Source organism: Cupressus sempervirens, chromosome 4 (assembly GCF_028749045.1).
Source record: "Cupressus sempervirens isolate cs-2001-9-10 chromosome 4, ASM2874904v1, whole genome shotgun sequence".
NCBI lineage: Eukaryota > Viridiplantae > Streptophyta > Pinopsida > Cupressales > Cupressaceae > Cupressus > Cupressus sempervirens.
In genome coordinates this window covers 508,357,690-508,429,778 of record NC_143121.1, presented here as the reverse complement: position 1 = coordinate 508,429,778, position 72,089 = coordinate 508,357,690, and the positions used below count along the sequence as shown (strand labels likewise).

The window sequence follows — 72,089 nt, the reverse complement described above, 5'->3', positions numbered from 1 at the left end:
TTGTTAGGCAATGTTTGAATCTCCAATATGATCCATATTGTTTCAATGACTTCAATCATTCTTTAAAAGATATTAAAATGTTGATTCAAGGCCTGTCCTCTAGCCCATGAGTCAGAATGAGATTTAGGGTGTGTATGGATGCCTAGGCCTCTAGAGTTCTCTATCATGGCAAGAACTAACAATAGAATATCAAAACTACCAATTTTCTTTTGATAATGTAGTGAGTCATCACAATTGCAACACCTTGCCCTACAAGAAGCCATCACTCTCATAACATTTTTGTCACACACCATCGCACCTGCGATAGTAACATTTTTCGAATGTCCATTGCTCAAACAACATTATCATAGCATGTCATCACCCTTGCAACATCCAATCCGATGAATGTCTATTGAGCCTACAAAAACTCCATTGCAAGTGTGAAAATAGACTGAAAATGTCGATCATTGTGCAATAGTTGGTCGTCAAAATTATGATGGCATGAAGAGGTACTTTTTGCCTTTCTTTTTCCCAAATTGTGATGGTTTTAGGCATCCCAATTGTGACAGACTAGCTTGTCATCACAACTTGTGAAAGCAAAAGTCTAACACTCATCTGACAAGGGCCAATTCATGCTAGTGTCGCTCGGGCAATGGGTGTCCATCATAATTTAAGCCCAAACATAGTAGTGGACAAGGGAAAGATTTGACCACTAACTATCTACTTGTCAAATCCTGACTTATGAATATTAACAACAAACAAAATTGTGACCTGCCACTAATTAGTAAAGACTAACAACTCAAATATTTCATAGCTAAAAAGACAAAAAAAATCCAAAACCAACAACCACATGAATTAACACATTAAAAGCACTCACGAGATCACTAGACAAATGACTCAAAAAAATTTAAACCTACAATCTTGTGTCTAAACATAAAATGATGCTCGCTAACTTGAAAGCTTGAGAAATAAACATTAAATATACACCATGGATTTAATTAGGCATTACTTTTGACATCATTTCAAAAATGGAAAATAATTAAAATCATTTGTAATCTATCATCGACAATTAGTGTTACTTATTATAAAGTTTTCAAAGTGACATGGTTTGTCAACAACTCAACATCTAAAGAAACCCTCATCAACTTTTGCCCAGATCCTCTGAAAATAGACCGAACATAAACTAGACTATAAAATCTCTAACAAATAAAATTGGTAAAAAAATAGCTATATACATATATCCTTTGTCACTTACCATTAGGTTTCCACAATGACAGATCTGTCAACCAGGATGCTATCTTAACAACTTAACAAATTTGTGTTTGTAGTCTTTGTAAGAAAAATGAAACACTATAAAATATCAAAAAAAAAAAATTTAAAAACACTAACAACAAACTTATATAATTTGTCATTTACTTTTAAGTTTTCATAGCAATAGCATCCCTTGACAGATTTGAACAAGTTGTAACTGCAAAATTGGTGAACTGTGGTACCTCACCTTTTCATCTATTTATAATATCAAACAAAATTTAGAAAATTGTGCACAATTCCACAATTGGGTGATTAAAATTTGCTAAATAGGAAAAGACTAGGGTGGTGGTGTTTATATTTTGATGGTGATTTTGAAATAGTAATAACATTCTATAGTAGTAGAGAGGTGTTTTAAGGCTTGGACATGACCTAAAAAATAAAGAAATTTAATGTTCTTAGCAAATGTGTCAATATTGGCAAACACAATTCATGTCAGATGGTAATTTCTTACATTCATCCAAAAAATATGGGTGAAATTACTCCTTATAGTAATAGAAATTGCTACTGAATTGGCGGAGAAGAATGTAAGGTGAGTTGACCATTTTAATTAATAAGGTGGTGAATAGTTGAGGAAAGACATCAAAATTTTGAATTCACAGGGTGAACCAACAACACCGCTTGATATAAATATTCACCAATTTATTGATGCGACTAACATTCGTGATTCATGAATTAGTAAAATTTTGTCACTAAAAATATTGTTGGATTTCAATGAGGAGTTGTACATGATGCATCTTGAAGGGTTTGTCCAAATGGAAAAGCAGAATATCTGTGTAGGTTGAAGTAGAGTTTGTATGGGCTTAAGCAAGCCCCAAGACAGTGGTATCTAAAATTTGATTGGTTTATAATTGAATGCAAGTTTGTACGCTCTAAAGTCAATCCATGTGTCTATTATAAACAATTACCTATTGGTGAATTTATCATACTTTTGTTTTATATATTAGATGATATGTTAGCGACTGGCACTAGCATATGGATTGTTTGTGAGCTAAAGAACTATTAGAAAATAGATTTTCCATGAAGGATTCAGGGTGACCATTTTATGAGGTCGACACAAGAATAAAATCTGGTTATCTCAAAAGAAATATATTGACAGGGTAGTGGACATATTTGGTATTTTAGAAGCTAGGTTAGTTTTTATTTGTCTAGCTTCTCATTTATATTTGTGTTCTTATTTGTGTCTTAAAACACAAGAGGAGCAAGGCTTCATGAAAGACATTAATTATAAATCTACAATTGGGAGTATCATGTATGCTATAATTTCTACTCGGTTAGATATTGCTTATGCAATGGGAGTAGTAAGTTGATTTGTAAACTATAATTTACAAGTTTTATAGCTTAATCCAAATTATAGATTTAATTCCCCAATTCAGGCAGTAAGTATGTGGCTATGTATTTTTAAACTTTTGAAATTATAAGGGTTATGGTTTAAACACTTAATTTAACTATGTTTTTAATTACATAAAAGAAAGAACAAATAAAGTGAAACAAATAAGAGAAGAGATTAAAAAGAGACACAAACACTTCAACAATGGAGTTCACCCTATCATAACTACGTCTCCTTATCTGCTTCTCAATTCAGGGACCAATTTATTAATGTTGCCAAGCAAAATTGCCTTAAATTATAACATCTAAGCTTCAAAGCCTCCTTCATAGTCCATCCCTCTTTTACAATTCTTGGTGTAGAAAACATCTTGTAATCTCTCACAAGTTTCCCTCCCAAATTTAAACAATTCCTTCACCAAGAATTCTCCAAGGACTAGTTCCTCTAGAGTTTAATTGCCTCTACAAAGGAGAATAACCCCTTTTATACAAAAATATTTGCCTATTATAGTTACAACCATAATATTTTACAAATATTCTAAATCTCCCTTACATAGTGAAAATTTATATTTTATTACCTTGGCATAATAAAATAGTTAAATTCCTTATGAAAAGGAGTTTGGCCTAGAAAAAAGAATAAACAAGGTTAACCTCCGCGCATCATATCTGGAAGTTTCATTCCTGTCGCCACTATTAGTGGGTTTTGGTTTAAAGGAGAAATAAACATATTTAGATTAAGGTTGAGGTCCCATGGGCACCCACTTGCTTAAAAATAGAGCGGGTGCTACAGGAACATTTAAAGGGGAGTGGTCCCATGAATTTTAGATATAAATATGCTTTAAAAAATTAGCTCCTAAATTCAAGGAAGCAGGTGGTCCCATGAATTTGAAAATGAAATCAGCTTAAACTTTTAAATTTATGATAATTATGTTTTATAATAATCATAATTAATTTTTTAATTTTATCAATAGTGTACTTTGCATATATATGAACTTTTTAGAATTGTGATATATATAAAAAAATCTTACAATGTCTATTGTAATTTATTTAAATATAATAAAACTGAAAAAAAATTAAAAAATGAAAAAATAATAATAATAATAAAATAAAAAAATTGTTTTTAGTGTTTGAAAATTATATGATATTTCACATTTATTAATTTTTGTGTATTTATCTTCATACATTTTTACTATATTAATAACATGAAAAAATAATATTGTTGCACATTCAACTAGTTTTGTTGATTTGTGGGTGGGAAGGTCATTAACACGTTATCATAAACCTACAATAATAGGTGCTCGTGAAAGGTATATGTAAATAAATTTGAATTGTACATACATGAAAGTTCTAGTATTCATATAATAACCAAACTTAAACAAAAAAATAGAGTCAAATTTTCATTAACCTTTGATTTCTTAACAGCTCTACATGCTTAAATTATTCATATCACCATTTACAAAAGCCATTAATGCTTCTCAAGAAATTGTTGCACTCGGATCCACCGACTCATTAGTTGGCATATTTGTTCCACTTTCATCAAAAACATCATCACATGTATAATCTTCACTTCCACATTTAATTCATGTTATGCAATATACAGTAACAAAATATAGTTTTTGGAAGTACTTCCAAATTTGGATGCCACATTTTTTATTCCAAAATCTGCCACATTTTTTTTATCCTCCCAAATGCACATTCTAACACAATATGTGTTGATGACAACTTAAAATTGTATTCTCTTTGACTAGTTGTTAGACCTCCAATGAAAGGTTTAATTAACCATGGCAACAATGGATATCCTCCATCACCAATAATGTACTCCCTTGTATTCAATGATCCAATTAATACTAAATGCCCATTTTGTCTCTCCCCACCTTCACACATTCTATAGAAACTTGAGTTTCATAAAAGTCTAGAATCATTTACAGAGCCAGGCCATCTATAACAATATCCATGAAATACATATTGCTGTCAGCGATTGCTTGTAATGACATGTTATAATTATGGTCCAATCAAACCAATTAGAAGAGCACTGATTAGGTGGAAGATGAAATTGAATATGAGTTACATCTATTGCTCCACAACAATTTGGAAATCCTCATTTCTGATGCAACCCTTCTTTCACATGCTCAAGTGACATATGGTCACTAGGCCATTAGATATGATTTTGATATCAAGAATAAAACACATTAATGAACTTATTTACAACTCTTACTACAATGGACTTACCATAGCCAAATAGTTCACTAATGTTAAGCATTGTCATTCTGGATGACAATTGTAAAAATGTAACAACAACATGTTTCTCGACTGATAGTACCCTACTTTTTATGCTAGTAGCAAATGAATATGGTATTACACCTTGCTTCAAGTCATCGTTCAAATTTTCACAAAGATTTTTAAATAATGCATAAGGCAACCTAAAAATGTTGCAAAAACATTCATCATCACATCTAACTTGGAAAATTTTGTGGCTCCACCAATGCAAAGAGCACGGCTTGACATATCACTCGCCTTGAATTCTTCTTTCCCATTGAGAAATAGATAAATCATTTCCAATAATCTCATGTTCTAACTCAAAAGGATTACATGAAGGACTATTTCCATGTCATCTAAGTCTATTTTTGTCAATTGTATCATGTTATAGAAATTTTCTCTATGATTCGTACAATTGTTCTATATAATTTTTGAGCTCTGAGTTTCATTCTAATTTTGTAATGCCAACTAGATAACATTTGATGCAACAACAAGAAGAAGTTTCAATTTTTAGGTTGAATTGGAATTCATTATGCAGTAATTAAGTCCACCTTGCCAAAAAAAAAATACAAAAAAATATTAGCACTTCAAAAATTACATTAAAATGGTAAGAAATACAATTTTAATATGAACACATAAAAGAGAAAATAGATTAGAAATAATAGCTCCAAATACTATATATCAGTTCATGTAATCATAATTTGTAATTAACCAAAAACATAGCCAAAACAAAAGCAAGTATTTTCACTTTCCATGCCATTTAAGGTTATGACTTCTTGTCCGATTTTCCATGCTACTAATACTTTATGAAATATATATGTCTGAAAAAGTTTGATCTAAGTCTGATAACCACTATAGACAACTACATAAATAACACATCTAACTCTACTTCCTAAGATGCTTGATAAAAATGCACATGGCGGTTGGCTCCAAAATAATAATAAGTAATTGGACTCTATGTACCTAGGAAGAAACTTATGATTTATCACTGTAGTTCATATTTACAAAATCAAATTTAATGTTTTTAGACCTATGACTGTACAAGTTTTAGATTTTATCCTTTTAGAGCTATGGTTGTACTAGTTTCAAATTTAATGCTTTTAGAGTTATGATTGTATTGGTTTTAGATTTAAATCTTTTAGAGCTATGACGGTGTTGGTTTCAGATTTAATGTTTTTAGAGATATGATTATTTTACAACTCTCGCAATTCCCAACTCTATTTAATAAAGAATTTAACTAACAATAAAACTCTTTGATTTGACTTCAGTGGATCAAAGCAAATACCTTTGTAATTAAAAAGAAAACTACTTTATTTTCTCAGCATTAAACTTCTCCCCATATGAAAACTCCTAGAATTTCATCCACAAATCAAACTTCTCCCCATATATGAACCATCCCAAAATTTCATTTACAGGTATAAAAACAATATAAGAACATCACTCAATAGAGAAGCTTTCAAAAAGATGACAACAAAGATCCCAATGTAGAAGATCTGCCAACAAATTGCATTCCACACAAGAACCATGTAATAGAATATAAAATTTTGAACTTTATATTTAAATGAAAATCAAGCACAACAGTTCCATGAAAGCAGTGCACAAGACAACCAAGTGCAATGATTTCAAATGTCAAACAAAATATTATTTGAATGTCATACAAAACCATAATCTATATATATAAGTACTAAAATTAAGTTGAATCATTTTTCATTTGAAAATGATTAAGACATCTTAACCATTGCTTGGCCTATAGAACTAAGAGCAACAACTAGACTCATCTACACATTGAGTTTTTGTTCTTCCAATTTGATCAAATTTTCATCATTTTTTTCTTCCTTACTCAACTACCTTTCCATCAGACCATGGTCTTTTTCATGACACCTCTTCATCACAGCATAGTCTTTGTCATGATGTTTCATGCGGCCATCTTAAGCAAGTTGTAATGTAGAAACAACTAGTTTATTGTTTTCAAGAATTGTATCTTTCATGCCAATTGTTTTTAGAGCTTCCTTTCACTTTTCCCCGTGTATCCATTTTCACTTTCATTTTCAGTATGTATTAAACCTTGACATGCTCCATTCATTGTATAAAATTCATCTATTGGAGAATTTTCATTTAGAATAGTGTTTTTGTCACTAGATGTATTAGTGTAGTAAGAAGTAATATTTCCAGGATCAATAACTCTATCAGTCCCAAAATTTGTCTCCATTGCATCCATAAGCTCCTTTAGGAAGTTTGATGGAAGTCTTTTTTCTGCTCTTTCTTTGGTTTTCATAGTCCAATAACTATCATGGCCAAAGGGAATAAGCAACTCATAATCTCTTACTCTCTTGTAGTCTAGTAAAACATGCTCCCAGTGGTCTTGACATTGATTTATTGTCCGAAAGATTTCATGATGAGAACAATACTCCTCCACAATTTTCTACTTTTTAGTAGATGTTGTAGCCTTCTTCATTGGCCCACCATTTGAAAGCATGTCTTTCTCACTACACTTTGCTTCTATGAGGACTATGGTATCCGAAATTGTCCATCGTATCCTTCCTTTCTGTGCAGAAGAAGCCATAGATGTTTTTTCTTAAACTTTTGACTGTTGTTCAAAGGAGTACATGGTATTGTTTCCTCATTTTCCCTCTCTATATTTTGAGAAATATCAGAGATGAATCTTCCATTCATTAATTGAGAACTTAGGACAAAACCAATGAACTCTTCATTAATAGAATATATATCATCATTTTCTATGTCATTTTGGGATAACATTGTTGTAAACCTCCTAAAACCACTCTTTGTTGGTATTAGACGATGTATATTTTTGTCCATTTCCAAAAAAATATCTTGCTCCACACTACAAATAAATTATGAAAATTCATAATTTTTTAGAAAGAAGATTGGAGTGACAAACATAAGTTACATAAGGAAAAACTAGTACCATTAAAAACTTTGAGCTGTGTATAACTGACAAGGTTGTCATCAGAATTTATATACAAAATAAAAGAGCTAAAAGTGAAACTTTCATTTAATATCCTAGTAGGTTTAAATGTTTAAAAAATTCTAAAGATAAAGAGGACAAAAATAAAAATGCATAAAAGATGCTACAACTACAAGAAGACAAAGGGCCTTTTGACTCTACTCCAACTCTGATCCCCACTTCATATTAACTTCAAGTTAAAAGTAGTCTTCTAGCTCAGGTAGTGGATAGTCACGATGAACTCCAAGTAATATAACTATAGAAAGAAGTTCCCAGTACCTTAGGTTCATAACAACACTCAAGCACTTCTATCAACATCAAAAATTATGTTTTAAACTTGGTCACTCCAACCAGTACTTCTACTGATCATTATTTAGTCAATTTACTATTATGTTGGTCAATTTTCAGCCAATTTGAAAAATCCATGTTGCAAACACAAAAAGAAATCCCTTTGATTTTGGCAAAAGTAGTTATTAAAATGGTGTTCCTAGTCATCTTTATTTAGGCTCCATTTCTTGGAAACTACTTGAACTTGGAAGAATAAGTTAAGATCCCATATGTTTCAAGAACTTGTAAGGACCATACAACATTAGTTTTCAGTTATGTAAATAGTGAGGTCAATATCAAGTGTTGTCAACTGCATGGATGATCATATGCTAAGTCATTTCTAGTCAAATGAAAGCAACAAAGAATATATACACAGTTTCTAAAGGACCAACAATATAGTAAACATGAATGAAAGATTTGTCTTCACATGATATGAAGTATATGGTAGAAAGATGGATGTAATTTGGAGGACTATTCAAGATGCGATCAACTTAATATTATGGACTAGCAGAAGAAATCATGACAGGAGTCTGATCAACACTTAAAAGTGATTCTAAGGGTAGATGATAGGAGGAAGATGACAAAGACACTGTAATATCATTAAGGCAAGGATACTTGAATGAAAATTTTGTACACAATCATAGTACACTGTAGAATGGAGGAGTACCAACGATAATGAATAAAATCATGGGTACATAAATCGATGTTCATACCAGGAAGAGAAACCATAAAGATGATCATATTGAAATAAGACTACACCAATGCAATGCAGACAATGTTAAGGATTAGTTCTTCACATGATGTAAGAGGAGTCAATGATTCAAGCATAGAGTATGCTAGAGGGATATGTGTCCAAATAAGAGAGTAGGGAGTATATTAAAATCATTGTCAACAACCACTATGTGGGAGATTCCTCGCCCAAGTATCCAATCAACAAGAAGTCACATTTAATTAGATCATATTACATCCAACTAGCAGTCCACGGGAATATGAGGAGAGAAAATTAATAAGGAATCTTTGAACAATAGAGATAAGTGCGATAAATCAAAGTGAATATTACAATTAAGTAGTGGAAAGGAATGATAATTCACAAGAAATAGAGCAGTGACTATACATTTTATAAAAGGATTAATATGTTCAGGAAAATATATGCAAATTGTTTTAGATTACGGTAAAAGCAGGTTTTGAAGGGACCCTGAAACCCTTTAACAAAAAGCAGAAAGATAAAGCATATGCAAATTGTTATAATAATACAAGGCTATCAATTATACCCAAGAGACACAAATATAAAGCAATGAGTTTGTCTTTAAGAAAACTCACAACACTCTATTAATGATTGAAATATTAGAGCTCTCAACATAGGGCATATGTAAATTATACAAGAAATGAATGCATATATCAAAAGAGAGAAATTAGAGATAGTACCATTTTACGAGTTCAGAAAGACAAGTTGAATAACACCATTAATTTATACCATCAAAAAATAAGGGACACTAGAAGATCGAAGATTATAAATATACTTAAATATTGATAAAATAATAAATTTCATTGTTTACTTTAGATCCAATATTTGGGTTCATATAGACAATTCTTTTGAATTCAAGAAACTAGTCCTAACTATCTAAAGATCGGATAGGGGACAGTACATGATAAGATAAGCTATACATCTAGAACTTTTGAAGATAAAATGAGACAAATAAGATCAAACATAAAAAGTGACCATTTTTTGTTTGTGCTCCTAAACCAGGATCCTTGGTGCCATAACATGGTTGGAAATTGGAATGCTGAAATTACCATAGCACTTTTTAAGCTTTTACAAACTTGCTCTACCTAGAAATTCATCACCATTCAGTCAAACATGATATTAGTAAAAGTATTGTTCAATGGAAGAGGATATTGAAAAACAAAGCACTTCCTTAACTTTGTCACTTTTGATTCTCAAGTCAAGAAATTCAAATACAATAGTGCAGCACAAGGATATCCTGCCTTATTCCAATCAAAAAGTGTATGACCATAGCATACGTTCACAAAAATGTTTGAGCCTTTATGCCTTTGTGTTAGGTGGTAAATAAAAAGACTGCAGTCACACTTGGACAAAGATGAGACTCCAATTTTTCTTTATTACAGGTTTTCTATCTTTTTTCAATTGATGTTATCTCTGTGTTGTAATGCTTCATTTGCATCTTTTCTCAACCTATTTTTAGATGTCTTGAACTTTCTATCATTGGCACATATGGCTTAGCTATCTTTTGATTTGTTGTTCTTCAAAGAAGCATCTTGAGTCCAGACATCTATAGTTTGAACCATCCAAGCTGAAAAGTAGTATGTGGTCTTTTGCTAAAAAGAAGACTATGGAGCAGACCCAAATTGGGTTTATTAAAGCTTTTTGTATTTTTTGAATCAAAAAAATAATATCTATTGTATTTATGATTAATCTGAATTGGGATATGATTGGTATCAATTATATACCATAAATGAAGGTAATATAGTTAGTTCTTCAAAATTGATTTATTGTCTTTGATTTTGTACACTAGCAATTAAATATTTTTAATAGGAAATGCATCTATTTAAGATCCCATTAACTATGATATATATGGTGAAATCAATTGTGACACACACCAAATGTATCAAGGAAAGATTAAAAGATAGGTTGAAACATGTAGTCTAAAGTAGAATGAGAGAAAACTAAGCAGATTGTATAAGAAAAATTAGACTATGGTAGATTCTGTTTCCAGAACATTTAATCATAAAACTAAGCAGTTTGAAACATGAGTAAATAGGGATGCAAAATAATGCATGGTTTAATGATAAAACTAGGCAATTTGAAACTAAAATGGAGCATTATTTTGGATCTTTAATAATATATTTAAAAATTCTTGCATCTGAGACATAGAAAAAAAAAAGGTAAAGAGAAGCTCCAGCATTGTCTTGGAGAGAAGAAAAAAATTGTTTGAATATTAGATCATTATATTGAATCATTGATCACATAAACAAAACCATTACTCCACAACAATATATTATGAAGCATGCCCAGTTCAAAATTGTGTTACACACGTCTATACATGTACAAAAAATGTTTCTGAGAAGTGAAAACCCAAGCAATCAATAGATGTGAAAACTAGAGAAATTATGATGTTCTTAAAATATTGGGTAGTGGCGTCCATTGCAAAGGGATGCAGAGAACAAGTGAAACTTATGAGAGTGAAGAGAATAGGCATATTGTGTTGGAAATATAAGATAGACTAATTTATTGAGAGGGGAGGAGTGAATCAACAACCAATAAAATTTAATCTTAATTCACCAATTAATTCTTCATATGTATTCTGATCTAATTGCATGCATGAAAAAATGACAGCATTAAAACATTCATAACACTTTGACACACAATATGGTGACCCAAAAACCTTCCAAATAGAAAGTAAAACTAGGGTGGGGATGATACCCACAAGCTTTAGTAATGTATTATGAGTAAAAGCACAAACCTGTGTCACCTTTTATAAAGAAATGTGATATCAGAATGTGACAGTTCAACATTAGTGACAAAAAAAATGTTATTTGCGTTTAAAATATGAAGATGATGTAAACTGATGAAATGTGTAGAATTGGATGAACTTTATGCCTATAATTTTTATAATTTTTTTTAGTACGAATTTATTCATTTTATTTTATTTTGAAGTCCCTTTTTTAACTATAAAAAATATAGGGTGTAGTTCCTGTCAAACAAGTATATGCAAATCATCTTTTTTTGTTCTGATTTCAAAATATCTTATAGATGGCATGTATAGCTAGTGCACAAAAAAAGAAAATTTTATTTTTGATGTATATTTTCTTTGCTATAAGTACTCAAGTTCGACCTTATCAGAATCCAACACCGTCAAAACTTTCCTATCAAATCTATACCTTCTTGAAAAAAAATTACATATTCATGAAGAGGATTCTCTCCTCTAGAGATAAATATAATTTTTAATTTTTTTTGATATGATTTACTATTTTTTTTCCTTTTTTGAGTGAGCATCTTTTGAAATGTTGAAATATCAACTTATAATACTTTGAGATTATAACATATTATAACTAATCAAAACACTCAAAAAATTATATAATAATGATATTGAATCTGAGATCTATAAAAGGGTATTTTTAGTTTTTGAAAAAAATTGAGTTTTGATAGAGAAATGAAATTTGACTAGAACAGGTTTTGGTATCACAAACGGTGACACAGATCTGTGCTTTTACCCTTATAAAGTTAGCCTGTTAAGGCTTACAGTGATCACTTCTGATTATCTACCCTATTAGGAGCAATAAAGACTGCTAGGTCCACCTTGCAAAAGGATTTACAAACATTCAATGAAGTATGCACTCGGTAAATGGATTTACAAAAGACTATTAAGTCTACCTTGTGAAAGGATTTAACTGTTCCACCTATTAGGATGAACTAGTGGTTGATCTCTGATCTGCAACTTGATTTGCTAAATGAGATTTTTTTGAGTGTAATGATCACCTTGTTGTGATAGATAAATCTTTACTGCTTCTTATGTTGTTGTAGCCTTTTACTTCACACTTCTTCTCTTATACATCTTCTTCATATTCCATATGCATATTTGGATGTGATACAATACATTACATATATACCAATCCAATTTACAATTCAACAAAGTCGGCTACAATACAAATTTCACCACAATACACAAAGTTCGCCCAACTGAAAGTACTCGAGTTCTGAAGACAAGCTCAATGAAGTTCTGACACTTGGCAACCATTGTCAATTCTCAACATCGTCATGCACTTGGTAGTTGTAGAAGCTTGGTCCATACTAATCACTTCCAAGTAGTTTGAACTTAGTCTGCACTAGCGACTCAGTGAACACTATGAAACTCAACATATAAGCTAAATCACTTGGTTCACAATACATAGCTCGGTCAACACTATCACTATGAGCTCGGTCAACACTAGATTCATAGTGTTGAAGCTACGAAATCGGTAAGCACAAGAGAACTCGGTTTGCACTGAGAAACTCGGTAAACACTGTGAAGCTTGATTTACATTGATAATCACCAACTTGGTAGATACTGCTCAGTACAAATTGAATATTATTCCTTGAACTTGGTAGCAATTGTAGAACTCGGTAGAACCTAAATTACTTAGTTAACATTGTTAACTATACAATAAGCTTGGTAGATACTAACTATCTGAATAAGTGTATGTGTCACTAATAAACAAACTTGATTGTACAATCCACAATCTCCCCCTTTGACATTAGAGACAAAAACACTTATCAATCAAAATTAAATTCTCAAAAAGTTCAAAACAATTTGTATTCTCCATTCTATGTACATGTATATTTGAATATTTGTACATGTATATGTATAATATTATGATGCTCCCCCATACATATATATTCAATATACTTGACATGATATATATATCTTCTCATTTTCTCCCCTTTGTTGCACCTTTTCATGTTCTCCCTTTGTATATCACATCTTCTCCCCTTTACAATATACTTTTCATGTTATATACATATTCTCCCCCTTTTTGACATAAATGCCAAAGGTGTATTTTACATGGCAATACCAAAATGTGACAAGAAATTAAAATGTACCTTTAAAATTAGTGACATTGTCTTGTCCCAATTTTCTTGCAACACATTGCTTGTATGTAATGCAACCTGCACTTCTGTTGATAACTCCATCATGTGATCAGCAATAGAGAAGTTGTTGTCATGGATGAGAGTTTTAGCATGTGCAATATGTTTCTGCAATGCATCCATGTTAGGAAGAATCATGCCTTTTATATTCACAAGTGTAGCCCTTATCCTGGCTTCTTCCCTTAGCAATTATGCTTGCATATCAATTAGAAATCTGATCTTTGTGTAATAAGTAGAACTATAGCTCGGGTCAAGTGACAACTGTTGTGCACTTGCCTTAAGATCTTCATTTATTTTGGAGAGTTTATCTTTGATTTCTTGTGTAAATAGATGTATCATAGAGTTTACCGAATAGAGAAGTGACATTGTTGGCAGAGGTTTCCAATGAGCCTAGAATAGCAGACAAGTCTACTTGATATATTGCAATCTTTTGTGCTACTAGCTCCAAAATTTTATTTTCAAATTTCTTCTTTACTCTTTGCAACAATTTCTCTTGTCCATTCAAATCTTCATTGAATTTTTGGACCACTTCTGCTAATTGAGTCAAAATAGGTTGAGAAGTATCAGCCTTAGTGCTAAGTGCATTTGCAAGAATGTTCTTTGCATCTTCAAGCACTTGAAATTCTTTGTTCCTTTCCTCTCTAAGCTTCTATTGCTTAGCTTTACTCTGTAGTAGCTCACCTACTGTATGCATTTGATCAGGATTTAGCGTAGATACATCCCAATTTGGAATAACTATTTCCATATCAAGATCAATGTCTTCTTCCTTATCTTTGTCTTTGCTAGACACTTTTGTACTCGGTTGAGTCTTGCTCTCAACTGTCTTTGTACTTATTATTTGCATGCTTAGAATAGTAATAATAGTGGAAATGGAAGGACTAGCAACAAAAGTAAATATAGCACTAATTGAAGGAATACCTTGTTGCTGAGTAACCACAACTAATGAAGGAGGAAACACTGACTGCTTGGTAGATGAAGTGTTGGTCACTTCAGTTAATAAAGTATTGAGCTGAACAGGTGCAAAGATTGGTTGAGTGCTTGGATTTGCAATGTTTGACACAACGAACTCGGCAGTAGCTTTCTCTGAGCTAGATGGCTTTGAAGCTTTTCTTAGAGAGTGAGGAAGTGAGGGTATAATTGTTGTTGTAGTCTTTTCAAGGCCGGTCTTCTCAATTTTCTAAATCTCAAGGAGATTCTCCTTAGTGGCTTCCTATTCTTGTTCCTCATCATCTATATTATCATAATTTGTTACTTATTCATCATCATTTTTCCTCTTCCTTTTCATTTTCACCATCATCATCCTTATCATTGACATTAACAATAAAATCACTCTGCTTGTGAAGATTATAGATATTTTTCCATGTATTGGTTGCATTCCTCACCACATGGTCAATGTCATTGATCAGTATCAAGCAAGTGTTAAATTTCAAAGTAATTTTTACTTCATTATGCTTGATAGACTCTTTCACCTCTTTGTCATTTAGACTTGGCATGAGTTGCCTCAGAGTCTGCTCATATATGTATTTTTTAGTTTGCTTGGCATGTTCCCATCTTGGCTTGATTTTCTCCATTTGTTTATTGGGAATCTGTTGTGCAAGTTGGTCTGCTGAATACTTCCATTTACCTAGCTTGGACATAACCATGTCTTCAACTTGCTATCATTCCTCTGCATTTCTAATTTAATACTTCAACGATCTAAAAATTGCTATGCCGACTCTAGAATCAATTTCTTCAATCTTTATTTGAAAGGTGGGTGGAGGTGTTTTGAAAATCACATCATCTGCTTCTTCACCCAACTTTAGTTTCTTTCTGGATGTTCTTCTTATAAACACTATAGTAGATGGCTTAGTAGGTTTGGTTATAATAACCTTACCTTTCTTCTTGACTGGCTCTTCTTCTTTTGATTTAGCCTCATCTTCTTCTTTTATATCATCTCCTTTACCTTCTGTCAATAGGAGAGTAGAACTAGTTTGTTTCAATTTTTCTATTATTTTCTTCCCTTTCCTAATCACCTGGGGGAGTTTTATCTCTAGTTCTATTTTGTCCTTAGCTTCATCATATGTTCCAAAATATGTGGCCTTTGGATCAATAGGTTCATTTAACAATGCTTCAATAATATCCCTGGTGTCATCAATATTGACCTCATAACCTAGAGGCTTGACCCATACAATTCTTGGTCTAACTGCTTATATATACAATTTATCACAATCAACCATAAAACAAATATCATCTTTGTAGTCTTTTACAAGTTTCCTTGAAATTTTGAATCTATTGTTCATCTTATCCTTGAATGCATCAAAATAGTTATCCATTATACTGACATAATTTTCTCCCATTTTTGTTATGTACTCATTGATTTGATAAATAATAGATACGGCTTTTCTCCATACAATTGTATCTTTTGAAGGGAAAAACTTTTGCACAAAGAAAAATAAATAGGTTAAAAGTGATTCAAACTTATGAGGGTTATTCTTTGATGTCCTAATGCTTTCCATATTTTTGTTGAATTGGTTCAACAACAACTTGGCAAGGTCAAAGGACATATTGTTCTTGACCACTTTGAAAGCAAGATCCACAACTTCACATGATATACTATTGAGTCAAGTAGAGATATATGTCTTGTGTGCAATTACATGAATTCCAAACTTCAGCTCCATATCATTAACACAACTGATCTTCATACCCCTTCCATCCCATTCGAAAAGGGTTTTCTTCTCCAATCATACCCAACTTAGGGTTTTGGTGGTTTTTTCCTTGGCCAGCATTGGAAACCCTATGATCTAATGAATCATTTTCTTTGTTATGGGAATAGGTTGCTCTAACCATAACTGCCCATTATGTACATGGATAAGGATAAAACTTATCCATTTTATTTGAAAATCTCAGGGCATGTGAGGAATGTGTGTTAAACCCTTTGCTTCTAAGTGTTGATGCTTTGGTTTTAAAACACCATTCACACACAATTTCTCCAAAGTTTCATCCATTTCTAGGGTTCCTATATCTTGAATTGTATAACAAAGATGTGAGCGGATATCATTTACCAAAAGTACTTAGATGGAATTTGAGATTGAGCTCCAATTTGATCAAGAGTTTCTGCAATAGCCATACTTAATTTGAAATCTAGTGTTTTCCATTCTACTCCACGAACTTACATCTCAGACCCTTTCTTTGTCTTGCTGCTGGAGGATGCCATCGCTCAATAGGGTTTCTAAAAACATAGAAAAATTCAACAATAATTCACATAGATCGCTCAGATGCATTGAAATCACTCTTTGCAAAAGCTCTTAATAATTCACGGTGACAAATGAATTTGATTTCTCCCTTTTTATCAAATTCCACTTTCCAATTGCCATAAATGCTTGGTACGTTTGCTTGGTTGATGATGAAGAAACGACTTGAATTAAATGCTCGGTAGGAACATTCATGACTTGATGTTCACATAAAACTTAATTACTCTCGACCTTGCTCAACAAGGTCTTGTAACCCGACCTTGCTCGGTAGTGTCTAGAATTTTTTTAAATATTCGATGATCCCTTTGCATCTTGAATGCTAATATGGATCTTTCTTTTCTGCTGACTGGAACTGGTGTAGGATGTCTGCTTCATAATCTTAGTTCCAATTATCCTTGTGGTAGATCAAGTTGAAAAGCTTGAGTCACCCAATTCTTGAGTGACATGTGCTTCATGGCTCGGACTTGCATTTTTAGAAGATTTTGGAATCCACTATTGTCTCATTTGCTTTCTAATGTTGTTAGCCTTGGCCTTCTTTTCATCTTCAATTCTTCCAGTAGTCATATAGTTCTTGGCAAGATGACCAAGTTCTATACAAATGAAACATCTTTTGGTGGTGTCTGTTGTCCTCATGTGATGTTTTACACAATTTATTCCAATGTGTCCAAATTCTCCACAGTAATGACATGTGCACCATGTGTTGTAGTCCCAACCAAATATAGCTTTTACAATTTGTTCTGCTAGATTCAATATCTTAGTTTTGCATTCAGAAGATTTGTGCCCATGCTTCTTGCATTTGTGACATTTGCCTTCAAATTTAGGTTTCTCTTTGCATTCATTAGCTCTATGACCATGCTGATTGTAGAATTTTCCATTTAATTTAGCTTTGTCATTACTCCAACATTTATTTGATATATGACCTATCTTACCATAGTGATTGCAAGTAGGCCTTTAATTCTTTTGATCTCTTTGCTTGGATGATTCACCTTCTTCTATGTATCCAATTCCTACTTTTCCATTTTGTCTATATTGGCTTTACTCATTCAATTGATCCATGTCTACTTTAGATTTCATCATCCCCTCATTGGTTTTCTTTTTAGTGTTTGGATCATTCTACAATCTTTCATTCTCTGATCTTAGATTCATGATTTCTTCATTTGCATTGGTAAGTTAATCAATTAAGTCTATCTATTGAAGGGATAGATGTTGAATTTCATTACTTGTTTCTTCTAACTCTTCTTTTATCTTGTTTTTCTCTTCCACGACTTCACACAATCTTACTGACCAAATTTCTTGCTCTCTTTTCAGCTTTCTTACTTCTTCTTGAAGGTTACCATTCTTTTTCTAATATTCTTTGATTGCTTCATTGGCTTCATCTGAAATACTTCCTAAATGGATATCTTCAATTCTTTCTTCAATGTAGAGCTTGTCATTCATCTATACTGTGTGATCTTTTCTTCTTTCCAAGGATTGAGAGAGTTCCTCCTTTGCTTTCTTAAGTTGCCCAATAGCCAATTCCAAATCTAGCTTTTCATTGTCAATAGCCTTGTCAAGTCTCAATACCTCCATTGCCTCTGATCTTTGCTCAAGTTGTTAAACTTATTCTCTGAGAACCACAAAGCTCTAATACCAATTGTTGGAAATATAAGATAGGCTAAGTTATTGAGAGGGGAGGGGTGAATTAGTAACCAATAAAACTTAATCTTAATTCACCAATTAATCCTTCATATATATTCTGATCTAATTGGATGCATGAAAAAATGAAAGCATTAGAACATTCATAACACTTTGACACACAATATGGTGACCTAGAAACCTTCCAAATAGAAAGTAAAACTAGGGTGGGGATAATACCCACAAGCTTTAGTACTGCAGTATAAAGTTGGCCTGTTAAGGCTTACAATGATAACTTCTAATGATCTACCCTATTAGGAGCAATAAAGACTAGTAGGTCCACCTTGCAAAAAGATTTACAAACATACAGTGAAGTATGCACTTGGTAAAGAGATTTACAAAAGACTATTAAGTCTACCTTGTGAAAGGATTTAACTATTCCACCTGTTAGGATGAACTAGTGGTTGATCTCTAATTTGCAACTTGATTTTCTGAATGAGATTTCTATGAGTGTAATGATCACCTTGTTGTGATAGATAAATATTTGATAAGTAGGAGATAATTTCCATAGTAAGTCAAATTGTGATATTGCTATTAGGATTTAACTGTGTGATTTTGAGTCAAACACATTGACCCATATATTTGCTACTCCTTATATTGTTATAACCTTTTGCTTTGCACTTTTTCTCTTATACATCTTCTTCATATTCCATATTCATATTTGGATGCAATACAATATATTACATATATACCAATCCAATTTACAATTCAACAAAGTCGGCTACAATACAAGTTTCACCACAATACACAAAGTCAGCCCAACTACAATTACTTGGGTTCTAAAGACAAGCTCGGTGAAGTTCTAACACTCGACAACCATTATTAATGCTCGACATCATCATGCACTCAGTAAATTTAGAAGCTTGATCCATACTAATCACTTCCAAGTAATTTGAACTTAGTCTACATTGGTGACTCGGTGAACACTACGAAACTCGACATATAAACTGAATCACTTAGTTCACACTGCAAAGCTTGGTCAACACTATCATTGCAAGCTCAATCAACACTAGATTCACATTTTTGAAGCTATGAACTTAGTAAGCACTAGAGAACTTAGTTTGCATTGAGAAAATTGGTAAACGCTATGAAGCTCGATTTACACTGATAATCATTAACTTGGTAGATACTACTTGGTATGAACTAAATACTGTTCCTTGAACTCAGTAGCAACTGTAGAACTTGGTACAACCTAAATTACTTGGTTAACACTGTTAACTGTACAATAATCTCGGTAGATACTAACAATCTGAATAAGTGTGTGTGTCACTAATAAACAAACTTGACTATACTGTCGACATATTGGTATATGCTAGGGCATTGAAAAATCTTTTTTATGGCGTGTGGCACAACGTAGAGGATATACTAACGGAATAAACGAGTGAACTCAAACAAATATGAATTGGGCATTGGCATCGGGAGTTTAGTCGTAGGTTTCATGATCTATGGTGGGAAACTCTTGCTAAAAAAAGACCCACATAAAAAACCCACACCTGATACATTCTCCCCCGAAAAAAAAATTTAAAATGCGCATGCAGAAGTATAAAAAACTAAAATATTTATACAGATGACACTAAAAGGAGAAAGTAGAAATAATTTACATTCTCTTGTACTAGCAATAAATCAATGAAGACAAATAAAAAAAATTAACAGGAAACAATGGTACCTTTCTTCTCCTTCCTGTGTCATTTTACTCTCTGTAGTGTACAATCATGGTCACACATAGGCAACAAATGAAATATTAAAAATATAAATTGTTCTTTTGAGGTTTTTGGCAAGATGAATTCACTTTGGAGAGAAAATGAAGGGTAGGTTCTTGCCAAGTGACAAAATTCTTCCCTGAGCTGGTGGGGCTATTTCCAACCACACCCGATTTTCACCCACTCAACTAAAAAGTTGGGACTCCTAGTTAATAGGAAAAGATTCTAAATTAAGCTTTAGTGCCCCCACCCCCAAAAAAAAATAATGGGACCTCCAACTCCTTAAATATAGAGCCCAAGCCCTCACATGGGATCCTTGCCTAATTGTCGCTCACAGTGTAATTCAAATTATACACTTGGTCATGGGACCCTATGTTGGAGGTCATGGGTTCAAACTCTGACATGAACTACTTTTGTCTTTTATGTATTTTGTCTTAACTACCACTAAAAGATGAACAAATAAAACTTGCCACTAAATAATTTAACAAATACATGGATGGTGTAATGGTAGAGGGTGGAAAGGAGTAAATGAAGGGTTCTGTGTTTGAACCTCTCAAATTGATTTTTGTTGAAATGCTAAAAGAAACAAATTCACCCAAATAAGCTTGCCACCTAGGTGTCATGTGACACCAAATTATTGGATAATGGAAGGACATGTGTCATTATGTGATTGGATCCATGACATCATACTGCATGTGCCACCATTTCATCTTCCAAGTATCACCACTTGATTGGTTGTGCTAACTATTTGTTGATGTTATCAAGTAAACCCTTTTCCTAGGTAACTTTGGCTGACCATACCTTTTTTATATAGACTCCATTTTCTAAACTGAAAATAGTTCTAGAATCAATGTGACAAGTACTACAACTTGGTGTCTTTTTTTCTTGGATTTGGACCAATTCATTTATCACATTTTTTCCTAGTCAATCTCTAGTTTGCCAGTTTGACAAGACCTTTGAGTGAGCATAACTTCTGCATACAAGCTCCTTTTTCACTTGTTTAGGTTGCATCAAATTCAATTTTTTGAGCTCTTTGCAATGATGCTAAATTTGAGAGATACCGGGCTACATTTGTCTTGCTTTCTAGATCCACCTGGATCATTCCTCCCCATTTAGAATCTTTTGGACCTCCAAAAATATGTTTTACATACAACTAAAGTAAGGGTATTTTCCCCTCACTTGTCTACTATCATCTATACAACCTGCTATAATTATAAATATATAACTCATCACAAACATCATGAGAAATGAAATAGCACTTCTAACACAATTAATCATATATCCACCAATATTCATTATCATGTCCATCATCCACATAGTACCGACTAGTAGAAAAAGAAGCATCAATACTGAACAAACTAATGAAATAGAAAATGTGTCAGCATGTTGGACCTGTTGAAAAAGAACATCATTAGAAAATGAATCATTCAAACCCTATGTTACCATTACTGGTTCAAGACTTCAATTTTCTTGCACCTAATTTTCACTACCTACTGCGAACATGAGAGTCAATTTATTGTTGTATTTACAATCCTTTTCAAATTCTCTATATTTGCAATTGATCCATCATTCTTCATGTGTGAGATTTAACAATGTCTCTATTCCATCCTTAAACAAATGATACCTATCATGCTCCCTATAGAAGATAGTTTTTTTTTATCATATAAGTATGGGCTACCCAACATAATCTCACACATGTCCAGTGGTACCACATCAAAATCAACACTTTTTGTGTACTTAGATGTTATTGCAAATTTTAACTTACATTTCTTTGTTACTCGCACTCTGTTATCATTGCACACCCAACCTAAAGGATAAGGTCTCTTATGTGGCTTAGTTTCCAATCTCAATTGTTTAATAATTTCCTTTAAAATCAAATTAACTTGGGAACTACTATCTCTTAATGTGTTGATTTTAGTATTCTTTGAAATCACCCTTAGATGAAAAAGTTCACATCTTTTACTATCTTTAGAAATATTATGACTTTTTAAAGTATAAGCATATTAAATAGTAGGGGTAGAATTAGTACCAATGAAACCTTTACCTTTTAGACCCACAACTAATATCATTGTTTCATCCTCAAAATTAGATCTAAGATCTTGAACAATAGTTGTAGCCTTAAACCACTTTGCTTTCAATTCTGGATGCAGCTCCCAACACTTTACATCCTAATGCCATTTATTTTTACAATGTGAAATTGTAAAATTTTCAACTTCCTCTTTCTCATTGTGGCTACTTTTCTACCCTTCTTGTTGCCTCCAGGAGGAACAAATTCCCTCTTTGAACTAAAACTTATGTTTTCTCCACCTACTTCAATATGGGTTGCTTGAACACATAATTCATCAAAGTTAGAGGGACTAAACATCAATATTGTACATTTCAAATATGGATTCATTCCACCAATATGCTTTGATAAAGTATCTTGTGTGTAAAGAGGAATTCCACGAGTCAATACTTTCATTCTAAACACTTGTGTGTACTCTTACATAGGTTGTCCTTTACCTTGCTTGAGATTTTTCGAATCCATAATGGCTTGTTGCATATATCCCATAGGATAAAATTGTTTCTTTAAAGCATAAGTAAACTCATACCAAGAGGAAATAATTTTACCATGTGTAGCAAGCATCTTGCTTCTTACCCTCCCACCAGACCAATGCAATACTTCCCATTCTAAGAGTAGCTAGTTGAATTTTGGAAGAATCATCCACAATATTTTGAACCTTGCAATATACTTCAAACTACATAGGCCAATTATCTAGTTTTTCAACATCTAATTCACCAGTATACATAGGAAAATAAAACTTTACATCAAGTTTTAACAAAGGTGCATTAGATTGCATAGATTGTATCTTGAAAGAATAATTAGACAAAGAAGATGAAGACGTTGAAGAATATGGGAATGGAGGTTAAGGAGGGTTACTACCACCTCCTACTCCTTTAGCTTTGTCATGTTTTGACAAGGATTTAGCTTCCTCCTTCATCCTATCCTTGTCCTCCTTTCTCTTATGTTGCTCATGTTTCTCTTTGAGAAGATTGTCCACCAATGCCTTTGTTTCCGTAAAATCTCTTTGGAAGGCTTCCATATCAAACTTGAGATGCCTTTATTTAGATGTCATTACTCGAGAAAAAATTCTTCATTTTCCACTCTTTGAATTGGACTCTTTAAGAGAACCTTCTCCTTGTTTTAATGATCTCAATCTAGCTAACATTCACCACCTACAGTTTCCTGCAAAATGAGTTATGATACCATACTTGATCTGTTAACTAGGATTTACAAGTTTTATAACTTAATCCAAATTACAGATTTAATTCCTTGATCTAGGTAGTAATTGTGTGGCTATGCATTTTTAAACTGTATAAATTACAAGGGTTATGTTTTAAACACTTAATTTAACTATGTGTTTAATTACATAAAAGAAAGAACAAATAAAGTGAAAAAAATGAGAGAACAAGAAAGAGATAGAAAAGAGATGCAACCACTTTGATAATGGAGTTCACCCTATCAAGACTATCTTTGGGCCCGTTTCTCATTTCAAGGACCACTTTTATAATGTTGCCAAGCAAAATTACCTTATTACAACATCCAAGCTCCCCCTTCACAATCTCTCTCTCTTTTACAAGTCTTGGTATAGAAAACGCCTTGAATCTCTCACATGTTTTCTCTCCCAAATTTCAACAATTCTTCCACAAGAATTCCTTCACCAAAAAATTTCCAAGGGCTAATCCCTCCAGATTTAATTGCCTTTACAAAGGAGGATAATCCCCTTTTATACAAAAATATTTTCCTATTAGAATTAAAACCATAATATTTTACAAATATTCTAAATCTCTCTTATATGGTAACAATATTCTACACATCTTCTCTTGTAGACTCAAATTTCTATTTTATTACCTTAGCATAATAAAATAGTTTAAAATCAAATTGAAAAGGAGCTTGCCCAAAAAAAAGAATGAACAAGCTTAACCTCTATAATCACCCAAAAATGATCACCTAGACTATTAGCCCCCTTCTCAGCATTTTTGCTAAATTATTAAATTATTTACCTAGATCAAATCTCTAAAAAATCAAATTTATTTGATTTTATCTTATTGTTTGACCACTATATCTGAAGCTCATATTTAATTACAAAGAACATGTCCCCTTTTAATTAAATAAAAGATACATTTCATCTCTTATCCTAAGTTGCACACATAACTCATTTTCCCATTTTAAAAAATAAAATAAAAGAGATTTTGTCTCACATGGAGATACAAAAGTCAACTCCCCACCCTTGATTAGATCTTCTTATACCATGATCTCTATCGTTTGTACTTCTTTAAAATGGAGAGCTCTCTCCTCATCTAAGGATCAATCTTTTTTGCATTAGTTTTATGCTACAAGCTTTTCTATAGGTACTCTTGGAGCTTGTGGAGGATCTTGTGGCTTCATCTTCATACTTGCATTGTAATATAGTTTAGTATCATATGGCATTAGCATAGCTTCCTTTATGCATTAGAATAATACATTAGGTTAGTTAGAGGGATTGTAATACTTTCGTATTGTTAGCTTAGTTTGTATTCTTTGTATTTCATATAGTCTAGTTGCATTTTACATAACATTACATGGTTGTTCTTGGACACTAGCATTCTTGCTTTTGTCTTTGAGCCTCCCATTTTATGGTGTACTTGCAAGGGGATTCATTTCTTAGGCTTAGTTGAGAGCTATTTTCATTGCTATTTGTATTCCTTTTCACTCCATGACTATGGAGCTCTAGGTTGGCATTTGAGACTCTCAATCCATGAGATCTCTCAAATAGAAGGACTTAGAGAAGTGCACTTTCTGTGTGTACATTTTTGGCACCCATCATGGGGCTGAACAACTCTGTTTATCTTTTCTTTGTATATTTTTGTCATTTATTCATTTTCTATTTCATCTGTTTTTTCTTTGTGCTGAAGAAGTTATCATGCAATACTTTTCTAGTATCATATGATACTTTGTTCTATATCTATGTGATACTTTACTAGTTATAAGTATCACACACGATATAAAGTTATGTTGCACGGTAGTTATAAATATTGTCATTTGACCTAATACAAAGTATTGCACGAGGCTAAAGTATCACCCACAATACAATGAAGTATTGCACAATATTTATGCAGCAAAAAATATCACCTAGTTTAGGGAAGAAGACTTTCAATGTTTTATTAGTGTCTTGAGTCCTTGAAGTATCTCCTTTTTGGGTTTTCTGCATTATTTGTTGTCTAGCAAGTGCCTTGCAGGTTTATTACAAATTTTTGCTAACCCCTTGTTGATCTGCTAGCTCATTGGCTTTGTAGTGTTGCCTAGGTTGCTTGCAAAATTGCTTATTAAAAGAACGTATGTCATAGAATATTCACTAAAAGGGGTCACTAACATTTTTGTAGGGCTACCCAAGCAAAGAAAAAACAAACAAACCAAGTGTGCTTTCTTTTTATTTCATTTCCATGTGCAACATATACTAGTTGCTTCTTTTCTTGGGCGCACAAAGCTTGCAAGTAGGTCTCTTTGTTGGTAGGAGAGTATGCTCTTCACCCTTGTGATAAATCATAAATCTTGACCCATCACTAAGTCTTGAAAGTGAGTGGCATATTCCACATTTTAGTGGTTTTAATTAACCTTCTTGACATGTTTGGGGAAAACACTTGGAATAGGAGAGTATGGTCTTCACCCTTTGGGTGAATTAGAAATCTTGACCTCTCGGTGTAGATTCATTTTGTTTATTTCTCCTAGCGAGATACTACCTTTTGAGGGCCTATTATTCGTGGAAAGATACCAATAGGAACGATCCAAAGTGGGAATGAACGCAACCTAGCTAACTTGCCCCACTATAATAAAAAAACCCTTGACAAAGGCCAAAGCCTTGGGGGGCATAACACTTGTCTTCATTTAGTGGAAGTACTTGTGGGAATGTGACCATGAGAAAAAAACTAAGCATGAATGCTTAAGGTATTCTTGTGGGCATAAGGTTCATTACTTGTCTTTGGAAAGGTTTCTTGTTATCAGGTGCAAGAGGAGTGTTGTGAACGTGACCCTTCCTAAACACCTTATGATTAGAAGCTACCCTTATTATCCAGTCAACATCTTGGTGCAAGGATTGATCCTAGTGGACTATCCTGGTCACCCCAAGATTTTTACACTCATCATTTGTGTTGCTTTGGTTGTGCCAATGGCACCTCCATGACAAAGCCAACATATATTTTGGGAAACCACTTTGTGTGAGGTAAGGGGGCATCAAGCATGGGCCAAGTTGTTGAGTAATGAGCTGTGACCTTTAGGTAGTTCTCCTTGATGTGTTTTCAAATGTGATAGGCCCATGGAAACATTTTGGACATACACATGATGTTAACATTCATAGGATTTTATATTTTATATCACAAGTGCTCGTGTTGGCAAGGTTGCTTTGTCCCTTGTTCAACTATTTGAAGACATGCTTATATCCCCAATTGCTCTCAAACCTGTGTGTATAGTATTGCAAATAGAAGTTTTATCATGTCACGACTATATTCTAGCCTTAAACACTCAACAAACTAAACTCAAACATAGATGTTTTTAGGCAGAAAGCTGCATACTACAGAGTTTACTGGTCGTTTATCGCACATTTGTTGTGAGAAATATCATACGATACTTTTGATTTTCCAAAAGTTTTACACTAATTTACAAACTTTATTGCCTTGTTGTGCTATATTTTATCATACAACCTATCATAAAGTATCGCATGTTCAAAAAAATCGCCTGGTTACTGTACAAACTATTGCACGACATAATTTGCTGAAAAAATATCACACGGTGTGCTGTGAATTATCACTTGGTTTGTTGCCTGTAGAATTGAGTCTAGATCACATTTTAGCTGAGTTAGGGGTGTTTTTGCCTAGTCTTTCCATAGTCTGGTCTGAAATCTTCGTGTTTGGTACTATCAAGAGATGAAAAGATGGGTCTAGTCTCTCAGATATGAACTTAATGTCTCTTTGGTTCACTTGTCAAAAACTCAATTACCTTATTCTTTGGCTACTTGCTATCGAGCTTCTTGCTCAATTCTTGGTTAGAATCATTACTACTGTAAATTCTTGAGCAGTTTTGACAAGTTATTCGCTCCATTCTATCTTTCGACAAGTGATCATTTTGACCATACAAGTTTAATCCCAAAAGGCTCTATTTTGTCTCACTATACTAAAGACTTATCCTTACATGTCGGTTGCGACCAAGCTCCAAGTTGGTCAATGAAGTCATCCCTCGTTTACTTTTGCGCAATTATCCACTCTAACTAAACGTTCTCATAAGAAAACCTGTGAGGAAGAACCTATCCTTGATAGGCAGGAAGAGGCTAATACTACTACTCGACATAATCCACTATATCACTTTGAAAATTTCTTGGATACCCCTTCGACACCCCTAGGGCTATGGATAGTGTTTCACTCACCATGAATCTTGAAGAGAGGAATTGCCACCTAGAGGATCTTTTTGCACATAGAGAAGAGCAAGCTCAATTGGCTAGAGAAAGACTAAGAGAAGCAAGGCACATAGCCACTAGAAAGATGTCTCATCCACATGTTGAAACTAGTACACACATGTATGATTTTGAAAACTAACATGCTCATAACAACTATAACAACTCATTCTATGGCAACAATGGGAATAACACACCACCAAGATCTCCAAGGATACACATTGTAGGATGTCCCTCACCACGTAGGCCCTCACACATCACGAGAGTGAGGTAGATAATGAGGTTACTAGAGAGGACCTCATGAGACTTCAATAGGATGAACTTCTCCAAAAACTCATGCTAAAGGCCTTAGAGAAAAATGGAGACCAATACTTTCAATACATGACCTCACGTGGATGGAAATTCCCTCATGACTATGACGTTCAAAGGATCATATAGAAAAGAGAACCAACTAAGGTTGAGATCCTAAGAAAAGAAATGCAAGAGTTAAGAAGTCAACTTGCCCAACTAAAAATGGAAAAAGAGCAACCCAAAACATCTTCTGTGGAATTTATATGTGCTCTCCAATTTGATAGGAGTCTCTACATGGTACCATTTCCTAGGGATGTTGAGGTTTCCAAGTATGATAAATACAATAGAAATGGTGAACGGCACGACCATGTACCCCACTTCTTAGTATGGACTTCATGCATGAGGACACATACCTCATCAAATTATTTCCTAGAAGCTTAAGGGGACAAGCCATGGAGTGGTTTACCAAATTGTCACCTCCCCTTAAGACATTTGATGAACTTGAACAATGATTTATCCAACAATAATCCTACACCATACAACATCTTATTACTATGTTGGATTTGTGCAACATAAATAGAAAACAAGGGAACCATTTGCTACATATTTACAACATTGGAGATCATTGCACTCTAGGTATCCTTAACATTTCCTGAGATTGGGAAAATTGACATCTTCGTTAACACACTTGCGCCCAAGTTATATTATGATCTTAGGAAGCATCTATCCACTTTATTCAATGACATGGTTGAAAGTGCCTATCACATTGAGGATGTTGTTGTAAAAAAGGGTGGCATTGTTCTCAATAAGGACAAAAATAGAAATGGTAATGGCAAAGATAAGGGTAAAACTTGGAATAAAAACAAGTATTAGTCAATGATGGATTTGTAGATGCTCCTAAGACTAATGAATCAAACTTTAACTTATCCAATGCCATATATGCTACTAAATATTAGGAGACCTCAAAGCTACAATCTTTCGACAAAGCTAAGAGGCCCTCTAAGCCAAGACACACTTACATGCCAATGGTCGAATCATATGAAGTGGTCATGAAAACTTTGCTTGCCAATAATCTCATCACATTCATCGAATCTCTATGACAAGGCACTTGAAAGATGAGATAGACATCCTCCAAGATAATCATCACCTCTAAAAGGAAAATGGAAGGTGTTATGCTCATTATGCCACCTCTCTGTAAGCGTTGTCAAAAGGCCATGGTTTGCTTGGATATGGGGCATCCATAGCAACCACCCAAAACCCATAATTGCCAATCCTCTCCCCTACTCAACACTAAAAAATCACACTAATTTTTGCCCCACAACCTCGGGGGCCCTAATGATCAAACCCAGAAAAACCATTTGTGCAAACAAAGCCATGTAAAAATATGTCAATACCTATCATGATATATCAAAACAAGCTCATAAATGCTCCTACTCTACTATGCAAGTGTGAAAATTGAAATAAATGACTGAAAACATGGAAAAAATGATCAAAACTGCACTGTGTGATACTTCCTCCTAATAGCGTGCAATACTTTTGGTTGTTTTGTATCGTGCCATACTTTGCAAAGCACTTGTGTGATACTTCACACCATCTCATGAGACTAAAGGGTGGTGCTCGTATGATAAAGGTTCTTATACTTGTGTGATACTTTATAGTATCGCACAATAGTTCATACAACTAAAAGTATCGCATGAGATTCTACAGGAAAACTATAAAACCTAACAAAAAAGACCAAAAATGCTCGAAAAATGACCTAAAAAGCTTAGAAAAGCGAAAACTTACTAGGGCACCATAGTTGGCACGTTGATTATGCAACCAGTTGTGCTCAAAACAATGTGTATCTGTCAGAATCCCTACTTGTGTCATCGCTATCTCTCTCAAATGCTCAAAAGCTATCAAAATCACAAGAAGACAAATGAATTGAAAATGACACTTGGATTCCTTATATAATCATCTGACCCAATTTTGAACTAAATTTTGAACACCTCATAATTGCGTAAAAATTGCACCCTTGGCTAATTTTGACATCTTGGATCTATTTTTAGGATCGAAACCGAAATCCAAGTTCATCTTGATGTTCAAAATTGCATTTTAAAATTATTTCTGTCTTATATGCAATTGATTGACCCTTTGAGGTCTAATCTTCGAATTTCATCGGGGCATCGTTATCTCTTCATTCCTTCATCATTCCCACTCTCTTCCATCCTTCGTGCTCATTTCATTTAGCTTCCATATCCTCTTTATCCTTGTTTTTCAACCTAGTTTTAATGCTTTATCTTCCTTGGTCAAATTCAATCAAATTGGGGCATTCTATCACTCCTTAAAGGTAACTCTTTAGTTTTACTCGCTTATCTATCATCATGGACTTTTCTTTATCTCAATTTGATCACATCTAGCTCATTTTTGCATTTCCTCTATCTCATTTCAATTTCAATCCTAAGGGGGCAGGATTATTCCATCATAATTGCAAATTGCTTGCTTGCTATGGCTATTTATTTCTTACGAGCATATGCTTGACCTTTCCTTTTTCTCTTGATCTATTTGCTTTGCTTGACACATTAGTAATCTTCTTGCATTCTAATATCATCTCTCTCTCCTAGTGTTCAGTATTGTCACTATCAAACTATGCATTCAGGATTTGTTATCTCGCTCTACATTTTGTTCTTTGAAATCATATCTTTCTATTTGTTGTTGCCTACTTGGCTTCTTCATTCTTTGATGTAATGTGCTCCCTGATCAATCACACACTAGTCAAAGAGGAGAAACTGTAATCACCAAAAAATGGTCACCTAGACTATTAGCCCCCTTCTTAGCATTTTTGCTAAATTATTAAATCCTTTACCTAGATCAAATCTCTAAAAAAATAATTAATTTGATTGCATCCTATAGTTTGACAACTATATCCTAAGTTCATATTTAATTAAAAGGAACATGTCCCCCTTTAATTAAATAAAAGACCCCTTTCATCTCTTATCCTAAGTTGTATGCATAAAGTCATTTTTCCATTTTTAAAAATAAAATAAAAGACTTTTTATGTCACATGGAGATGCAAAAGTCAACTCTTCCTTATTGGTGGAAATGATCTTGCACATGGATCATGCAAAAGTCAACTCCCCACCCTTGATTAGATCTTCTCGTCCCATGATCTCTATCATCTATACTTCTTTAAAATGGAGAGCTCTCTCCTCATCTAAGGATCCATCTTTTTTAAATTAGTGTTATGTTGTAGGTTTTTCTATAGGTACTCTTGGAGTTGGTGGAGGATATTATGGCTTCATCTTCATACTTGCATAGCATTATAGTTTAGTATCATATGACATTAGCATAACTTCCTTTATGCATTAGAATAACACACTTAGTTAATTAGAGGAATTGTAATACTTTCATATTGTTATCTTAGTTTGCACTCTTTGCATTTCATATAGTCTAGTTGCATTTTGCATAGCAGTTCTTGGACACTAGCATTCTTGCTCTTGTCTTTGAACCTCCCATTTCATGGTGTACTTGCAAGGGGCTACATTTCTTAGGCTCGACTGAGAGTTATTTTCATTACTATTTGTATTCCTTTACACTCCGTGACTAGGGAGCTCTAGGTCAATATTTCAAACTCTCAAATAGAAGGACTTAGAGAAGTGCACATTTTGTGTGTACAACCTCCATGCATTGAATTGAAGTGGTTTGGAGTTCTATTCACATGGCTACTTGTAGTGGTTTTTTGGTTTAAAGGAGAAATAAACATGCTTAGATTAGTGTCTGCTCACCATGTGATTCAAACTTTAACTACTTTTGTCTTATCTGCCACTAAAAGAAAAATAAAATTCACCACCAAGTAATCCAACAAACTCACAGATGGTGTAATGGCAGAGGGTGGAAAGGAGTAAGTGAGCAATTATGTGTTCAACTTTCTCAAACTTTTCTGTTGAAATGCTGAAATGAAGAGATTTGGCCAAATAAAACTCACCGCCAAATATTTTAACAAACTCGCATATGGTGTAATGACAAAGGGTGGAAACAAGTAAATGAGGGGTTTTGGGTTCAAACCTATTTTTGTTGAAATGTTGAAACAAATAGATTTGACCCAATAAAACTTACCGCTAATTTTTTTAACAAACTCATAGATGGTGTAATGATAGAGGGTGGAAATAGGTAAATTTGGTCAAATAAAACTCATTGCCATTATTTTAACAAACTCACAAATGGTGTGATGGCAAAGGGTGGACATGAGTAAATAAGGGCTTTTGTGTTTGAATCTATCAAACTTATTTTTGTTGAAATGTTGAAACCAACCAAATAAGCTTGCCACGTAGGTGTCATGTGGCACCAAATTATTGGATGATGGAAGGATACATGTCATTATGTGATTGGAGCCATGCCATCATACCACATGTGCTACCATGTCATCTTCCATGTGTCACCACTTGATTGGTTGTGTTGACTATTTGCTGATGTCATCTGTTCAACCCTCTTTTTGGGTAACTTTGACTGGCCATAACTTATGTATATAGACTCCATTTCCCAAACTGAAAATAGTTCTAGAATTAGCACAACAAGCACTACAATGTGGTGAGTTTTTTTGCTTGGACTTGTAGCAATCCATTTTTCACCTTTTTTAAAATTTAAAATTTAAATTTAAATTTTTTTTTCAGTCGACCTCTAGTTTGCTAATTTGACTAGACCTTTGACCAAGCATAAATTTTGCATACAAGTTCCTTTTTCACCGTTCAAGTTGCATCGGGTTAAATTTTTTGAGCTCTTTACAATAATGAGTTGAGAGATTATGAGATTGTGATTTTTTTGGCTTTTCTATATCTACCTAGATCATGAGTAGATTTATGAGTAATTCTGGTAAACCTCATTAAGAGGTTATGAAATGGATCCTAGGATACCTATAAGGTACTTTTGATTTTACTTTACATTTTGGGCAAGATAAGGCACACTTATAGGGATTTGTAGATTCAGATCTTGATGAAGATTTAGACAAATGAAGATCTACTTTCACTAATGTTTTTACATTTGCTAGAGTAACTAATAGTTGGGGTTCTAAATTGTAGGGTACAGTTACACAATCATCCACAAAGGTTGAACATGTTTCTCTCTAACTGGACAAAGGGGCTAGTATGATTACAACTTCTATTCAAAGGATTGGGAATAAAGAAATCATATTATAATATGTTCTATGCCAAGAATGGAATATTTATGACTAAACATCATATATTTGAGCATCATTCTAAACATATTCACTTGTGCTATCACTATATTCAGCATGTGGTTTAAGATGAAAAGCTTCAAGTTGTCAAGATTGACAACAAGGTGAATCTAGTTGATGCTCTCACAAAGGTAGTTACATGGGAGAAGTTCAAGTTTTGTCGAGCTTCTCTCAACATTTCCAACATGTGACAAGAGGGATCTCAGTAGGAGAATGACTTTGTTATAGTAGTATGTCTTCTTCAAGTGAGAGATTGTTAGGGGTGTGAAGCCCAACAACCATACTGGAGTTCCCTTCAATTCTATATGTATTCAATGTTTGTGATGGACATTTAACAGTCTATTAGGAGTCGTATTTATATACAAATGTCATGAATTCAAATGTATCTTGTATTTTTGTGATTAATAAAGAATTTCCCTACTTAATTGTGAACATAGACACAAGTTTGCGAAACCATGATAAATATCTGCAGTGTTTGTGTTTTGTATATGTTATTCATATCTTTATTTCATTTCTATTGCATTTACATATATAAAAATTGAAAATAATAAGCACAGAAAAATGTGTAAACATGTGAAATAGAAAAAATATTTTAAATATCAAATTACACATTTCAGATAAATGCCATCCAATTTACTAAGAAAATATTTTTATTTTCTTCAATAAATAGGGGAAGAGTACTTGTACTTCTACACCAATATAATTTTTTAGGGTTCTCTAGTGATACCTTAACAAATATTTTTTGTCTTATGGGTATTAACAAAAGTCTCTATAGAGATTGTCAAGCATTGAAAAGACGGAAAAAAAAAACTAATTGTCAGTGGGCCCTTGGTCTTCTAGTGAAGTTCAATGGTTCTAAATGAGCTCACTAGGGATCAAGTCTTGTTGAATATAAAGACTCCAACATTATAAGGGATACAACCCAATTGTATCTTGGGTAGAATGGATATCCCTTGGTCTTGAACTCTTAGTTGAAGAGGTTATTAACCTCTAACAACAATAATAGCCATTTCGACTCTCCATACTCACTCTACTCACTCAAAGATGTACCAATATTTTTTCACTCAAAGTAATAATTCTTCACTAAAAAATACCAATTCTTATGGTCAAATGTCTCAATTATAATATACAAATAAACCAATTACGAACAAAAATTACTTAAAAAAATCCATTACTAATACATATTGGATCATTTTTTAAACTCTCTTAAAATTAAATACACCGTTCTTCAAACGTGCTAAATTACTATTACTCTTCTTTCCCCCATTATTCTATTGCACGAGTACATCGGGATGGAAGAGAGAGAGTCAATTCAATGGTAAGAAATACAAGCAAGTATAACTGAATAATAATTATTAGTAAGCCGTACACGTGTTTAATTTCATATTGCATGGGAATACCTGCGATTCACGTGATTCTTGAAGAAGAGAGTGAATTTTAGTTTCCTTTTATACGGTAATGTGCGTCAACTGAAATTGGAAGTCATAAATTTTTTGGGCGGGACTGATTAAAGAAGAGACAATTCTCAAGTGTGGTAAACAAGAAGAGCAAAAATCATTTCAATCTCGTTCCAGGGAGAACTGGATCTGGGAACAGAAGGCTCGAGTACATATTCCACTATTTATTCAGCTGTCGGGGTCAATTAAGTATCTTTTGGGGATAACGTCGTGTGAAAACTAATGAGATTTGACAATGCCACTATACCACTTATCGCATTAAAATATGTTCACTCTCTAATGGCAGAAAGCAGAAAGGTGGGTCGTTTTGGGGATTTGGAAATACAATGGAGGGTCGTTTGACTCAAAAGTGTGTTTTTTAAGGACCACGAGAAGCACAGCGAAATTACGTTTTAGTTAAAAATAATAGTTAATGATGGAGATAGCCCGGACTTTGTTCTGCCGTAGCATTGCCCTCAGATTTCTCGAGAATTCCACTATTGTTCTTAGATCGGTTTTGAGCTCGCAGGTGGAAACCAGAAGAACAACTTGAGCTCTGTCTTCACACTGAGTGGAGGGAAGAACCTCTGATAGTAGGAGATCAATAGTTTAAGACGTCAGAAATCATAGCTTCCATGATCTTCAAGTTTTTCTGGATGTCTGACTTTTCTATTACGAATCTTGGATCAAGAAATCAACACTGTTGTGAAGCCTTGTAATTCGTTGAAGTGATCTGCCTTAACGTTGTTTGGTTTTAAAAAGATTGGAATAAATTAGGTTGGGGTTTGGAGGGGGCAAAGATGCTGAGGATTCAGCAAGCAGGCAGCCTGCAAAGTTGCCCTAAAATTGGAAGGCAGCATTCAGGGGTTTTGCAGAGGAGGCAGAGAATTAGTTATGGTAAGTGTGACTGTGGTCCAAGGAGGAGAATTTGCCTGGTTCAGGCAGTGATCAGTGATAAAACCAGCAGCAGCAGTGGTGCTACTGTCAGTACCAGTGTCACGCCAAGTGAGAATGGCGCCATGGTTAATGTCAGGGCAGTGGTCTTAATCAGAAAGAAACTCAAAGATGACATCAAGAGCACCATTTACAGGCGCTGGGAATCTCTCTTGGACGGGATGACTGGTCAGAATATTCTTCTCGAGCTCGTCAGCCCTGATGTTGATCCAGGTAATGACACGAGGTATTTACACTTTGTCAGATTCGCAGTAAAAGGTTTTCGTTTGAATTAGTTGCATCAACATTTATGTAATCACGTCCATTTTCTTCTTGCATCGTATCATGAATCCGCGAGTGCGATCGAAACGTATCATACAAATCGAACTCGTGAAATTTTCAGTTCATAACGATTTAGTCAACATTTTTCTGAATTTGAGTTTTTCCGTGTTTGTAATCAATGACGATCATGAAAATCAGGGTATGAAAGTTAGAGAAGACACATGATATGATTTAAATTCAGAAAGCCATTCTTCTCTCATTCTGTGTTGTGGTGTTGTGCTTGTTCTAGTGACAAAGAGTGGCAAAATAAGCAAAGGATCTGGTCTTAGAGATTGGCGGGAGCACATTGCCACACTTGAGAGCACTGCAGATTTTATGTTAAGTGCAGATTTTGGTCAGCCGGGAGCCATTTTAGTGACTAATAAGCATCAAAGTGAGTTCTTCTTGGAAGCCATCGTGCTGGAAGGGTTCGCAGGGGGGCCGATCTATTTTCCCTGTCACTCTTGGGTTCACTCGACCAAGGACAATCCTGAGAAGCGGATCTTCTTCAGCAATGAGGTATGCAAAATTCAATGATTTGTTCAAACCCTTTTAGAAAGCCAGGGTCCGAGGTCTCTTCCTGTTTTGTCAAGGCGTTGGTTTTTTGTAGACTAAATAAGATCCAACGGCACAAATATATTTTCCCTCCAAAAAGGAACTAAGGGGCTTCTTTGTACAGCTAATTACGCCAGATGATCTGTTCTCAAGCTTTTTAAATTTTCCAAGTCAAAATGAACTGTTTCATCCAATCTGTAGAAAATCTAATCGTGGCTCTTGCTCTTGTTTCTTTTATCTGAATCGAGGCAGACATACTTGCCATCGAAGACACCAGACGGGTTGAAGGATTTTCGACAAAAAGATATGATTGAAAAGCGTGGAGAAGGTAAAGGTGAACGAAAGCCATGGGATAGAATTTATGACTATGCAAAATACAACGATTTAGGGAGGCCTGATGAGAGCGACGATCTTGCGAGACCAATTATTGGGACAGGCAAACACCCATATCCAAGGCGCTGTCGCACTGGCCGTCCTTCAACTAAAACAGGTGAGAATCTTCGGTTTTGCCCTGTTATTACGACCGACCATTCATGACGCTTGCAAGATACACATTCTAAATTATTTTACGGAGACAACTCGTTTGTCAAAGGCTCTCGTAAGTCAACCAGGCGAGTTTGCTCGCATGGAAGAAAAGAAGGAACTCAAATAGTATCAGTTGGATAGAGGATTGGGAAGGGTATAAATGGTCCTACTGATAAACATGAAAAATAGATAAACGTATTCTTAGATAATTTGACATGCTGTACTAGCTGAGTGATCGGTAAAACCATAGTTTTGGATTGTATAATTCACAGAGAAGATCACATATATAAATTCAAAGTAGGTTAGGGTTGTATATCTGTTGAAATAATATATAAGGTAAATGGAATAGCAATCTCTTTGTGGGCTTACAAAAGGTGTTATGTACCAAGCTGGTGTCTCACTTCGTTGTGACTCAGAATGCTAACAAATAGGAGGAGGAAACATACTGTTTTACTTTATCATGGAAGTCTCCGCGAAACACAGTAGGGTTTAGATGTTTAATTGGCTCTGATTTTACTTGTTTATCCATTTGGAAGTCTGTATTTATGCGGTTCCTCGAATTTCATTTATAAGTTGATTGGCCAATCTTGAATGCTTCCATGGTAACATGGCTAGTAACTAGATGAAATCTTAAAATTTGCACGTGGTTTGAACTTTGTGTGATCTATATTGATATTTTTTCTACCGTGGGAAATAGTGTAATCCCAACGTTCACTTAAGAAAAATACTACTTCTGTAATTTTTATAATTGAACTATATTCAATATATTGTATTTGCAATAACCATAAGATTATAATGGTCCTTTGTTTTTTAATATTTATGATTCCAAAGCTTAAGTTATGGGGAATGCATTAATCTAAGAATCATATATCAAAAATATTATTTGTTTACTGGTACTATTCCTCTTTCTGTTGTAGTGGTAAAGTTCATCAGTTTTATATTATTTGTTTACTGTTACTATTCCTCTTTTTGTCGTAGCGGTGAAATTCATTAGTTTTATGAACATTAGAAATTGGTATAAAAATCATATGCAACATAGCACAAGCTTTTTCATCTGCTATTGACGTGGTTTGTTTCTGTCGATTAGGCATCAATTTTTAGCCACCGATTAATTTCTCTATTTTCAATCTAGTATATCACCAAATAATCACAAGTAGATAGACATCCGATTTGTACCTATTTTACTTCTAGCTGTTTCAGCTTTTAGTGATCAATTTGAAAGAGATAGATGCCTAGATTTGAGTGTCTGAGAAATCTTGTGGAATGTGGAAAGACTTCTTTATTATACAATTTAGCTGTTGCTGTATAATTGCAATTAATGAGCCGCCACATTCTTGTTAGATGCCTTGTTCTATGTGAGTTGTCATTCTTATTTTGGGTCTCGATGCCTTTTCACTAGATTTTACTGTACTGTATAGTACAACTCTTCCACTAGTTTAGTAAAGTTAAATTCAGCATTTTGCTGTTGCATTTTTCATATTCACCACAATCTGCATTTTTATAGTTCTATTTATTTACAGCATTCCATCTATATATTTGGCTTTAGTTATTGTTCAGCCTATATTTTTAATTTTTCGTCTCATAATGTCAAACGCATGTTCCAAAATTCTTGTGATGACCTGATATCTATGGAATTCCTGCTGTGTCATGGGCAGACTCTTCTAGTGAAAGCAGAATAGAGAAGCCTGCTACAGTCTATGTGCCTCGCGATGAAACGTTTGAGGAGATCAAGCAAAGTACATTCTCTGCAGGAGCTCTAAAAGCACTATTTCATAATTTAATACCATCTTTAGTAGAAAGTTTTGCTAATGCCAATCACGAGTTTGGATGCTTCTCTGAGATTGATCGTCTATATAGAGAAGGGCGAATCCTGAAGTTTGACCAGGGACGTGATATTTTTAAAAATCTGGTACTACCAAAAATTATAAAGAGGTTAAGAGAAACTGGTGAACAACTATTACGTTATGAAACTCCAGGCATAATCTCAAGTGAGGACCATGTGCCTTATGCTGTTGCTTGTAACTCTTGTTTGTCATTGTACCATTCAACGTGTGTATCTTTCTTACCACCATTCTTTGTGGACAGCTATAGATATCTGTGCTCAACTGTTTGTTTTCCATTTTTCCTCTAATATGACATGCTTCATAATTCAGGGGATAGATTTGCATGGTTACGTGACAATGAATTTGCCCGCCAAGTATTGGCAGGGGTGAATCCTGTGAATATTGAACGATTAAAGGTTTGTTTCTGATTTCTTTCTAAATTGGATATCAATGTATGAACCATCTAAGGTTCATTGTATGATTAATTAAGCAAACGATGGACATGTTTCAGGAATTTCCCATTGTAAGTAAATTGGATCCGTCAATATATGGCTCACCAGAGTCGGCAATTAAAGCTGAACATACTGAAGCAGAATTACGTGGAATGTCTGTGAAACAGGTAAATTATCTTCCTCATTTAACTATGAAATATGCATGGGCAAAGAGGATACAACGTGAAATAACAAAAACATATAAATTCTTTACTTGGTATTTCTTTCATGTATTTCTTTATATGCAAATTAGACAATTAAAGCATGAATGACCTCCTAAATATGTCAGTCGAAGAACAGTTGCTCAATGTCTTATGCAATAGAATTTGTACATAACAGGCTCTTGAAGAAAATAGGTTGTTCATGTTGGATTACCATGATGCATATATGCCATTTGTTGGAAAGATAAATTCTTTGGAGGGGAGAAAGGTCTATGCTTCACGAACTTTATTCTTGCTAACAGACCAAGGCACTCTTAAGCCAATTATCATTGAGCTCAGCCTACCACCTACCATCCCTGGAGGTCAATCCAAACGAGTTTTGACTCATGGTCACGATTCAACTTCATATTGGTTGTGGAAACTCGCCAAAGCTCATGTAGCGTCCAATGATGCTGGCATTCACCAATTGGTCAATCATTGGTAAGTCTGATTTATTCCATGTTCATAGATAAGATTCTATAGAAATATCCTTACTGATTTAATTTTAATACACAATAGTAATTTGAGAAATATAATTTTTGTCATTAATGCATCGATATAATACTCTTTTTGTGTTCATGCATATAATTCACTAGGAGCTTGGCATTAAACATCTAAAATATCCTAGCAATTTGAATAGGTATGGTTGTTTGGTCTTAATATACTCAAAGAGACCTATCATCCTCAAACTTAGCACACTGATCTAAATCTAGGTTGGAGATAGCTAATTTATTATTTGAAACAAGTTAGGTCTTTCCCATATAGTTTGCTTGAAATATAATTATCTATATTAGGAGCTCTAGATTGCAATCTTAGTTTATCATTTACAGCTTAAGCTGATGGAATGTAAAGAAGAATGAACTGAAACAATGTAGTTCTTATACATTTTTACATGGTTTTTATGAACAGCCGAAGTTCAGAATCTCTACTATACTAGTTTTTATGAACCGCCGAAGTTTATATTCTCTAATATACCTTTACAATGGTTTTTTTCTCTTGTTTTCAATTCTGTAAAGGTGATGATAGATTTTTTCTTCTATTCAAACTGGCAGGTTGCGGACACATGCTTGCACAGAGCCTTATATTATTGCAGCTCATAGGCAGCTCAGCTTTATGCATCCTATATTCAAGCTGTTGCTGCCACATATGCGTTACACTATGGAAATCAATGCATTGGCTCGCCAAAGCCTCATAAATGGAGGTGGAGTAATTGAATCTTGCTTTACACCAGGCAAGTACTCTATGGAGATGAGTGCATCTGCATATGACAAACAATGGCGTTTTGACATGGAAGCCTTGCCTGCAGACCTGATTAGAAGGTACACATATAAACAAAATCACAAGAACGTGAAAAATGAACTCTAGCTTTCTATAATAACTAAACATCATTTCTAAATAGGATTGACAACTTATATATTGCTATGGTAGGGTGAGCACTTGAAAGAATTCTCTGAGTTAGACTCTATTTAGTCAGCAAAAGTAGACATTTTTTCTTGCTTCTAGCATGTAGGAGATTTTTGTGTATCCTATTATTGGTGTTTCAGACATGATTTCCGTGACACTGTAGAATTGGTTACATTTTAAAGTCTATTTTCTATAGATCCATTGTACAATACTACAATGTATAAATTTTGTGAGGCCGGGATGGTATGAATGAAATACTTTATTCAACACAGTTTTTGAATGGCATTTATACAGCAGTGAAGGTATGGTTCAACTGACACATCTACCAAAACTGAGATACTTAATCTTTAAACTTGCTCCCTAAATTTGAAGGGATTGCAGTAAAACCAATCATTCCTCTAAATTTTTGAACTTATCCAAGTACTTTGGCCAGAACATCTGCTGGCTGCTCTGTAGTTGCACAATACTTCAGCTGTATACTGCTGTCTTTCATATGGTGTCAAATCAGATGAAATTTTGTGTGGAAACTTATTATGTTTGGGGTTCAATCACAAAAGGCTGATTTTACTACAATTTTGATTGTTGTAAACTGAGAAGGTTGCTGATGAAACCTGTTTTGCTTACAAATCTTTAAGAATCCTTTTAAGACAAAATATTTCTATGGGTGATTCAAAAGCTACCATATGTTCTACTTCTGTTGAGGAGAGAGCTGGCACTACCTGTTCCCTAGACCTAAAGAGATGATTGTCGATCCTTGATGATTAACCCTTAATCAAATTTCTTAGCTTCTAAGTTACCGGCATGGTCAGGATTTGAGTACCTAACTAACGTAAAATTCATAGCCATGGAGCATTTGAGCCCATTGTTCGGAGTTCCCTGCAAATACCGAAGAACTCTCTTTGATGCTACTTTCTCTAGGTTGCTGCATGAGCCTAGAGAATACTCCAATGACATTATATTCTGTGGTGTTTCCGGACGGGGACAGGGGGACGACAATAGATAATTTTTTGAATATGTATGTGTGATTTTTTCAAAATATAACTATATTAATGCTTTTTTAAATGTTTATATAACATTTAATGATAATATTTATGGTGAAATCGAAACATATCTTGTCTGAGACACAAAATAAGCCTGCAACTCCAATAATTCGATGCATGCATGAAACATAAATTCAACTTAGTGCCAGCTTAGAACCATTACTTAATGTCAAAGCCCACTTGGATTTGTTTCTAATTTGATGTCATAAGAAAAACATTGAGTTGTGTTAGTTTTTGAATGTTCCATGGTGTTTCGGGGATGGGAACAGGGGGACAGTAGGGGATGCATTTTATCTTAGGTCTTGTTGTTGGATAAAGCAAACTTCCAACAAGCTGTCTGTTCTTAGTCACTTCTACAAACTCCATAGAGTCATCTAATTTCAGTTTCAATTTTTCCGCCATGGGAGTAATGAGATATTCAGTTGACCATTTCCAATCTGCTCACCATTCCACCAATAAATTTTTACTGTGTGATGAATATACAATCGAGTTTTTTAATCACTAAACCAATGTAGTAATAAAGGTTTTTCAAGTTAGTCATTTAAAACCTACAAATTTTCTTTCACAAGTGCAATTTTGTTACCTATTATGAATAGGTCATCCAAATAAATAACCAGGTATGCAATCCTGCCAATTTTGTTGACAAAAAGAGTTGTATCATCAAATTCAAGGTGTTTGAAATTGACTCTCAAGAGGTGCTTGGTGAGTTTTTCATGGCATGGCTTGTTTCAAACCATGCAACGAGTATTATAAACTTGCACATTCTGTCCTTGATCTTTTAACCACATATCCCTGTGGTTGAGTCATGACACTCTTTCCTTGAGATCACCATCCACGAATGATGTTTTTTCCTTCCTTTGTTAAAATGTCCACCTGTAAGTACAATGAGTAGGGCCCTTGGTTATAGGGGCATATGTTTCTTCATAATCTATATGCCTTTTTAAAACATTTTTTCATCTAACAAACTTTGCATAATGTTTGTCAAGTGAAGCATTTTCTTTGAACTTTGTTTTGAAATATCCACTTGTAAATAATAGGTTCCCAACTCAGTGGAGGATCAACTCACCCTCAAGTTCCATTTTTCAAAAGAGCATCATACTTAGTTTTCAGATCCTTTCTCTACATTAAATGTTTTCATTTTCTGTGAAGAAATATGGTTTTGATTCTACTGTTATATCGATTCCATCAATATACTCCAAGTTAACTTCCACCTATTTTGTATTGAAAGAGTCAACTAGGAAGATTGAGTATGGCCCTTGGTTATAGGGGGCAAAAGTACCTACGTCTTTTTTAAAACATTTTTCTTCTGATAAGCTTGCATTATGTTTTTCAAGTGAAGCATTTGCTTTGAACATTGTTTTGAATTCAACTAACTCTCAAGTTTCAATTTGTCAAAAGAGCATCAGACTCAATTTGTAGAGCCTTTCTCCACACTTAAATGTTTTCATTTTCTTTGAAGGAGTTTTTATTTGATTCTAATATTAACTTGATTCCATCAGTATACTCAAGTTAGCAAATTCATTGGATAAAGCCTACTGTTTCTTGTTCTTGTTTTGATAATTTTATCGAGCCTCAAGAATTTTAGAGATTGTTGGATTTATTTTGTCCATTTTCTTAAATATCCAATTTGATTTATCGGAGCTTTCGTTTCTTAGTCGAAAGCTCCATTGTGTTTCGGCTTTTGTTGTGAAGTTCCTTCAAACTTGTTTTCATCCAATGAGGTCTGACATTATTGGGAGGAGATTAATTGTTTGACATCTTCAGGTGGTGATCCACATGTGGTTACAAACCAGTTACCCATCTTTAAGTAGGAATCTCACAATTATCAAGCTGACTAAATTGGTGCCCAACATGGAGGTTTCATAAAGTAAAGCATGATGAGCAATAAGAAATTTCTAACTAATGTGCCTAAGAAGAGTCATGATAGCCGAGAAAGAGACATTTGCAATTTCAGAGGTCCAATTTATTTCTCTTTTCTTGAGAATAAAATTATTAAAGCATAAAAGGTTGAGCCAAAAATCTTGAGATGTCAAACAGATGGAGAATGACTGAACCAAATATCAGAGTAACCCTATGAAGAGTAGATGAGATAGATTTGCTATGAAAATTAGCAATTGTTTTTGCCGCTTCTGTTATAATAATGGCACTTTATTCCTGTCAAAATGCAACATTGACCAAACCGTATTCATGATAATTCTAATCATTTTATCGGTTTATCCCCTTTTGCTAATGATTACCCATACTAGGGAGGTTGTGCGTAATCTCATTTTGATTAAGGTAATCCTCAACTTTTTCATGTAAATTGATGCATCAAACCTACAAGCAATATTGCATTAATCAAAAACATTTCCTCTATTTTTGTTTGCCTTTTGCAAAATTCTTAGTTCATTATTAGTCATTTTGTTTTGCTGCAATTGGATTTTGTAATCACAGTTATCAATTCAAACATTCAGACTCGAAGATAGAATTGTTTGTGCCCTAATGCATAGGCAACAGTTTGTCACTAGATTTGTCTATAGCACCTACAAGAGCATGTAGATCATGTTCATGGTTAATTTGTATTTCATGATTATCTGTATGTAGTTACTTTCCAAATTGTTAGAGTTTTAGGTGACTCTACAACACCCCCAGGATCAAATGAAAGACCAAGGTATCTTCCACAAGAGATCGGCAAGACAATTGCATTAAGATGAAAGAATAATATTATTGATAACGAACATCAATAGATTACATGGACATGATTGAAAAGTACATAATAGGCCTCTATATAAAGGAAAGGTGATAAGAGACAATGATAAGGAGAAGATAAAATATCACCTACATAAGGTGGAATCACACATCCACCAAAGGTGGATCATCCTCCATTATGCAGTAAAAAATGTGCAATGACAAGGATGATAATATGATATGTGCACTAAAGGAGGAATAAGATAACTGCTATCACCACCTAGAGTGGAATTCTCCTACACCATGTGCTTAATTGAGGTGCAAACTCCTAGGCGTCTCAATTGCAAACTACTATGCAATGCATTATCCCAAGTAAGTTTAAGTGAGTGTAATTAGTGAATATTTTAATTATACGAACACCCCCACTTAAGTGCAACTAATGGGAACACACTTAAACTTACAATGCAAGAGGCTTCCCAACTTCTAGGCAATTTTAGGTACCCATGTACAATATAGAATGCAATAAAGTACATGAAATGCAATCTCTCATAAAGAAAAGAAAGAGAGAAAACCTCATGGGAATAACCCTCCTCCGAAAAGAGAGATGAAGACACAATGCATGGATGGATGGAGTACTCAAGACGCCCTAAGAACTACATACATCATGTATATACAAATAATGACCCCCCCATAGGAAGGATGATAGGAGACATGATATCCCCCCCATAATGAAGAAGCTCCAATGTTGATAAAGTGTACCTGCAAACAAAAGAGAATCCAATGCCTACAAGAAATATGTCTCCCCTTAGGAATAAATAAATACATCAAATAATGAAGAGGCCAATCCATATGAAAATGGAAGAATGAGGAATAAGGTCTCCATGCATTCATCTTTGAAGATTGAAAAGGTGTCTCCAAGCTCAAAGATTCCATCACATCATCAAGGTGAACTATGAAATGTAACAAACCAAGTGAAGAAGAATAATAGAGTGTCAATCTCTAAAGAAGGTGAAGAAGTATCTGCAACTATGATGCTATCATCAAAGAATAGAGAAACCCCTCAAATATGTCTCCCAAATCTGAAATGTGAGACTCCACAAATAATGAACCAATATTTGGCAAGTAGGAATCCCAGTCAGGAAGACAAATAGATGTCTCTTGTAACGACTCTTTAGAATCACTAAAGAGATGAATTTGTGATCTCAACTAGAGAAGTAGGAGCTGCATGAGGAGTCATTGGATCATCCTCTCTCTCAATAAATGCAAATTCTTTAATCTCCCCTAAGGTATCACCATCATATGGAATATTATATGTATCATCAAGTGGAATAAGGCAATCTGAACTAGGATCATCTCGAAAAGGAGGAACACCTGGATCTCCAAATATCTCCCAAATAATTGTCCAAACTACGTGTTGACATTGAATACCTCTCAATTTGAAGTAGATGTCATTGAAGAGACACCAACTAATGCTACTACAAATCAAATTTATAATATGAGCATTCTTTTCTCCCTAAACATATTGCTTCCCTTGTGACTTAGGCTCAAGAATGAGTTCATCTACAATTTGTGATTATTCCTTTTGCCCATGGCTCATAATTATCCTCAGTCAAAAGTATTACGATAGGATGTGTTTCATAACCTATGATTATATCAATGATACACTTCTCACATCACAAAATGAGATCAACAAATGATTACACACCACAATTAGGCTATAATAGACTTAGATCACTATGCAAAGGAGCAAACTAAGGCCTATGCATTATCCTGGTCATTGAAAATGGATATCAGATCTGGAAAATATGGAAAAAATTTATGCACTTTCAGAAAACAATTGCACCTGAAAAGGAGTTTATATGAGCCCAAACAAGACCTTGGAAGTTGGGAAAATTGAGATTTGTGATTTTCAGAAAAACTCTGAAGCAGAGATCCACAATCTTCTGCACCACTGTGTAGATCGTGAAATTCTACCCCATAACAAAAAAATGCTTTGAAGGAGCCCAGATGATTGAGATATTGCTGTTTGAAAATTGCCTCTGAAATTATTTTTTCTGAATCGCTACTGCCACACCTCCAAAAATCAAATGGCTCTAGATTTGGCCTCAAATGTCCAATTTGGATGAAACAAGATTAGATTGAGGGGTTTTTGGACCTCCTCTATATGATGTCAACCTTGGACTTGCACTAGCAAGGTCCAATTTTCACCTGCAATATAAAGTCACAAAATACATAATGCCAAGTTTCCCTAAAATAGATGATGAATTAATTAATGATGTCCAAACTGCCCAAATTTGCACCAATCAATGAATCAAGTTGATGGAGCCCTAAATTTTGCAGATTATGACCTCCATTTCATTACCCTCGCTAACCTTCTCGAGGAAAAATAATTAATCTTATTACTGATGTGAAGAATCTAGTGATACAAATATATATTAACTATGTGGTATAAAATATTCGAAAGAGACATTGTGGCCGTCCATTGGAAAGAACCTCATTGAACATGTGAAAAATGGAGATGATTAAGGTGTTTTTTGAATGTACATATGGAAGCACAATGAAAAAGATTTTGTCGAGGAGTCAACGTATACTTTGCTACCTGTGAAGGAACCATCAGAATTGTTAACTTATTGAGGCTTGGGTAGGAAGCTTAAACATCGAGGGATCTTGGACTTTCAATAACAGATCACAGGTGAAGAAGACATCTTTCAGTTACCATCTCCAAAGACCAGCCCTCGCTGCATTAGTATAAGAGAATCAGTTTTCTTCTGGATGGGTCTGCTTGATTAAATGCAAAAGTCTGAATTGAAGCATATTACTGGAGCTTCTTGTTAGGCATAACTGGGGAAAAATAAAAAGGGTATAGATTGTAATACTGTTTGTAAATGGATGGAGCATTGCAGTTGTACAGATTAATACACTTTAACTATTTTGTAGTGGCCTGCATCGCACAATGCACCTGGAGATACATAACATACTTGGAATTCAACTTGGAGTAATTTGACACTGACATGACATATCAATCAATGCCTTAGAAGAAATATTACTTTGATAGACTCTGCCATGGAACAAAGATATGCAGAGATAATAATAAGACAATGGCTACACATGTACAGTGAACATTCAACGATTCTCAAGGCTCCGAAGAAGATATCAAACTTGAACAGGAGAGGCAAACTCATATACGCAACATGGACAAACAAAGCATGATAGCCACGCAGGACAAAGAAACTCGCCAACATCATGATACGAAGAAAAAGGCATGTATTTGCGGAATATGTAAACACTATGAAATCTGGAAGTCAAACAGTGATTTCAAAAGCAGCGATTCAATTCCTAAATCATCGTCCGACATCATATGCAGAAACGGTAAGGAGAAATGCTAAAAATGGATGACCTGCAGTAATATTTGGATGAATTCATTTAGCGGCACTCCTATATTAATCACGTCAAAGCTATAAAGAGCGTTGAAATGTATATAAGACAAAAGAATAAATAATGTCGACAGTTTCCAAGCGGCAATAAGAAGCGATGGGTATATGGTGACAAAATATGGAGATTTGCGGCAGATTCTGTTATTTTACACATTAAAGCATTCGTATATGCCATTGTAGATTATGTCCATCGATAATACAAACTTTTAGTTCGTTTTAAAGGGACATAACTTTTTGAAAAGAAACGTCTCTTTTTAAAACCTAATATAAAGTAGGGAATGCATTATTCGACAAGACGCATTCAAAACAAAGATTCATATTCACGAATACTTATGCATTCATGTCAATCTAAATATGACATTAATACTAATCAATCAAATTCAAAAATTTAAAAGATTATATTAGATTTCAAATGTTTATTTTTTTAAAAATTTTTCATTATTTTATAAATTACATTTTATATCCATTCTATTGGTCCATACTATTTTTGGTGAGAGAGAAAATTAATTTTCTTCAACAAAAAATACAAATATATTCTAACAACTTCATTTTACATTAATGAATGTATTAATTATAACTTTATCTTTTCCACTTTTGTGACAAGTTGATAAGATTTTACTTTTTCAATCATTTTATCTTCCACCTCACATAACATGTCTAATCAATATTAATTATCACAATCTATTAAATATTTTATATTTTATATTTTAAATATATTTATTATTAGTTTTACATTGATGTTTTTATTTTTGACTATTTGATATAACTTGTTCCTAAACTTCATGTAATGCATAAGTTCTATATATATATATGTATGTATGTCTTTTTAATATAATTTCAATATGTTACATCTTTGTATTTGAATTTTTAATTTTTTTAAAATTTTGTTTTTTTAATAAAATAGTTAAATTATTACTATTATTTTACTTTTATAAAAATAAATTAAATAATATTATTTTTTAATTATATTTTAAAATAGTGTTTGTAATATGTATAATTGATAAGTGTTACAATTTTTAAATTATATTATTTATTATTATTAATATTTTTTGTTTAAACAATTTATCATTTAGTTTAAACACGTTTAAAACTTAAATATATATTTTAATATTAAATTAATAATTATATTTTATATCAAAAAAAAATTAAAGAAATAACTACAAAATATAAATAATTCAATTCTAAAAGATATATAAATTATTATTAAGTTTTTATAAACTATGTATTAAAATTAAATAGTTATATTTTATTTCTTATTTATTACATCATATTTATTCATCAACATCAAATTTATATGTATCACAATACTTATGCATTCATGTCAATGCAAATATGACATCAACACTAACCAATCAAATCAAAGAATTTAAAAGATTATATGAGATTTCAAATGTTTAAATCTTTTTCTAATTTTTCATTATTTTATAAATCACATTTTTCATCTATTCTATTGGTCCATACTATTTTTGGTGAGGGAGAAAATTAATTTTCTTCAACAAAAAATACAAATATTTTCTAACAACTTCATTTTATGAATGTATTAATTACAACTTTATCTTTTCCACATTTGTGACAAGTTGATAAGATTCTATTTTTTCAATCATTTTATCTTCCACCTCATTAATATTAATTAACACAATCTATTAAATATTTTTAATTTCTTATTTTAAATATATTTATTATTAGTTTTACATTGATTTTATTTTTGACTATTTGATATAATTTGTTCCTAAAACTTCATGTAATGCATAAGTTCAAATATGTGTGTGTGTGTGTGTCTCTTTTTAATATAATTTCAATATGTTATAATTTTTTATTTGAATTTTTAATTATTTTTAAAATTTATTTTTTTAATAAAAGTAGTTAAATTATTACTATTATTTTATTTTTATAAAAATAAATTATTTTTTTAATTATATTTTATAATAGTGTTTGTAATATGTATAATTGATAAGTGTTACAATTTATAAATTATATCATTTATTATTATTATTAATTTTTTTATTTAAACAATTTATCATTTAGTTTAAATATATATTTTAATATTAAATTAATAATTATATTTCATATCAAAAAACATACTAAAGAAATAACCATAAAAAAAGAAATAATTCAATTCTAAAAGATATATAAATTATTATTAGGTTTTTATAAACTATGTATTAAAATTAAATAGTTATATTTTATTTCTTATTTATTACATCATATTTATTCATCAACATCAATTTTATATGTATTACATCTATTTATTATTTACAAATGTACATATTAAATTATATAGATATTATTTCATAATTAAAAATTATTTAATTTTATGAAAAATTTGGAAATACAAAACATTAAATAGTAAACCTTCTCTAATTGTGTAAAATTAAACAATTAGTTTTACTTATAAAATATTTTTATATTTCAATACATTTCATTTTTTCTTATAGAAGTGTGAGTTTTAATATAAAAATTAAATTCTTAGTTTCATTAATATATATATATATATATATATATTATTATAACCATGATTTTATTTTGACTCTTTGTTTTATTAAGAAAAATAATTATATTTAATTCTCTCTCTCTCTCTCTCTCTCTCACACACACACACACACACACACACACACACACACACACACACACACACACACACACACAACTTATGTTGGTATTATTCTATCTTACTATTTTATCTCTCTTCCTCTTCCTCCTCTATATTATCTATCTTTTTTTTTTCCTCGACATATATGTTTATGTTGTTATTGTTGTATACTGCTATTTATCTCTACCTATATCTCTATCCTAGTTTTTGTCCAGTGCTAATGATTAAAAATAGTGTGAGTTCCATTTGATAATCAAGATGAGAATAATACATAGTTGGGGGAGTTATTCCAACTACTTATGGTTGTCTAGTAGCATGCATGATATGCTTAAACATATAATGTGATAGTCCAAATGCTTCATCACTTCTTCAAGTTCTATAATTCAAATATTGGTATGGATATCTTTCCTCATTGCACATAATTTAAGTTGTCAATGTAGAAGGTGCAAATTTGTCTAAATCATATGTATTGATCGTAGTATGATATTAAGTACTTAGTACCATATTGGGGACTTTGGCCTCTTATTCTTGGGCTTAAATGCCCAAAGATATAATAATATAGCACGAGAACTTAACAACAAAATATGAGCCATCCTATCAAATCACAAGCGCATTTCTAAGACGAGAATTTAAATTTGGACTCTCACTCATCTACACCTCTACAACCATTATGTGTTAGGCAAGAACTATGATGCATTGTGTCTCTTGTTTGTATGGAGGAATAAGGAGCCAAAAACGACTTTGTAATATATTATAATATTATACTTCAATGATTTATAAAAGTCTGTAAACAATTTATGTCAAATAAGTGAACGAGGTCGTTTATGACATTTTAATCTCAATCATCACAGATCATGCCAGTCTATCTCCCTGACTGTAAGAGTTAAAGTGCAATCTGGACTAGTTTAGAATTGAGTATATATATTTGATCTGTCACGTCTTAATTATTAAACTGTTTATAGTTTATGTGCATAGAATATTATAAAGTTGTACATTATAATCTTCATTGTAGCTGACTCTTTTCCCTGAATAAGCTAGAGCATTGGTGTTTTATATTTGAAGTCAAAAAATCTATAACTTCCTTATTACAAACTTCAAATCCATTGCTAAAAACCTTATACAAAATATTCATTTCAAACTATCACATAACTCCATATTAATCGAGTTCAAAGACCTTGCTAGCTGAAGAACTCCAAAGCTTAAATTTGCTATAAAAAAGTTTTGAACCAAACAATTAGTGTTTGAGGTGAAGGTCTACCCGCTTGGGTGTAGGAGAGCCTAAAGTGCAGGAGAATCAAGGTGATTCTCGTTCGTTGGCCGGAACTAATTGTGGAATCCTATTGGAGAAGTGGCAGGCTCTTGGATTTCCAATCTTCGGTTTTGGGAACTGACACAAGCCAAGAGTGCTATCTTGAGAAGAGGTTTTCACGACGACTCTGATACCATGTTGTTTTAGGTGACTCTACAACACCCCTAGGATCAAATGGAAGACCAAGATAACTTAAGAAGATATTGGTAAGCAATTGCATTAAGATACAAGAATGATATGATTGATAATAAATATCAATAGATTACATGGACATTCCTGAACATGTACATAATATGCCTCTGTATATGATGCAAGCTAAACTTTGGAATGTCTTTCGTGGGATAAATTCAACACAAAAGGCCTCATCAAAGGCTCACACTCATCAATTTGGGGCTCCTTGCACTTATCTTTCCACACTACTCTCTTTGCTATAGGAACATACTCAGCTATAGGAGCATAGAACATTAAACACTCTTCTTAGTTCACCTTCACAGCTTTAAGACAAACACTTATCATGCAACCAACAAAACAGAGAGCATACTTTAAATCTACAAAACCAATAGTGCACAATCCTCAAAATCTTCAAGAACTTGGCAGATTAACAATTTTCCTTTAACAACCCCATCTGTAAATCTGAATTCTGTTTTTTTTCATAAAATGACAGGAAGAGGCAAATTTTTCAAACAACTCTCTACAACAATTTCTAGCAAACTAGAATCAAAAGTTAATCATCCAAGCTAATGAAATGATAGGAAGAATAAACCCTTCTTTAGTAACAATGACTTCACTCCCAATATTCCAAGAAACATCAATAAATTTGTAGAATAAATCCACAAATACAGTTACTCTTCAAACATACAAAATCAACTCATGGCTGTTCTGGCAGTTTGGATACTACCTGAAAGAGACACTTGTAACTTTCGTTCTTGAACATATTTTCAAAATCCCTTCGGTGGAAATCTAGAGAATCAAGTTTACAAGAACATATCCAAAGATTGAGAAAATCCAACGATGGCTTAGGAGGATATGACCCCTGTAACAACACCCAATTTTCTATCAAAACACACTCAAGAAATTCATGGTTAAACCAATAAGGGCATTAAATTTCTCACACATGATATAACCATTCCATTTCAAATTGATATTAATGGAACATGTCATGAAATGCAAAAAATGGTAAAATGAAAAATGGGTAGACATACAGAGACGTCACCCAATTAATTATGCATGTCCATTTGGTTCTCCTACAACAAAAATAATAGTACGACATTAGAAGAAAACATAAAATTATTAATGATCCTCCAGTGGCCAACAAAGACCATTGGAGGATCTTTAGAAATCCTCCATGTGAAGGTTACTTTCACAACAACAAAGAGTTCTGACACGCTAAAGAGGAAATGAAAATGACTCTAAGATACAGAGATAGGGAACTCAATAACTCGAAAGAAATTCAAAGTAGAACAGAAAACATGCATGCAAAACTCTACACAAAGGCAACCAAGAAATGTCGTATGAATGCTGAAAACACAAGAAGTTGGAAGAAAAACCAAGAAAACTTAAATCTATTCTCTTCTCCAACCCTTTACAAGATGAATCCATTCATCATTTTGAAGAATCATAGTTTTGTAACTTCCAAGAACCCATCAAATCCCTTCTTGCAATTACATTCAAATACCAACTGTTTCTAAAGATTGCCCATGTTATTTTGGCATCTTTTCCCTACCTAATAATTAATTTGAAACTTTCAAGATTTTCCCATACAAACACTTTGGGAAAATAAAACTCAAATTAAAACACTAAAAGCATAATAATGAAACTAAAGCCTAAGTCCTAAGTGGCTAATGTCTAGTCAACTTATATGGGATGCCACCACGACATTGCCACCACATAGAAAATTGACTTTTATTGAAAACTTGGAAATTCTCTCTCTCTCTCTCTCTCTCTCTCACACACACACACACGACTTTTAAACTTAAAATTAAACTATTAAATCTATCTAATCTTTTATCTTTTCCCCGCACCAATATGAAGTAAGGGTCTGTTTGGTTCGTGGAATTTAAAAAACTGGGATTTCTACAAACCTTGGTTTAGCCAAATCAAGGTTTTGCAAATCTTCATTTTGATTTTTGGGATTTTACTTAAGCTTTTCGTTTCACTCGGAAGATGTGTGTGAAGACACATTTTTATGTGTAAGCTTGGAGTTGAAGGCAAATTTCAAAAAGTAGTCCAATCTATTGTTTTTACACTACTTAAAAAACATAACCAAGTTTTGATTTTCAATTCCTACTTGCTAATAGGAAGTTGGAAAGCTTGATTTTGAGGCAAAATTGGAAGTCCGAAATGCGAATTCCTAAAGGCGATAAGAGATAGTGATAAGGAGAAGATAAGATATGACTGTAACATCCGGTTTTCTCGAGTCTAAGTTAACATCTAACATACTCAAAGAATACAGTTACTACTTCGTTTCATAGGAAGACAATTATATCATTCATGTTCATGTAAATAAGTTTTACCGTTAAAAAAAAAGTTAGACAAAATTTCTTAACTAAAAACTAAAAACACCATCAAATGAAATTACTACAGAAATTAAAAACCACATACCTTAGAAAATGAGATCGAAATCAAAACTAGGGATGCTTCTGCAACCACCCAGGTTAGTTCACAATACCACTTTAACTATCATCTAAAAAATCACTATCTCAAAATTAAATGATAATTACAGTTAAATACCACTAAATCTAAAAGTAGGGCATCACATACCACTATATCAATTAGGGCATCATTTATCATTGGTTCAGTTAGGGCTTCTAATATCGCTATATCACTTAGGGCTTCCACTACCATGGATTCAATTAGGGCTTCTGATACCACTAATTCAAACAGGGCTTCCAATACCACGTATTCAATTAGGGCTTTCGATACCATTGTATCATTTAGGGTTCCAATCATCTCTTAATCAATTAGTGCTTTAGATTCCTTTCCTTTCAATTACTTAACTGTGATAGTATCTCAAGATTAGAAATATGCTTATATTCGATATTCATATAAATAAAAAGCAATCCATGAATCTATCTCTTATATCTAGGTGTAAAATAACAACAACAATGATATAACTCAAATTAATCTTACCTCTTCATAAATAAAAGTGATATTACCTGTTTTTGTTAAACAATTGACTGCATAGCTTATCTCTATCTGACTCACAACTGACATCTTGGAGAGAGGTGAAACATTGTCAGGGGCTTAACCACTTAACCTTGAACCACAAGTTATCCCCACATGATCTCTAAGAGAAAGGCCTTCCCTACCCAGAATAGACAGGGGATATCTTGACATCCACTGGGCTTCCTGGTAATTAACTCACCACACGACTTGGCAGCAGGAGTTCATAATAACAGGAATATGCATGAGCTATTAATTGATTCATATTAAAAATGATAAATGTTGTTCAGTCATATTTGATACTGATTCATATTATTGATGATTCCTTTCTCTCACCTCATCACCCATCTCCTTGGCTACACAGTCAGGTGAATCCTAGGTATTCAAATTTCTCAACGCAGACAACTTTGTCAATTATTCAAGAAGATTACATACATCTAGTATTTCACAATTTGTGATTACATAATTATGTTTTTAAAAGATTTCAAAAATTGAATGTTTAATTAATTAATTTAATCATAATTGATCTCTTCCGCGTTCTTGCAGATTAACTCCACCTCTTCACCATTTCATGGCTTCTTTGTCAGTGAATTCCTTGGTGTTAATAGTATTCTGGATTTGTTTGGAAAATTGTGATAGCATGTGCATTGATGTTGATTTATAAAATCAATCAAGTTTAAACATCTGCCATTTGAATTTATAAATAATGTATTCTCAAAGTTACTCGAATAATGATCTCTGACGCATTTCAGAAAACCAACTAGTATTATATATTAATCACAAACTACTATGCCTAGTTGGCTATGGATACAGAACATGTCTAAATCAGAAAAGAGATGGAACATGTTTAATTTATTCTTTGACTTACCATCATGTAGCAAGTTTTTATCCATTGCTTTTGCTTTACACCTCTCTTCACTTATAATGGCATTTCGCCAGTGAATTCCTTGGTGTGGAATATATATATTTACCAGACAAAGATGATTGTATTAAATTCTGATCAAAGTTACTATTCAAGGTTCTATGGCATATTCAAAGGTTGATACTTTAAAACTAAAACAAAGATTATTAATGAGATATTGGACATAATAGTTGAACCAAAAATATTCGATTTTCAGACTAAAAAGGAAATAGATGGCTTCACAACATTTTCTAATTTGGAATAATCATAAACTATTTCAAGTTCAGTCATATTCCAATGGATAGTCCAGGCTCACAGCCAACTCAATGATATGATGGAGAACATACATATATCAATGGTTTATTCAGTCAAGGCATATGAAAGTATATTAAAAACATATTGGAAAAAATCCTTACGTGAATGTAAATCTGTCCCTGAACTCTTCTACAGCAGTATGAAAGACACAATCTTTGCTTTGGTCGCAGTCAGGGAGGCATGAGAGCAATATGAAAAGATATAAAGTAAAAAATAAATGGAAGTAAGTCCCAGTTCCCTCCTTAATGTTGTGAGCCGTGAGTCATCGAAACTATGAGGAAAAGATGAATGAATCGGTACACTCAGGAGGGGCTCTAATATAAAGATTATCTTGGCTCATCGGCTTCCAACAGTTACAAGAAACCATCCGAATGCCAATCAAATCAAATTTTTAAAAGAAAAAATAAAGTTGAATTTTTTTTTACAATTCAAATTGTCAAAAATTAAATCGATCTCCATGCCAAGTGTTACCATTAAAAAGCAAAGAATATTAAATCGGAAAGAATAGAGTTGGAAAGTTATAATTTGAGAATTATAATAATTCAAATGTTATTATAATTTGAACGTTATTAAAATCTTATATGTACAAGCAACATTACTTTATTAATTATTAAATTATAATGGTGCCAAATCATTTATACATATATGAATGTTTATAAATATTAATTAAAATAATATGATGAAAGATAAATGAAAATTCTTTGAGATATGTTTTATAGTTTAACCCAATTATTTAATTTAAATTATTTGTTTAAATAACTTAGGCGGTTCCCACAAATGCATCCTGTTCCAAGTTACTAGGTCCTCTACCCATGTGTCTAGTGATGGTGATGCTCTTGCCTAATTTTTTTCTGACAATGCTTCCACCCCACTGACATGCTCCGTACAAGGAAATTCTCCATCGTTAAATTATATTATCATCATAATAAATTATTTAAATAATCACAACGGTTAACCATCTTCATTTCATGAATTCGTGATTAACGATCAACTAACATGTCATCTTCACTTGAAATCACAACGACTAACTATCTTACCATTTCGCCAGATTATAACAAATTACACTGCCAACTAACTTCATGCGAATCCCAACAGCTATATTTCAAGTTAGGTAAAAAATTGGGATGTAACATACCATTCCCCTTGTGGTTCATCTTCCTCGATGAACTTGAAATTATAACGAACATTATAAAGGAGTATATTTTTAATTTTATTTTTGGCATGTAACGTACCATTTCCCTTGTGTTTCATCTTCCTCGATGACCTCTGCAATTTAGACACTAAAAGAATATTCCAAATTCAAGATATATATATATATATATATATATATATATATATATATATATATATATATATATATATATAACATTGTGATATCATTTCTTTTCTCAATTGGGTCAGAATGAAATTCATAATCGAAGCTCAAGATCCATTTTTGCTTAAAGTTTCCAGAAAGATACTTGCATGGTAACATAAAATTAAACACATACTCACTTGAGTTCTCTTTACCGTACTTGTGGTTTTCTTAGTATCATTTGAGTTGATTCTATTTCATGTTCCTGTCATACTCATATAGGCACTCACCATATCATTAGTTCGATTCCATATTGATATCTTCATTTAAGAGAATGTTCAGGGTTCAATGACCAAAAGTAAGATAAGCATTCAAAATTGAAATTCTTCAACTAGCAAGTTCTTGATCTTAATTTAAATCACTTATACATACCATTTGGCACAAGGCACTTATTAATGGGTGGATCGTCCTAGTAAACTTACAGATCACCTGAAAAAGATTATTAGATCGATGTTTTTCCATATGTAACCTTGGCCTCTTTGCCTATCTTATCGCAATAGCATTTCATTATAATAATAATTTCATGATAGAATATACACTTAATCTCCAAAGCAATATACAACAGCTCAATATGTAAAGTCAACATTGCATGTGTATTATACATGTATAGCAGTGTGTCAAACGGTAAAAACATGATATACTATGCAAGATCATCATACATCAAATCAAGATCATAAGCATCTGAAACAATTCATAAGATTCTTATCGAGTGGCTCATCATTCATCTGTATTATCTGGAAGTTTATCTTTTCCATTTCTGTGATTTAGGCTTCCATGCCCATCTCGTCAAAGTTTACATCTATAAACAAGCATTGATAATTCTAATTATGCAAGTGTGTTTACTCCATACTAGAGCACATAATGATCTTGTCGTTTAATTAACATCAAAAAAGATCATGGTTCATAGTTTTGTTTTCATTCGGTTTAGGTTCAAATAGGTAACCATTTATTTCTATCATTAATTGCATAAAGAATTATTTAGCCATCATGATGGATTTTGATAACTTTTTTATCAAGATTATATAAACTGTGTTTGGATTGCGCAAGCCTCGGCATCAGGACCCATTTTAATGTTTTCATTCTCTATTAAGAATGGCTCTCCCTCTTGGGATAAGGCATATGTATCATTTTGGTCCTGCCATCTGAGTAATCAGGTGGGTTGAAGTCCCAACAGTTATTCTCCAAAATAACTGAAGCGTTTAGACAATCAACAAAGATCACATGTTCGACACATCTGCCCATATCTACCCTAGCCAAGGATTTCAAATTGGGTCTACAAACCCGATCTCCACCAACTTGACTTGCCAATCCTTGTTATCTTCTTAATTAGGTTTCATCTTTATGATATTATAGTTTATACATTTGTCCATTTTATATCATCTTGACCTTCTTGGCTATTTTGAAAGATTTTCCAGTGTGTTTTTCCAGTTTTGATTGCAATATCCGTTATGCAAAATAAATCTTTTTCAACATTTACATTTTCAGTTTCTTAGAAACAGTGTTGGACCCAACGTTTCAACGTTGAACCCAACGCTCTGATACCATGTAACATCCGGTTTTCTCGGGTCTAAATTAACATCTAACATACTCATAATACAGTTACTACTTTGTTTCATAGGAAGACAATTATATCATTCATGTTCATGTGAATAAGGTTTTTCGTTAAAAAAACAGTTAGACAAAATTTCTTAACTAAAAACTTAAAAACACCATCAAATGAAATTACTACGAAAATTAAAAACCACATACCTCGAAAACTAAGATCGAAATCAAAACTAGGGATGCTTCTGCAACCACCCGGGTTACTCCACAATACCACTTTAACAACTATCATCTAAAAAATCACTATCTCAAAATCAAATGATAATTACAATTAAATACCACTAAATCTAAAATTAGGGCATCACATATCACTGTATCAATTAGGGCATCATTTACCATCGGTTCAGTTAGGGCTTCTAATATCACTATATCACTTAGGGCTTCCGCTACCACGAATTCAGTTAGGGCTTCTGCTACCACAGATTCAATTAGGGCTTCTGATACCACTGTATCATTTAGGGTTCTAGTCATCTCTCAATCAATTAGGGCTTTAGATTCCTTTCCTTCCGAATACTTAACTATGATAATATCTCAAGATTAGAAATATGCTTATATTCGATATTCATATAAATGAAAAGCAATCCATGAATGCATCTCTTATATCTAGGTGTAAAATAACAGTAACAATGAAATAACTCAATTCAATCTTACCTCTTCATAAATAAAAGTGATATTACTTATTTCCATTAAACAATTGACTGCATAGCTTATCTCTATCTGAGTCACGATTGACATCTTGGGGAGAGGTGAAACATTGTCAAGGGCTTAACCACCCAACCTCGAACTACAACTTATCCCCACACGATCTCTAAGAGAAAGGCCCTTCCTACCCGGAATAAACAGGGAACATCTTGCCATTCATCGGGCTTCCTGGTAATTAACTCACCATACGACTTGGCAGCAGGAGTTCATAATAATAGGAATATGCATGAGCTATTAATTGATTCATATTAAAAATGATAAACGTTGTTCGGTCATATTTGATACTGATTCATATTATTGATGATTCCTTTCTCTCACCTCATCACCCATCTCCTTGGCTACACACCCAGGTGAATTCTAGGTATTCGAAATTCTCAAAGCAGACAACTCTGTCAATTATACAAGAAGATTACATACATCAAGTATTTCACAATCTATGATTACATTATTATGTTCTTAAAAGATTTCAAAAATTGAATGTTTAATTAATTAATTTAATCATAACTGATTTCTCTTCCGCGTTCTTGCAAATTAACTCCACCTCTTCACTATTTCATAGCTTCTCTGTCGGTGAATTCCTTGATATTAATAGTATTTTGGATTTGTTCAGAAAATTGTGATAGCATGTGCATTGATGTTGATTTATAAAATCAATCAAGTTTTAAACATCTGCCATTTGAATTTATAAATAATGTATTCTCAAGGTTACTCGAATAATGATCTCTGATGCACTTCAGAAAACTAACTAGTATCATATATTAATCACAAACTACTATGCCTAGCCATCTATGGATGAATACTAAATCAGAAAAGAAAAGTGATGGAACATGTTTAATTTATTCTCTGACCTACCATTATGTAGCAAGTTTTTATCCACTGCTTTTGCTTTACACCTCTTCACTTATAATGACATTTTGCCAGTGAATTCCTTGGTGTGGAATATATATATTTACCAAACAAAGATGATTGTATTAAATTTTGATCAAAGTTATTATTCAAGGTTCTATGGCATATTCAAAGGTTGATACTTTAAAACTAAAACAAAGATTATTAATGAGATGCTGGACAGAATAGTTGAACCAAAAATATTCAATTTTCGGACTAAAAAGGAAATAGACAGCTTCACAACATTTTCTAATTTGGAATAATTATAAACTATTTCAAGTTCAGTCAGATTCCAATGGATAGTCTAGGCTCACAGCCGAGCTCAGTAATATGATGGAGAACATAAATATATCGATGGTTTATTTAGTCAAGGCACATGAAAGTATAATAAATACATATTGGAAAAAATCCTTACGTGACTGTAAATCTATCCTTGAACTCTTCTACGGTAGAGAGAAAGACACGATCCTTGCTTTGGCCGCAGTTAGGGAGACATGAGAGCAATATGAAAAGATATAAAGTAAAAAAAAATTTGGAAGTAAGTCGTAGTTTCCTCCTTAACGCTATGAGTTGTGAGTCACCGAAACTATGAGGAAAAGATGAATGAATCGGTACACTTGGGACGCTCTAATATAAAGATTATCTTGGCTCATCGGCTTCCAATAGTTACAAGAAACCATCCGAATGCCAATCAAATCAAATTTTTAAAAGAAAAAATAAAGTTGAAAAAAAAATTATACAATTCAAATTGTAAAAAATTAAATCGCTCTCCATGCCAAGTGTTATTGTTAAAAAGCAAAGAATATTAAATCGGAAAGAATAGAGTTGGAAAGTTATAATTCGAGAATTATAATAATTCAAATGTTATTATAATTCGAACGTTATTAAAATCTTATATGTACAAACAACATTACTTTATTAATTATTAAATTATAATGGTGCCAAATCATTTATACATATATGAACGTTTATAAATATTAATTAAAATAATATGATGAAAGATAAATGAAAATCCTTTGTGATATGTTTTCTATTTAACCCAATTATTTAATTTAGATTATTTGTTTAAATAACTCATGCAGGTCCCACAAATGCAACTTGTTCCAAGTTGCTAGGTCCTCTACCCATCTGTCTAGTGCTGGTGGTGCTCTTGCCTAATTCTTTTCTGACAATTTTTCCACCCCACTGACATGCTCCATACAAGGAAATTCTCCACTGTTAAATTATGTTATCATCATAATAAACTATTTAAATAATCATAACAGTTAACCATCTTCTTAATTTCATGAATTCGTGTTTAACGATCAACTAACATGTCATCTTCACTTGAAATCACAATGACTATCTTACCATTTCGCCAGATTATAACAAATTAAACTGCCAACTGACTTAATGCGAATCCCAATAGTTGTATTTCAAGTTAGGTCAAAAATTGGGATGTAACAATCACCTATACAAGGTAGAATTACATGTCTACCAAAGGTGGATCATCCTCCATTATGCAACGAAATATGTGCAATGATGAGGATGATTATGTGATATGTGCACTAAAAGTAGAATAAGAAAACAACTATCACCACCTAGAGTGGACTTTTCCTACACCATGTTTTAATTGAGGTGTTTCAATGACAAATTACTATGCAATGCATTATCCTAAGTAAGCTTAAGTAAGTGTAATTAGTGAATATTTAATTACACCAACACAAATCAACTAATAGGGGTTTGTGAGATGTGCATCGTGGGTTTGGGCTTTGTGCTGATGACTAATGTGGTTGTTGCAATCATTAGTCCCAAGGTTCATGTTTAGAGCTGCATAGGGTTTAGGGCCATATAACTTGAGGAAAATTTAATTTTTAAAAGATATGCATCCAATTTCAAAGTGAACTTCAAGGGTAAATCATTTATAATTGATCCTGTGATCTTTATCCTAAATGCATTGGGGACTGTACTGCAGTTTTGAATAGTGCCAACCTGCTATGCCATTCTTCACTATAAATAGGTGGTAAATTGATGGAGCGCAGTAGTGGTCAAGAGCGGGTAGGATTGAGAGAGAAGAAGGTTGTGGTCTAGAAGTTTAGAGAAGAGCTTTTGAAGTTGAATCAACTTAGGGAATTTGATTTTTGTACTCCACTCTTGTTTTGTAAATGCATTAAATTGAAATATAAAAGTTAGGTCTAGATTTGTTGGAAGCCCTTGAAAAAGATATACTGGTGTAATCTGAAATTCTGGAGATTAATTTATTGTTCCAATTGTTTTTCATATTGTTGTTATAATGTTTTGAGTTTTCTTGTGCGTGCTGATGACTTTAAGACAAGACTGCAAGAATGTAGTCTTCAATTAAAAACCCTTACTGCAATTGTGTCATGAACTCTCAAGCCTTGTCTATTTAAAAAGTTCTGAGTGGAGTTTGAGCTTCATTTTCAATCATAGTGTGGAACTTGCTGAAATTTCAAAAGCTTCTAAATTCTTTTTCAAGTAAATCCAGTTTATTCCACTATGATTGTCAACAAACAACTTGAAGTTTCAATATACTCCAACAAAAGCAATATCTGTGGGCCCACTCAAATAAAAGTGAATAAGCTGCAACTATTTCTGAGCTGTCCAAGTTGATCTGGGATAACTACGTCTATGTTGTTTTAATCGATTCCTAGCTTTACCTTGCTCCATTGTCTTAGGTAAAGTGGGCATGCCTACAACGTCATTCTTTTGCACTCCTTGGATTCCATAATAATTAACATAGAATGCTGTCATACTTTACATGCCCAATTCTTGCATGCCATAAAGGACTAGTAAAAAGATTGCCTTCATCTCTAAGGTAATAAAATAGCTGAAACTCCTTTTGAGTTCGTACAACTTTCCATCTTCCCAACTTGTTAATGCAACTTAATTATCAGACTTCTTTTAACTACCACCTATCCATCTTCTGATCAAACGGAGTGGCTTTGTTACTGAATTAATACTAGAAACAAGTAGTTACATTGCAGTTAAGGAAGATACAATGTATAGTGAAGTACAAAATTTGGAAGCCCTGGCAAACCGAGTCAAATTGTTCCTTTTCCAACAAGCTTGAGACTTGTTTTATCTGCAAATAGATAGGCCCATAAACACCTTCACAAAGCTCCTCAAAATGGTTTCATCGAAATGTCAGGTCGTGTTTCTTTAGCATCTAATACCCAATCATCATGCCATATTCACTGTAAAATGATAGACAAAATTTGATGGGAAAGAATAAATTAATCATGATAAATATCACATGCAAATATCTAGATACCATCTAAGAGTGGCAAATTTTGTTTACATGTACAAATGTTCGCAACATTCTCAACATGTATATATTTTGAGTAGCCTTCATTAAATTTGCCTTACCTAAGTGTACTCCATAAGAGTAACAATTCTAGGCCTTTATATATAACATTTTGAGTTCAATGTATAGGCAGCTATGTGCAAGGGAGTCTTGAGCTTTACTCAAATCAGCTGAATGATTTACTAAATATGTTCATGATAGAATTGCAATGTAAGGTCTTTCTCTTGTGCAATAGCCTTCATTTGGCCAAGTATATTGTCAATTCAATCATACACCTCTCCAAGGCCAGGTGCATTAAAGTCCTTGTATCTACTGATTGTGAAGGCTAAAGCAATGATAGAGACTATGTTGCACATCAGCCAAGAAAATGCCACTTTTTACTGTCTACTTCACTTTCTTCCCTTGTTCTTATCTAGAGCGAGGCCACTAGTTCACTCCACTATGAAGACCATTAGTTGTAATGCATCTTTCAATTCAAGCATCCTCTCCAAGATATTGAAGTACAATACACATCTAGTTTTCATGAACTGAACTTTTATTCCTTGAAGGTCTTGAATATTGTATGTGAAGTATTGTGGTTGAAAATAAGCATATGCATATTGCAGCATCATGAATGACATGTTCAATCCAACTAGTTTTCTTCCGTGTCCTCTTCACTATTTATAGCATGCACACAACAATGGGTCACCAAATATGTTTCTGGGCTACTTCAATCAACTTCATTGCAGCTTTTTACACATTTGTTGTGTTTGTCACTACCTCAATCTCATTTTCAATGCCGACCTCCTCAATTACATCTCTAAAGATTTGGAACTAATAATAGGCATCCTTGCAATGTGATAAACAATTAATTGTAAGGCTATGTTACCCCAGGTTTCCAGGACGGGGGGACGTGGAAACGGGTTTCTGGGACGGATTTTTTTTCCTCGGAGCAGGAAACGGCAGTGGGAACAACTATATAAAAAGTAGGGAAAATTTTAAATATACAGGGAAATTTTAAATATTCTTATAAAAACATGGATAACGCATGCTTATATAAATTACAGAACCTTAACATATAATGTTTGTGTTAAATAATTTAACTTTAGAGTTCACATGAGAGTAGAAATCAAACAAATTATCAAAACTGAAACATTAATTTTATGGGACAGCCAAGGGAAAGGTTTCCGGAAGTTTCCGAGTTTCCAGGATGGGGGGGACATGGGGACGGGGTCAATTTTTGCTGGAAACGTGTCCCCGGGTAACATTGCTGTAAGGGTCCTTTGTGTATGTGACTAAGATGTTAATAAGTGGTCAATGTCCAATGTCTGCTCACACATCCATGACCACGCTGCATCTACTAGTGACCTAGGTAGCTTTTGTTTACTCCATTAAAATTTTAATCTTGGAATCATTCTTAATATTATTCTTAATTATGTCCTTCCTAATGGCACACGGGAAAGTTCTGCTCTTATTGTTTTTGCTACAGCCTCCCTATAATACTGTGAATGAGCCCCATAGAATGGAATGTCATTAGCAAATAAGAGTTTGTCAATGGCCTCTTTTGCCTCATCCTTGTTTGACACATTGAATAACTCTGACAGCACGTTTGGATTATCTCTAGTCAATTTACATTTTCCCTTTGGCTTTGCTGCCCTTGAACTAGATGGAAAAGCAAGAAATTGTCTCTTTTGGAAAGCAGTATAATTAGTAGTAGTAGGAACCCTTGATGGCATGGTAGTAGATGCACTAGTGTTTTCTTCAGCACAACCCCACAATTTATTTAATCCAGCTTTTGAGTGACAAGGCACCATATAACTTAGTGCCTGCAACTGCTCTGATAAACTTAGTAGCAAACTGTTATTTTAATTCAGACTTCTGATAAATTTCTTCTATTAAAGGTAGAGATCAGCAATCTCAATGCTATGATTGTATTCGAACTTGATCAGGAATTTCTGAATATGGTATTTGACCTTTAACAGATATTGAATGCAGAGATAGAAAGACTTATAGTTTTCAATGGTGCCATCTCTTGCATTCGCCATCGGATATATATAATACTGAGGGCAAATAGACATGATGGTTCAAATGCATTTGTTTCCAAGAGACACATTTATAACTGGTTGTTAACTATAACATGTTGCATCAGTGTTTAGTTTGAATTAACAAAATCAGATTGATCATGAATATAATTAATGCTAGATCGATGGGCAAGAGAAAACTGACTGCAGCATACTTGTTTGAGGAGTGATCAGTCAGATCGCCAACGGAAGGACTGTCAAATTTGACCATGAATATAGTTATGTATGTATACATGTATAACTGGTATACATGTATGCATACATGATTATCGGTTCCTCATTGTTTCCAGGCTGACCGATGCTATCACTTCTAACAGTGCCTTTGGTTGGGATATGAAGGAGGTGTAGATTTAACTCCACAATGTTGCCTTGAAATTCAGTTTGATGAAAATGACATTTGCATAGCCTGGTACTTCTCAACAGCCTAGACTTTGGTCATAGTTTGGTTACAAATTGTCTCAAGGGCAATATTTTATTTAAGGGACCCTTAGGCAAATTCTTCCAATAGCTTAGAAGGGAAACTTAATTTGCACTCTTAAAAGCACTATTTGCCTCTCCTCACACGTTTGTACTTGAGCCTTAAATTGAACCCCCATGGGCTCTTGGTGACACACTCGTGACTAATGTTGTGAGAAGTGGAACTCAGCTTGACATTGTGAGAAATGAAATTTATGGCTTAAACATAATGCCATAATGCAAGGGCTGAACACACAAGGATTTTCTTTTTGTTATCCTTAAGATTGCATCAAGTACACAAGTAGAAGGTACAAAAAAATATGAAAGCATAATGATAATGATACCCTAGTGCCACCAATGATAGTAAATTCAAAAGTACAGCCCCTATCTGGAAGTCAAATGACATATTGCTGTAAACATTGCAAAATTGTTCCATTATTGATCCTGAAAGAAGAATGCCACCCAAAGATTAGAAAGTTGATATTGCAACTTATATTATAGTTAAAGCTAGGTTTGTAGCTCAAGATAAGAAATATAGGTAACATGTAACCAATTTGTAGCGAGCTACACTCACTCTGAACCAATCTATGGAACAGTGGTGCATGCTTAACAAAAAAGCTTGCAACTAAACAACCAAAACTAGAAACAGACAATTTTTTGGTGATGCAAGATTGCTTCTCGATCAGGATGCTCTTGGATCACAAAGTCAATGCTGGAGGCCTCTGCTCTTTACACCTCACGAGCATATGTACATTTAAATGTTGTATTGTGATGCCATTGCCAGTTCAGGTTGGCATACATGGAAGACTTTATTCAATACAAATAAAGTTTTACAGCGGCATTTATACAGCAATGCAAGTAGGGTCCAAAACCACAACAAAACTGAAAACTGGAATCCAGTAAAGCCTACCACGACTTACCAAAACTGAATAATAAAATAATTAGCATGTAGTAAAAATCTTTACAAAATTTACAGCACAATAATATGAAGAATTGTAATCTATGAAGGAGAAAATATACTTATTTCCATTTTATATTTGCAAAAAAACCTTCCATATGCTCCCAAATCCCCACATATGATGAGCTCGCCAGCATTAACTTGCTAGCAGTAGATATATTTATTTGTAAATATCCATTTCTTCTAGAAACTGTTAGGTTGTCATACAGAAGGGTAAACTCTTTGCCCAGGAGTTTTCATGAAAAGAAGAAAAACAGTGAAAATTCTTAATTTCTAGTACATTCACTTGAAAATTTATTATATAATTTGATTGAGCAGTGTTATGCCCATTTATACCCATTTGCATGGCCTACAACACAAACACACACAGATGTGTGTGTGTGTGTGTTGCCACACTTTGGAAGCTCCCGGTGTCTCTCCATAATTTCTGTTTGTGGGATTTGTTATCTTCCCCTTTTAAAGCTTTTTTTAGGACAAAACTGTCACGGTGGTTACTTGTGTAACTCTGGAATGAGCTCAGTAAAATCCCTTTTATCTCTGTTAAAAGACTTTTCCCTAATTTGTAAAGCTACTACAGGTCCACATATGATGGTTAGTTTGGACTGATAGCTTGTGTACCTTTCAAGGGTCTTGCTTTTTTTCTGCTTCCTCCATTGTTTATGTTTGCAACATGTAAGATCATTCTTTTTTCCATACCAGCAATTCTGATTCTATGGTGACTTGTATCCACTTACATCTTAGCACTCCATTTGAACTTAAATAAAACAACTTATGGTCTCTTCTATCTTGTTGGAAAAAAGCTAGAAGTGGTTGAAAATTTTCTCGTGTGTAAGATCCTTTAAAAAAAGACAGTTAAAATGAAAAAAGAAAAAGTTTTCCTTGGCCTGGGCTAAATGAAATGCTTAGAATTGTGCACGACTTATGAAAATTGAATATTTGCATAAATTCTTGGAAGTATGAAACTTGAAGCATGTTTCCCTAGTAATCATCTGTATTCACCAAGTCAATGCCTTTATCTTATGCAAGAGACAACGAAACACATAAAGGCAGGAAATTAAGAAGTTATGATAGATAATAGTGACATTTTCATGCATGTGAGAGAAATTGCATTAATGCCCACAGATGACCGACCAAAAGTAGGTCAAGGGTACTAGACTACACCAGTTTACAAGGAAAGTTCTAGGAGGAGAATCCCAGAGAGGCTCCACAAAAGGACCACAAAGGGAAAAACTAATAATTAAATACAAATCAGCAGGGGACCCCAAGATAGGTGGTAACAAAACCGATACACATAGCCAAGTAGGGTTAATAAGAACCCCAAAGAGCAAAAGCTGAAAACTGGAGAGAGAAGAAAGTTCCTTTGTCATGGATACAATATTGTAAGAGTACACTGTACAGTAAATATTAGAACTCTTGTAGAATCTAGGTTTGAAAAAGCTTTACTTTCTCGTTATTATTTTATGTATTCAGCTAACTAGCGATGGCTAATGTTTATTCAGGGGTATGGCATTTGAGGATCCCACTAAACCCCATGGTCTGAGACTAGTCATTGAAGACTACCCATATGCTGCTGATGGTCTTCTTGTTTGGTCTGCTATCAAGGAATGGGTGGAAGATTATATATCCATTTATTACTCAGAACCCAACAGCATACCGAGTGACATTGAGCTTCAAGCGTGGTGGAATGAAGCAGTAAATAAAGGACATTATGATAAAAGAAATGAATCATGGTGGCCAAAATTGAAGACAAAGGAAGACCTAGCTGGGGTTTTGACTACGATCATCTGGGTAGCATCAGGACAGCACGCTGCCTTGAATTTCGGGCAGTATCCATATGGAGGATATGTGCCTAACCGACCGTGTCTAATGAGGAAATTAATCCCCAAGGAGAATGATCCAGACTACAAACAGTTCATTTCAAATCCACAAAGTATCTTCTTAGCATCAATGCCAACGCAGCTTCAAGCTACCAAAACCATGGCTGTTGTGGACACTCTTTCGACTCATTCAGCAGACGAAGAGTATTTGGGAGAGAGACATGAATCGAGGTGGACTAATGATCAAAGAGTGCAAGGTGCCTTTCAGAAGTTTTCTGCAAAAATGCAGGAAATAGAGGAAATCATAAACAGCAGGAATGAAGATTTGACTTACAGAAATAGGAATGGAGCTGGTGTACTACCCTATGAATTGTTGATGCCATCATCAGGTCCTGGTGTAACTGGTCGTGGCGTCCCCAACAGTGTCTCAATTTAGATCAAGCTGAACCTTCTTATTTGTAATAGCAACATACGAGTGAGATTTTCTATGTTTTCCCTCATTGGTTCTCAGATTTTGTGCAAGGAATGATCTATGGTGAGGTTATTTATGTACTAATAAGCCAGCCACAGTTTGTTCAAGTAGTTAAGTGCGGTGCAGATTTCAAAAAACACTCCGTCGTGCGAGGAACTGCAGCTGAGCCCCACAATTGTATGTACTATGGACTGAATAAAACAAACTTGTGCACTTAGCTGAAGTGAAAGGATAGGGTCGTCCGAGATAACTCTATCAATAAGGATCACCTTTCTCAGAGTTCATTTGAATTTTCGACGTTACATGTATTCATGTTTTGATAGTTCTCTGTCTGGTATTTAGTACGGTTTAAAAGACTGGTTTTATAAGTCTTCACTTTTGTGTTTTCATTATGTTGTCTATATAATTTAGGCTGTTATTGTACTTATCTTAGGCTTATACTTCTTTAATCAATTAGATCTATGTATTTTTATTTGAAATTTTGGTCATTGATTTTTGTATGTATATATGCAAGGTTTTTCAATTTCTTGGAATCACTATCTTTCAATTTCTTGGAATCACTACTCCTACTATTAGGCGATATTTTAGCATGTCTCCTCAAATAAATCAAATTTAACTTAATAATCTGAATTAAATTTTGAGAATCATACACAATTTTCAAAGCTATGAGATTTCCACAATCCATGCATAACGTTTTCCTTGACTCTTGACTCTCATGCATCTTGATTCTTGATGATGGATCATGTAGTATGATCCATAACATTGATGATAAAAAAACTTACACAATCTTTCCTTGAAAACTAATAGAACAATATACTATTTTTTAAAGAGGCTATTTAAGGAGATGCTAATAATAACAACTAAAATATACAACTGATAAAACATATTGAATAGTCTATCAATTTAAATAAAATACTAATACATTAAGATACAACTAAGTTATAATAGTAGCATTACATTTATATCACAAATTCTTTTATTTTTAATATTTTTATATTAAAAATATTATTTCACACATAAATATGTATATATTTTGTAAAGTTTCATCTAAAAATGTTAAATAATAATTAAACATCAAAATATTAATTAAATTATGTTGAACATTGTTTAATTTTTAATTTTTCTATTCTATTTAATTAAACTATTATAATTTACAACTCTAACCTAAATACAAGCCACTATGTGGCACTTTTTTTTATAGATATATTTGTTTGTTAAAATAATGTTATGATATTGGAAAAACTCAATTTATTTAATTTAATCATCTTAAATTATTAAGATACAACTAAGTTATAATAGTAGCATTACATTTATATCACAAATTCTTTTGTTTTTAATATTTTTATATTAAAAATATTATTTTTCACACATAAATATGTATATATTTTGTAAAGTTTCATCTAAAAATGTTAAATAATAATCAAACATCAAAATATTAATTAAATTATGTTGAACATTGTTTAATTTTTAATTTTTCTATTCTATCTAATTAAACTATTATAATTTACAACACTAACTTAAATACAAGCCAGTATGTCGCACTTTTTTATATAGATATATTTGTTTGTTAAAATAATGTTATGATATTGGAAAAACTCAATTTATTTAATTTAATCATCTTAAATTAAATTTTGAGAACTTGTATACTATTTTTTTAAGAGGTTATTTGACGATATGCTAATTGCTAATAATAACTAAAATATGCAACATACAAAACATATTGATTAGTTTATCAATTTAAATAAAATACTAATACACTAATATACAACTAAGTTATAATAGTAGCATTACATTTATATCATAATTTTTTAATCTAATTTTTCGATTATTAATATTTTTATATTAAAAATATTTTTTTTTCACATATATAAATATGTATGTACTTTGCAATGTTTCATCTAAAAATGTTAAATAATAATCAAATATCAAAATATTAATTAAATTATATTAAACATTATTAAATTTTTATTTTTTAATTATATCTAATTAAACTATTATAGC

The 72,089-nt window shown here is 33.2% G+C and overlaps 1 protein-coding gene across 1 annotated transcript; it reads left to right on the top strand.

Moving 5' to 3' along the window:
- The first annotated feature begins 34,908 nt into the window (after nt 1-34,908).
- Nucleotides 34,909-70,567, top strand: LOC149562169 (linoleate 13S-lipoxygenase 3-1, chloroplastic-like). The gene is made up of 9 exons (XM_089825701.1): nt 34,909-35,975; nt 36,313-36,581; nt 36,870-37,107; nt 38,798-39,130; nt 39,296-39,381; nt 39,477-39,584; nt 39,796-40,097; nt 40,709-40,975; nt 69,299-70,567. Exons 1-9 carry the CDS (start codon nt 35,609-35,611, stop codon nt 70,050-70,052), a joined length of 2,724 nt encoding a protein of 907 aa, XP_089681827.1. The 5' UTR covers nt 34,909-35,608; the 3' UTR covers nt 70,053-70,567.
- Nucleotides 70,568-72,089: the final 1,522 nt, after the last annotated feature.

Coding starts and splice junctions, on each gene's coding strand:
- LOC149562169 (XM_089825701.1), top strand. CDS start 35,609: ATGCTGAGGATTCAGCAAGCAGGCAGCCTGCAAAGTTGCCCTAAAATT. Junction 37,108..38,797: donor CCGTCCTTCAACTAAAACAG/GTGAGAATCTTC, acceptor TGTCATGGGCAG/ACTCTTCTAGTGAAAGCAGA. Junction 39,131..39,295: donor AACTCCAGGCATAATCTCAA/GTGAGGACCATG, acceptor TTCATAATTCAG/GGGATAGATTTGCATGGTTA.